At 44.1% G+C, this 72,089-nt stretch overlaps 1 protein-coding gene and 1 long non-coding RNA gene across 4 annotated transcripts; one reads left to right on the forward strand and one right to left on the reverse strand.

Annotated features, from left to right (window-relative positions):
* Positions 1–25,577: 25,577 nt before the first annotated feature.
* On the reverse strand, positions 25,578–54,886 carry LOC141268374 (uncharacterized). Of its 2 annotated transcripts, XR_012321397.1 has the most exons (4): positions 54,797–54,886; positions 33,778–33,904; positions 31,178–31,267; positions 25,578–26,513 (listed from the first exon to the last, which is right to left on the reverse strand). It is a non-coding gene; the product is annotated as an uncharacterized lncRNA (long non-coding RNA). The 2 variants fall into 2 exon arrangements; XR_012321399.1 differs by lacking the exon at positions 31,178–31,267.
* Positions 52,950–59,847, forward strand: FST (follistatin). 2 transcript variants are annotated; one of them, XM_073680322.1, is made up of 6 exons: positions 52,950–53,227; positions 54,437–54,628; positions 55,103–55,321; positions 55,498–55,722; positions 56,842–57,072; positions 57,458–59,847. In XM_073680322.1, coding segments are annotated over exons 1-6 (948 nt in total). In that variant the 5' UTR covers positions 52,950–53,148; the 3' UTR covers positions 57,460–59,847. The 2 variants fall into 2 exon arrangements, with proteins under 2 accessions (XP_073536423.1, XP_073536422.1); XM_073680321.1 differs by having other exon boundaries at positions 52,959–53,227; positions 57,756–59,847.
* The last annotated feature ends 12,242 nt before the right edge of the window (positions 59,848–72,089 follow it).

Below are 72,089 nucleotides of genomic sequence, written 5' to 3' on the forward strand. Positions count from 1 at the left end.
GAGCGTGTTCAGACAGGACAGACAAGAGAACAAGAAAGGACTCAGTTCAGACACGGGAGCTGATACCGCAAAGCAGGAGAAATACAGGACTCAGTTCAGACACGGGAACTGATACAAAAAGCAGGAGACAAGAGACGGGACCTGGCACCTTCAGAGTGCAAGCACACACTGAAGGAAACACTATGCTCAGGCAGGGATAGAAGGGAGCTGCTGAGCTATATACCAAGTGACAGACAGCAATAGGCTGAGGACGCACAAGGGGTGTGACCCACAGCAGGTACAAAAGGCAGGAAGTGATCGGGCGCCGCCCTTAAGCAGCAGAAACAGACACAAACAGACAGCATGGAGGGAAGCCAGAGAGACATTCTGGACAGGAGATCAAGTGCGCCCTCTTGCACAGTGGGAGATGGACCACCATGCAAGGACGCCGCCAGGTATGTTACACAGAGTCTGTAGTATAATGCCCCCCACCTCATAAGCAGAGTCTGTAGTATAATGTGCCCCCCCCCCATAGGCAGAGTCAGTAGTATAATGCTCCCCTCATAGGCAGAGTCTGTAGTATAATGTGCCCTCCCCTCATAGGCAGAGTTTGTAGTATAATGCTCCCCTTATAGGCAGAGTCTGTAGTACAATATGCCCCCCATAGGCAGAGTCTGTAGTATAATGTGCCCCCATAGGCAGAGGCTGTAGTACAATGTGCCCCCCCATAGGCAGAGTCTGTAGTATATTGTGCCCCCCTCCATCATAGGCAGAGTCTGTAGTATAATGTGCCCCCCATAGGCAGAGTCTGTAGTATAATGTGCCCCCATAGGCAGAGTCTGTAGTATAATGTGCCCCCCCCCATAGGCAGAGTCTGTAGTATAATGTGCCCCCCTCCCTCATAGGCAGAGTCTGTAGTATAATGTGCCCCCCTCCCTCATAGGCAGAGTCTGTAGTATAATGTGCCCCCCATAGGCAGAGTCTGTAGTGTAATGTGCCCCCCTCATAGGCAGAGTCTGTAGTATAATGTGCCCCCCCATCATAAGCAGAGTCTGTATTATAATGCTCCCCTCATAGGCAGAGTCTGTAGTATAATGCCCCCCCTTTATAGGCAGAGTCTGTAGTATAGTTCTCCCCCCTCATAAGCAGAGTTTGTAGTATAATGCCCCCCCTCATAGGAAGAGTCTGTAGTATAATGCCCCCCTCATAGGCAGAGTCTGTAGTATAATTCTCCCCCCATAGACAGAGTCTGTAGTACAATGTGCCCCCCCCTCATAGGCAGAGTCTGTAGTATAATGCTCCCCCCATAGACATAGTCTGTAGTATAATGTCCCCCCTTATAGGCAGAGTCTGTAGTATTATGTGCCCCCCCATAGGCAGAGTCTATAGTATAATCTGCCCCCATTTATAGGCAGAGTCTATATTATAATGCCCCCTCATAAGCAGAGTCTGTAGTATAATGTCCCCCAAGGCAGAGTTTTTAGTATAATGCTCCCCCCATAGGCAGAGTCTGTAGTATAATGTGCCCCCCATAGGCAGAGTCTGTAGTATAATGTGCCCCCCCATAGGCAGAGACTGTAAAATAATGTGCCCCCTCCCTCATAGGCAGAGTCTGTAGTATAATGTACCCCCCTCCCTCATAGGAAGAGTCTGTAGTATTATGTGCCCCCCTCCCTCATAGGCAGAGTCTGTAGTATAATGTGCCCCCCATAGGCAGAGTCTGTAGTATAATGTGCCCCACTCATAGACAGAGTCTGTTGTTTAATGTGCCCCCCTCATAGGCAGAGACTGTAGTATAATGTACCCCCCTCCCTCATAGGCAGAGTCAGTAGTATATTGTGCCCCCCTCCCTCATAGGCAGAGTCTATAGTATAATGTGCCCCCCATAGGCAGAGTCTGTAGTATAATGTGACCCCCCCTCATAGGCAGAGTCTGTAGTATAATGCTCCCCTCATAGGCAGAGTCTGTACTATAATGTGCCCCTCCCCTCATAGCAGAGTTTGTAGTATGATGCTCCCCTCATTGGCAGAGTCTGTAGTACAATATGCCCCCCATAGGCAGAGTCTGTAGTATAATGTGCCCCCCTCCCTCATAGGCAGAGTCTATAGTATAATGTGCCCCCCATAGGCAGAGTCTGTAGTATAATGTGCCCCCATAGGCAGAGGCTGTAATATAATGTGCCCCCCGCCATAGGCAGAGTCTGTAGTATAATGTGCCCCCCTCCCTCATAGGCAGAGTCTGGAGTATAATGTGCCCCCCTCCCTCATAGGCAGAGTCTGTAGTATAATGTGCCCCCCATAGGCAGAGTCTGTAGTGTAATGTGCCCCCCTTATAGGCAGAGTCTGTAGTATAATGTGCCCCCCCATAATAGGCAGAGTCTGTATTATAATGCTCCCCTCATAGGCAGAGTCTGTAGTATAATGCCCCCCCATAGGCAGAGTCTGTAGTATAATGACACCCTTTATAGGCAGATTCTGTAGTATAATACTCCCCCCTCATATGCAGAGTCTGTAGTATAATGCCCCCCCTCATAAGCAGAGTCTGTAGTATAATGCCCCCCTCATAGGCAGAGTCTGTAGTATAATGTGCCCCCCATAGGCAGAGTCTGTAGTATAATGTGCCCCCATAGGCAGAGGCTGTAGTATAATGTGCCCCCCCCATAGGCAGAGTCTGTAGTATAATGTGCCCCCCTCCCTCATAGGCAGAGTCTGGAGTATAATGTGACCCCCTCCCTCATAGGCAGAGTCTGGAGTATAATGTGCCCCCCATAGGCAGAGTCTGTAGTGTAATGTGCCCCCCTTATAGGCAGAGTCTGTAGTATAATGTGCCCCCCCATAATAGGCAGAGTCTGTATTATAATGCTCCCCTCATAGGCAGAGTCTGTAGTATAATGCCCCCCCATAGGCAGAGTCTGTAGTATAATGCCCCCCTTTATAGGCAGAGTCTGTAGTATAATACTCCCCCCCTCATATGCCGAGTCTGTAGTATAATGCCGCCCCTCATAGGAAGAGTCTGTAGTATAATGCCCCCCTCATAGGCAGAGTCTGTAGTATAATGCTTCCCCCATAGACATAGTCTGTAGTATAATGCCCCCCCTAATAGGCAGAGTCTGTAGTATTATGTGCCTCCCCATAGGCAGAGTCTGTAGTATAATGTGCCCACCTTTATAGGCAGAGTCTAGAGTATAATGCCCCCTCATAAGCAGAGTCTGTAGTATAAGGCCCCCCAAGGCAGAGTCTGTATTGTAGAGACTGTAATATAATGTGCCCCCCTCCCTCATAGGCAGAGTCTGTAGTATAATGTACCCCCCTCCCTCATAGGCAGAGTCTGTAGTATTATGTGCCCCCCTCCCTCATAGGCAGAGTCTGTAGTATAATGTGCCCCCCATAGGCAGAGTCTGTAGTATAATGTGCCCCCATCATAGACAGAGTCTGTAGTATAATGTGCCCCCCCCATAGGCTGAGTCTGTAGTATAATGTACCCCCCTCCCTCATAGGCAGAGTCAGTAGTATAATGTGCCCCCCTCCCTCATAGGCAGAGTCTGTAGTATAATGTGCCCCCCATAGGCAGAGTCTGTAGTATAATGTGCCCCACTCATAGACAGAGTCTGTTGTTTAATGTGCCCCCCTCATAGGCAGAGACTGTAGTATAATGTACCCCCCTCCCTCATAGGCAGAGTCAGTAGTATAATGTGCCCCCCTCCCTCATAGGCAGAGTCTGTAGTATAATGTGCCCCCTACAAGCAGAGTCTATAGTATAATGTGCCCCCCATAGGCAGAGTCTGTTGTATAATGTGACCCCCCCTCATAGGCAGAGTCTGTAGTATAATGCTCCCCTCATAGGCAGAGTCTGTACTATAATGTGCCCCCCCCCTCATAGCAGAGTTTGTAGTATGATGCTCCCCTCATTGGCAGAGTCTGTAGTACAATATGCCCCCCATAGGCAGAGTCTGTAGTATAATGTGCCCCCCTCCCTCATAGGCAGAGTCTATAGTATAATGTGCCCCCCATAGGCAGAGTCTGTAGTATAATGTGCCCCCATAGGCAGAGGCTGTAATATAATGTGCCCCCCGCCATAGGCAGAGTCTGTAGTATAATGTGCCCCCCTCCCTCATAGGCAGAGTCTGGAGTATAATGTGCCCCCCTCCCTCATAGGCAGAGTCTGTAGTATAATGTGCCCCCCATAGGCAGAGTCTGTAGTGTAATGTGCCCCCCTTATAGGCAGAGTCTGTAGTATAATGTGCCCCCCCATAATAGCTAGAGTCTGTATTATAATGCTCCCCTCATAGGCAGAGTCTGTAGTATAATGCCCCCCCATAGGCAGAGTCTGTAGTATAATGACACCCTTTATAGGCAGATTCTGTAGTATAATACTCCCCCCTCATATGCAGAGTCTGTAGTATAATGCCCCCCCCTCATAGGCAGAGTCTGTAGTATAATGCCTCCCTCATAGGCAGAGTCTGTAGTATAATGTGCCCCCCATAGGCAGAGTCTGTAGTATAATGTGCCCCCATAGGCAGAGGCTGTAGTATAATGTGCCCCCCCCCCATAGGCAGAGTCTGTAGTATAATGTGCCCCCCTCCCTCATAGGCAGAGTCTGGAGTATAATGTGCCCCCCTCCCTCATAGGCAGAGTCTGGAGTATAATGTGCCCCCCATAGGCAGAGTCTGTAGTGTAATGTGCCCCCCTTATAGGCAGAGTCTGTAGTATAATATGCCCCCCCATAATAGGCAGAGTCTGTATTATAATGCTCCCCTCATAGGCAGAGTCTGTAGTATAATGCCCCCCCATAGGCAGAGTCTGTAGTATAATGCCCCCCTTTATAGGCAGAGTCTGTAGTATAATACTCCCCCCCTCATATGCTGAGTCTGTAGTATAATGCTGCCCCTCATAGGAAGAGTCTGTAGTATAATGCCCCCCTCATAGGCAGAGTCTGTAGTATAATGCTTCCCCCATAGACATAGTCTGTAGTATAATGCCCCCCCTTATAGGCAGAGTCTGTAGTATTATGTGCCTCCACATAGGCAGAGTCTGTAGTATAATGTGCCCACCTTTATAGGCAGAGTCTAGAGTATAATGCCCCCTCATAAGCAGAGTCTGTAGTATAATGCCCCCCAAGGCAGAGTCTGTATTGTAGAGACTGTAATATAATGTGCCCCCCTCCCTCATAGGCAGAGTCTGTAGTATAATGTACCCCCCTCCCTCATAGGCAGAGTCTGTAGTATTATGTGCCCCCCTCCCTCATAGGCAGAGTCTGTAGTATAATGTGCCCCCCATAGGCAGAGTCTGTAGTATAATGTGCCCCCCTCATAGACAGAGTCTGTAGTATAATGTGCCCCTCCCATAGACTGAGTCTGTAGTATAATGTACCCCCCTCCCTCATAGGCAGAGTCAGTAGTATAATGTGCCCCCCTCCCTCATAGGCAGAGTCTGTAGTATAATGTGCCCCCCATAAGCAGATTCTGTAGTATAATGTGCCCCCCATAGGCAGAGTCTGTAGTTTAATGTGCCCCCCCTCATAGGCAGAGTCTGTAGTAAAATGCTCCCCTCATAGGCAGAGTCTGTAGTATAATGTGCCCCCCCCCCTCATAGGCAGAGTTTGTAGTATAATTCTCCACTCATAGGCAGAGTCTGTAGTACAATATGCCCCCTACAGGCAGAGTCTGTAGTATAATGTGCCCCCATAGGCAGAGTCTGTAGTATAATGTGCCCCCCTCCCTCATAGGCAGAGTCTGTAGTATAATGTGCCCCCCTCCCTCATAGGCAGAGTCTGTAGTATAATGTGCCCCCCATAGGCAGAGTCTGTAGTATAATGTGCCCCCCTCATAGGCAGAGTCTGTAGTATAATGTGCCCCCCCATCATAGGCAGAGTCTGTATTATAATGCTCCCCTCATAGGCAGAGTCTGTAGTATAATGCCCCCCCCCTCATAGGCAGAGTCTGTGTATAATGTGCCCCCCCGCCATTGCCAGAGTCTGTAGTATAATGTGCCCTCCCCATAGCCAGTGTCTGTAGTATAATGTCGGCCGCCCCCGGCAAAAAAATGAATAAGCACGATACTCACCTCTCCCCCTCGTTCCCTCGCTGCTTTGAGTGCCGCGCCCAGCCCACACATCTCAGCACAGCGGGCCGGGCGCCAAGTGATGACGTCACTGGCGTCAGGCTCAGAGGGGACTGATGGGAGAGGGAGCGTCGCGCTCCCTCTTTCATCAGTGAACTTGCGGCGGTGACGAGTGGGGAGGCCTGATGCTTGCACCGGGCCCCTCTTTTCCATAGCGGCCCCGAGCAGTGCAGGGACGGCATCTCCCTGCTCTGCCCGGAGTATAACTGTATCCAGTGTGCACAGCATGTCGGATACAGTTGCACAGCGTAGCTTGGGGTGGGCCCCCTCAGAGCGTGGGGCACGGGTCCACCGCCCCCTCTGCTCCCCTGGTAGCTACGCTACTGTACCCCTTACATGATAATAATGCCTCCTTTGTGCCCTCTAGATGGTAAAGTTGCCCCCTAAAAAATATTAATACCCTGTGCAAGTGCCCTAGAAAACAGTGCCCACATTTTGCACCTAGAAAGAGGGCAGCAACTAATAGAATTGTATTTAACAGGGAGAAATGCAAGATTCTACATTTGGGCAAGAAAACCGAAAATTACATCTACAGAATGGGAGGAATAGAACTAAGCAACAGCACGTGTGAAAAAGACTTGGATATACTAATAGATCACAGACTGCACATGAGTCAAAAGTGTGATGCAGCAGCAAAAAAGGTAAACGGTTCTGGGATGTATTAAGAGAAGCATAGAGTCTAGATCACATGAAGTAATTATCCCCCTCTACTCCTCCTTGGTCAGACCTCATCTGGAATACTGTATCCAGTTCTGGGCACCATATTTTAAAGAAGACATCGAAAAACTGGAGCAAGTTCAGAAAAGAGCTACCAGGATAGTGAGCGGATTGCAAACTATGTCCTACGATGAACGGTTAAAGGATCTGGAAATGTTTAGCTTGCAAAAAAGAAGGCTAAGAGGAGACTTAATAGCTGTCTACAAATATCTGAAGGGATGTCACAGTGTAGAGCAATCATCCTTATTCTCATTTGCACATGGAAGCACGAGAAGCAATGGAATGAAACTAAAAGGGAGAAGATACAGATTAGATATTAGAAAAAACTTTTTGACTGTCAGGGTGATCAATGTGTGGAACAGGCTGCCACAAGAGGTGGTGACTTCTCCTTCAATGGAAGGCTTCACACAGAGGCTGGACAGACATCAGTCTGAGATGGTTTAGTGAATCCTGCATTGAGCAGGGGTTTGGACACAATGAACCATTCCAACTCTAATATTCTATGATTCTATGAAAGTAATAATACCCCTTGTGCACCTTTGATGGTCGCTGTTCTCTAAGTGCACTTAGAACAATAATGCTTCTTAAGTGCCCACTTAACAGTTAATAATGTCCCCTGTGTCCCTCAATGTACAGCTCCTCTATACACAATATGGTGAGCCTACAGCTCCCCTATACACAGTATAATGGATCAATAGCTCCCCTATACACAGTATAATACACCTACAGCTCCCCTATATACAGTATGATGGTCCAACAGCTCCGCTATACAAAAAAAAAGTATGATACCCCCACAGCTCCCCTATACACAATATGATGGACCCACGGCTGCCCCAAAACATAGTATAATGACCCCAAAGTATCCTTCACACTGTATAATGGCCCCACAGTAGAACCCATACTGTATAATGGCCTCCACTGTAGCCCCCAAACTATATAATTGCCCCAACAATAGTTCCCACACTGGATAATGGCGCCCACACTTTATGAGAATTCTCCATAGATGTCCCTACAATGTATGAGGTTCCCATCCACAGTATGAGAGTCCACCACACTGTATGAGGGTCCCTGCATTATCTCCTACGTTGTATAATGACCTTCATACTTTTTGAAGACCCCCCTCAGATGTCCCTACAATGTATGAGGGTTCCACCCACAGTATGAAAGCCCCAACACAGTATGATGGTCCCTTACACTGTATGAGAGCCCACTACACTTTATGAGGGCCCCCCAGAGTAGTCCACAATCTCTATAATGGCTACCACATTAGCCCCTAAACTGTATAATGGCCCACACACTTTATGGGGGCCACCACAGTAGTCCCTACAATATATGAGGCCCCCCTACAATGTTTAAGGGTTCAATACAGTACCCCCTACACTGTATGAGGGGCTCCCATACTTTATGATGCCCCCACAGTCCCACCATGAGTTTTATTTAAAATAAAAAACATCATATACTCACATAATCCAGGATCTTGACGAGGCCCTTGCGGACCAACGAGCGGATGTTCTAGCACCGACACACGAACATTATGTCAGAGTTGCTGTGCGGCGCTATGACTTCACTCCGGCGACTTCACTCTAATGTGAAGAGATCCTCTCTTCCCTTGTCATCAATGACCTTGCCCTCTCCTGGAACTCTTCATACCTTTCTAACCACACATCTAGCGTCTCCCATTCCCATACGAAATCCTCATCATGACCTCTCTATGTTGGTGTCTCTCAAATCTCTGTCCTGGGACTCTTACTCTTCTCCATTTATACCTTTGGTCTGGAACAACTGATAAAGTCCCGTGGCTTCCATTACCACCTATATGCTGATGACACTCAGATCTACTTCTCTGGCCCAGATGTCACCTCTCTGCTGTCCAGAATCCCAGAGTGTCTATCAGCCATATCCTCCTTCTTCTCCTCTCATTTTCTAAAGCTTAAAGTGGACAAAACTGAACTCATCTTTAATCCATCCCACTTATCTTCCTCACCCGATCTATCTATCAAAATAAAAGACATCTTCTCCTTCACACCGCACATACAAACTCTTACCTCCTCCTGCCGCCTCCAGGTCAAAAATATTTCCAGAGTCCGTCCTTTCCTTAACACTGTCTGTCTGTCTATCTATTTAATGTAATAGTCTAATCTCTTTTCTAACATACTTTAATTAAAAAGTCTCAATTGTTCCTTCACTACGGTCTATAACTGCTTTATTTTTTTTACCTATTTCTGTTCTAATGATGCATCGTTTGAGATTCCCCAGTGCATGCTGGGATACTCAAACAGGATGTCATCAGGGGTCAGAGACTGCTGTCACTGCCACCTCTGTCCCCATCCTGAAACATAGCATCATCAGTGACCTCTGTTTCAGGGGCTGGGCTAGTCCCTGTGCTACTGAGCATGCATAGGTTGTCAATTCCAATGTATTCTCAATACAAGCTCCCTTGTCACTGTGCACAATATTACTTTCAATGAACAGTGACAATGCGCTCTGCTGGCTCTGATAAGAAGTGTCATGGGCTGACAAAAGAGTGCACTGTCAGTGCACATGTAAGAGTGTGTGAACGCCTGTGCACGCTCTGCACCACTCCCTGACAAAACAGGTACATGTGTAATGTGTGGTATATGTATCATGGTGGAACATTGAAAATGTGTGTTAATGTACTGTGATAAAGTAATATAGGGAAAGGATAAGATATAAGTGTAGGAATAAGATAAGATTAGCTAGGTACCAGGGACTCAGTAGAAGACAGGGGGCACTGTAGTGTGAGGAAAAGGTAGAAGATGTAGTTGTTGGGTCCAGGGGTCTTCCCAGTTGGGAGAGAGAGTGAAGTTATAAATAGAAAGAGTACTTCCTGGTTTAGTAAGAGAGGGGAATAGAGTTGAATTAGTTTGAACATTTAAGCATGCGCAGAAGGGATGACTGAGAGAAGAGGAGAAGTTCATGTTAGGCTGAAGGTCAGCAGACATGCAGTGAGAAGAGAGAACACAGGAGAAGTAGACTAGGCCTGGAGCCTGAGAAAGTAAAAGGAGCACGCTGAAGGGTAGTATATACAGTATGCGGACGTCCACCACTTTGTTCAGTGGGATACTGAACCAGCAGAATAGTGGGTCAGGAAGCATGAAAACTGTATTGGAAGAGGAAGGCATTACAGAGCTTGAGGTAACAGAGAATGCAGTAAGAGCTCAGGATGAGCAACAGAACATGTGCTGTACTGTATCTGCTATTGAATCTGTGTCTGCTGTATCATAGTGTGCTGTGGCTGTGACCAAAACTGAACTGGAAGATTAAGTAAAGTTCTTCTGTTGAAAAAGGAACAAGTGTCTGTGCTTGATTTTCTGCCTGCAGCTGAGGCTGTAACCCTGGAGCAGATGTACAGTGTCCATTTTAGGACATGATCAGATATCAAAATCAAAAATCAGAATGATGTCAGTTTGAGGCTAAATACACTGTCTGAGAAATGATTTTGATGAGTGATTCTGACAAGTGATTTTGACAAGTGATTCTCAAGTGATTCTGACAAGTTACTTTGACAAGTGACTTTTACAACTGTAATAATAAAAAAAAAACTGTTCGCTGATGTGACTTTAACCCAAAATTCTGTGTCCCAAAACCAGTGCACTAACCACTGAGCAATAAACTCAGTTGTGAAAATCTAGTTCTATTTGGTTATATGATTTTCAGTGCAAACTTATCTAAAACTCATTGGGACTTATGCACAGACTGTAAGCAAGCCAAATTGAAATGATGTTTGATTTTGATGTGTGAGTCTGATGTGTGACTTTCTTCAAACATCAGAATCAGAATCACAATGACTTTTAGTCACCCTGAGTATTTTCATGGTTGATCTCATAAGACAAGAAAAGCTGCCAGTTAGTATCACTTGACTGAATAGCTTAATGGCAAGGCATCAGCTTCTGAAGCTACAGTGTTAGAGTTCAAATCCTGATAGGAATAAGTTGTTTTTTTATGGCTCTTAAGCACGCAAACTACAGGGGTGTTTTACTTTTAATATCTGACACTCGATTGTCATCCCGATATGTTAAGAGTTTCAGACATGCTGTCTATTTGCATGGTAAATCACATAGCCAAAGAAAATTGGGAGTTTTCAGCCAGTACTTGGGTGCATGGAAATAAAAATTTACAATAAAGACATTTTATCATTAGACCCATTTAAGAAATTATGCAAATATAAAGTCACTTGGAAATAGATATGTAGTAAATTATTGCCTCCCAAATTACTTTGGCTATGTAATTTACCATGCAAATAGACAGCGTGTCTGAAACTCTTAACATATCAGGATGACAATCAGAGTGTCAGATATTAAAAGTAAAACACCCCTGTAGTTTGTGTGCTAAACAGTCATAATTAAAAAAAAAATTATTATTCCTATCAGGATTTGAATTCTTAGTCTTAACACTATAGCTTCAGAGGCTGATACTTTACTATTGCACTATCCACTTAAGTGATACTAACTGATAGCTTTTCTTGTCTTATGAGACCAACCATGAAAATACTCAGGGTGACTAAAAGTCATTGTGATTCTGATGTTTGAAGAAAGTCACACATCAGACTCACACATCAAAATCAAACATCATTTGAAAAATCATATAACCAAATAGAACTCGTAGATTTTTACAACTGAGTTTATAGCTCAGTGGTTAGTGCACTGGCTTTGGGACACAGAAATTTGGGTTCAAGTCCCATCAGTAAACAGTTAGTTTTTTTATCATTATTATTATTATTACAGTTGTAAAAGTCACTTGTCAGAATCACTCATCAAAATCACTTGTCAGAATCACTCATCAAAATCACTTGTCAGAATCACTCATCAGAATCACTTATCAAAATCAGTTCTCAGACAGTGTATTTAGCCTCAAACTGACATCATTCTAATGTTTGATTTTGATATCTGATCATGTCCTAAAATGGACACTGTACATATGGGACCCTCAAGGAAAACTGTGAGTGTTATTCAGTACCCACAAACTACAAGACAGACTGAACATTATTTATTCTTTGTGGGGAGTCAGGGGGTAGGAGCACAGCAGCAGCCCCTTGCCATAACTACCACCCTGTACATCTCACACACACTGTAAGGAGAGAATGCGATGAGCAGGAAAAGCAGAGACCATTTCCAGCTTTGAAAGTGATATAATCTCTCTTCTCACTTGTCCTCGGGGTTGTCAACCTACTATTGAATTTTTCCTGGATAGCTGGACCAAAATTCACGGATGGTCCAAATTTTGTATGGACATTTGCCACGCCCTTTAATAGAACCATGCCTCTTGAAGCCACACCCCTTAATAAAACCACACACACACCACACCCCTGAGATGTCCAAAAAATACAGTGTAAGAGCACACACTGAGAAGTCCACCCCGCATAAAGGATAAGAGATGTGCAGTGAGTGTGTATACAGTTGAAATCAGTAGTTTACATACACTATATAAAAAGACACATATGCATGGTTTTCACAATATCTAACATGAACTCAGAATAAACCTTTCCCATTTTTGGTCAATTGGGATTACCATAATTTTTAATATTTACCAAATGCTAGAATAATGAGAGAGAAAGAATAATGTTTTAAGGAATTTTTATTACTTACTCCAAAGTCAAAAGTTTACATAAATTAAGATTACTATGCCTTTAAACAATTGTGGACTGCCCATATGATGATGTCATGTGTTTGGAAGCTTCTGATAGGATTTTTGGCAACATCTGAGTTAATTAGAGGCACACCTGTGGATGTAGTTTTATGCACATCTGAAACACATTGCTTCTTGGTGTAGCATCATAGGAAAGTCTAAAGAAATCAGCCAAGATATCAGGAAGAGAATTGTGGCTCATCCTTGGGTACAATTTCAAGATACCTGAAGGTGCCTTGTTCATCTGGCACAACAATTATACGCAAGTACAAACAAGATGGGAATGTCCAGCCATCATACCGCTCAGGAAGGAAAAAGGTTCTGTGTCCCAGAGATAAACGTGCTTTGGTCCGACATGTGCATTTCAACCCAAGGACAAAAGCAAAAGACCTTGTGAAGATGATGGCGGAAGCTGGTAAGATTGTGTCCATATCCACAGTGAAATGAGTACTGTATCAACATGGGCTGAAAGGCCACTCTCCCAGGAAGAAGCCATTACTCCAAAAGAAACATAAAAAAGCCAGATTAATGTTTGCAAATGCACAGAGGGACAAAGACCTTAATTTTTGGAGATATGTCCTGTGGTCTGATGAAACTAAAATTGAACTTTTTGGGCATAATGACCATTGTTACATTTGGAGGAAAAAGGGAGAAGCTTGGAAGCCTAAGAACAATATCCCAACTGTGAAACACGGGGGTGGCAGCATCATGTTGTGGGGTTGTTTTGCTGCAGGAGGGACTGGTGCACTTCACAAAATAAATGGCATAATGAGAAAAGAAGATTATGTGGCAATACTGAAGCAACATCTCAAGACATCAGCCAGGAAGTTAAAGCTTGGGCAGAAATGGGTCTTCCAAATGGACAATGAGCCAAAATGGTAACAAAGTGGCTTAACGATAACAAAGTCAATGTTTTGGAGTGGCCATCACAAAGCCCTGATCTCAATCCTATTGAAAATCTATGGGCAAAGCTGAAAAGGCAGGAGCGAGCAAGGCGACCTACAAACCTGGATCAGTTACATCAGTTTTGTCAGGAGGAATCGGCCCAAATTCCGACCAACTATTGTGAGAAGCTTGTGGGAGGATATCCCAAACGTTTGATCCAAGTCATTCAGTTTAAGGGCAATGGTACCAAATACTAATGGAATGTATGTAACATAGTAACGTAGGTTGAATAAAGACCTAGGTTCATCAAGTTCAACCTTTCTCCCCTTTCTCTCACGCGGGTTGATGGCGCCCTTGTGACAGATGGCACTCTCCTAGTCACGGCCGATGTCGAGAGCTTATATACATGCATCAGCCATGATTTGGGCCTGTCTGCAGCCCGCCTCTTCCTGGGGGACTCTGACCTGGATGGCCCGTCCAGGGAATTTATCCATGAGCACCTCCAATTCGTCCTCTGCCATAACTATTTTCTTTTTAAAGACACTGTATATCTCCAAAGGCGTGGCACGGCGATGGGGGCGGCCTGTGCCCCCTCGTACGCCAACCTCTTCCTGGGTGCCTGGGAGAGGGAGATTTTTGGCGACGAGGGGATACGGGGCGCGGACCGGGTCGTGTCATGGATGAGATATATAGATGACATTCTATTCTTCTGGCAGGGGACGGTGGAGGAGCTTGATGATTTTATGCTACGATTGAACTCCAATACATATGCGATTAGGCTTACCTATGCCCATCACTCTAAACGGATCGACTTTTTGGATGTCACCCTGGAGGTGGATCCTGACTGTCGGATCCAGACTGATGTGTATAGGAAGCCTACTGCAGTAAATTCCCTGATACATGCTACTTCGGCCGATGACCCTTCTACCATCAGAGCTGTCCCAGTCGGACAGTTCCTCAGGATGAGGCGGATCTGCTCAACCAATTCTAACTTTGAGAAACAGGCCGCAGATCTGGCTGAACGCTTTAAACAATGTGGCTATAGTAATCGATGCATCGGCCGTGGCTACAGGAGAGCCCGAGACACCCCCAGGGATCACCTCATCCATCCCTCTATGGCGCTTAAACGTGGGATACCGGAGACGATCCGCTACATATCCACATTCAATCATGAGTGGGGAGCTATGCAGCAGATCCTCTCTCGACATTGGAGTATACTTAACACGGAGCCCTCCCTCCGGGAGCGTATAGGTGATTTTCCACTCATGACACCACGGCGTTCCAAAACGTTGGGGGACATTTTGGTTGCTAGCCACAATGTCCCCTCCCGGCCTAATTATTCGGATCCCGTGGTCCCACGGTGGGTTCATTCCCATGTGGCCATTGTGTTGCCTGTGTCAATGTCCTTTGTTGTACATCATTCCCCAACTCTGATGGCTCCCGCCAATTTGACATTTGTCATTATATTTCCTGCAGCACCACACATGTGGTTTATTTTGCCACATGTGGGTGCCAATTGATCTATGTTGGCTTAACAACTAGGGAGCTTCGAATCAGGGTTCGGGAACATGTTCAGGACATTGGCGCAGCCAGAACGGCCACGGATCCCCGGGAGCTGAAGACACTACCACGGCATTTCAAGGCCGTCCATAACTGTGATCTCCGTTCACTCAAAGTGCGTGGTATTGACAGGGTGTGTCTTGGCTCCCGGGGCGGGAGCAACAAACGCCTCCTGGCACAAAAGGAGGCGAGATGGATCATCACTCTTGACACCCTGGCACCACGGGGTCTGAATGAAAACCTGGGCTTCTCACCTTTCCTGTGACATATAACGGCGGTGTTTTGCGCCCCAATTGAATGACCATTGCTCTCATCATTCATCTTGTACTCCTGGGGGGTTACATCCACTCATGATTCATGGGTGGCTGCTCTTTCTGGGTTTGAGGCTTAACCTAATGTAGCGTCGGCGTCCCTGCCTCCTGCAAGGCAGGGACGCCGTTCCCCTCACCTCTCCGCTCCGTGCCCGGCGCCTTCCTCCCGCTCTGCTGGCAGCGCGCGCTCCTTCCCGGCCACTGTGCTTAGGGCGCGCACGCGCGCTCCCCCTCTCTTAAAGGGGCCGCGCGCATCGTCCTAAGGAGTCCCCGGCCAATGGCCGGTGGATCTCTCCATATATAAGGCACCTCCTCCAAAATGGAGGTGCCCAAGCAATGTTGTAGCATAGTTCATCACTCTGCTTCAGCCCTCAGGTCCCGTTTCCAGTTACCTGCCAGTTACCTGCCAGTTTCCTGTCTGATACCTGCCTGACTCGTGTCTATCTGCTGTTATTCCTGCGGTCCGACAGTCTGCCTACCAGCCCTGCCAGTCTGTCTATGGATCCGTCTGCCCGCTCACCTGGGAGCGCTCACCTGCTACCTGCCTGCTAGTCTTCCTGGAGGCTCTGCCGTCACGTGCTGTGACCACCTGCCTGTCCAGAGACTCTTGCCCGCTCACCTGGGAGCGCTCACCTGCTACCTGCCTGCTAGCCTACCTGGAGGCTCTGCCGTCACGTGCTGTGACCACCTGCCTGTCCAGAGACTCTTACCCGCTCACCTGGGTGCGCTTACCTGCTACCTGCCTGCTAGCCTACCTGGAGGCTCTGCCATCACATGCTGTGACCACCTGCCTGTCCAGAGACTCTTACCCGCTCACCTGGGAGCGCTTACCTGCTATCTGCCTGCTAGCCTACCTGGAGGCTCAGCCGTCACTAGCTGTGACCACCTGCCTGTCCAGTGACTCTCGCCCGTTCACCTGGGAGCGTCCACCTGCTACCTGCCTGCTAGCCTATCTGGAGGCTCAGCCGTCACTTGCTGTGACCACCCGCCTGTCAAGAGACTGTCCCCGTCACTTGCCGTGACCTCCTGCCCTCTTACCCAGAGACTGTCTCCGTCACTTACCGTGACCTCCTGCCCTCTTACCCAGAGACTGTCCCCGTCACTAGCCGTGACTGCCTGTCTGCCTTCCCTGGGAGCCACCCGCTTCCTTACAAGGACTGCCCCTTTGTATAGTTGCTCAGAGGTTCCACCTCCCAGACCCGTTACAGTTTGTTCGGGCCATGGAACCCGGTGGCACCCAAGCTCCCTCGCTCTCGGACCTATGTCATGAACTGTCCCGTCAGAGGTCCCAACAGGAGTCCATCCTGAGTCACCTGCGGAATGTCAACTCTCGCCTGGACACTCTGACTGCTCCGCCAGCAACCACCGCTAGTGTCATGACTCGCAACCCAGCAGCACCGCTGCCCACCAATACCATGGCATCCTGCCCCGGACCCCGGCTTTCTGCACCTCCTCGCTTCGGAGGCGACCCCGCTCAAGCTCGGGGCTTCATAAACCAGTGCACCCTGCACTTTGAACTCCTGTCCCACCAGTTTATCTCCGACCGGGCCAAAGTAGCCTTCATCATGTCCCATCTCACGGGGGAGGCACTGGCTTGGCTAAATCCTCTATGGGAGAGAGGAGACCCCCTGGTGTCCAACCTGCCAGCCTATCTCACGGCTTTCCGGAAAGTCTTCGACGAACCCGGACGGAAGACCTCATCCGCATCATCTCTGCTACGCCTCCATCAAGGAGATCTCACCGTGGGCCAATATGCCATACGGTTCCGTACCCTTGCTTCAGAGCTGGCCTGGGATAACGACGCCCTGGTGTCTGTCTTTTGGGAGGGTCTGTCCGGCCGTATTAAAGATGAACTCGCCGGTCGGGACATTCCTACCACTCTAGACGACTTAATAACTCTTGCCACCCGGATTGACATCTGGTTCCAGGAGCGCGCCAAAGAGGTCACCCGTGAGAGGAGGTTTCCACGTCTAGCCCCTACCTTTCAGAAACCCATCTCTTCTCCCGCTACTCCCCAGGAGCACTCACCCGCACCTATGCAGGTCGACCAGACCAAGATGGTCAAAACCCGTCAAGAGTTACGCCGAGCTGAGGGGAGCTGCTTCTACTGTGGCAGTAAGGAGCACCGGATCCGTTCCTGCCCGGAGAGTTCGGGAAACGCCTGTGTCTAGGATCGCTCAGAGAGGTCGTCTTAGACAAGAATAAACCCTCTCCATCTCTGTTGTTGTCGGTCTCTATCATCTGCGGGGAGAACCGTTATTTTGAACTAGCCCAACTTGACTCTGGAGCTGCCGGAAATCTCATTTCTCAGTCCCTGGTAGAAAAATACCGCATTACCACCAAACCTCTGACTGTACCCTTATCTGTCGCTGCCGTGGATGGGGGCCTCTTACCACGTCCCATCCAACTCATCACCGAATCGATTACTCTGCAGGTGGGAATGCTGCACTCTGAGAGCATCTTCTTCCATGTTCTGCCTGGACTCTCTCACGCCCTCTTGCTAGGCCTACCTTGGCTTCAGAAACATGCACCCGTGCATGATTGGCAGACCGGAGAAGTCCTTCGCTGGGGGCAGGACTGCCATAAGACTTGTTTAGTTCCCGTCCATCCTGTCCGTCCTTCTCCTACTCCAGCCAATCTACCTGGTCTTCCGGTTCCCTATTGGTCTTACGCGGACGTCTTTAATAAAAAGGAGGCAGAGACATTACCCCCTCATAGACCATACGACTGCCCAATCGACCTGATACCCGGCGCTACTCCTCCCCGTGGGCGTATTTACCCTTTGTCCGCTGCTGAGACCCGGTCCATGTCTGAATATATTGAGGAGAATCTGGCCCGGGGATTTATCCGGAAATCTACCTCCCCGGCGGGAGCAGGCTTCTTCTTCGTTAAAAAGAAGGACGGCTCACTCCGTCCCTGTATAGACTATAGAGGCCTTAACCAGATCACGGTGAAGAATAAATATCCCCTTCCGCTCATTCCGGAATTATTTGACCGTCTGAGGGAGGCTAGAATCTTCAGCAAGCTGGACCTCCGTGGGGCCTATAACCTGGTCCGTATCCATCAGGGGGATGAATGGAAGACGGCATTCAACACCCAGGACGGCCACTATGAATACCTGGTAATGCCCTTTGGACTCTGTAATGCTCCCGCCGTCTTTCAAGAGTTGGTCAATGACATCTTCCAGGACCTTCTCTACTCCTGCGTAGTGGTGTACCTGGACGACATCTTGGTCTTCTCTCCGGATCTTCCCACTCACCGGAGGGATGTTCGTCAGGTCCTGCTCAGGCTCAGGCAGAACCACCTCTACGCTAAATATGAGAAGTGCCTCTTTGAGCAGACCTCGCTTCCGTTTTTGGGCTACATTATCTCTCAGACCGGCCTATGAATGGATCCTGAGAAACTGTCTGCCATCCAGAAGTGGCCTCGACCAGAGGGGTTAAAGGCTATTCAGCGGTTCCTGGGCTTTGCCAACTACTACCGCCTCTTCATACCGCACTTCTCTTCCCGGACTGCCCCAATCTCTGCGCTAACCCGTAAGGGCACTAATCCCAGAGAATGGCCGCCCGAAGCAGAGGAAGCCTTTCTTTCCTTAAAACAGGCTTTCTCTTCCGCCCCGGTGCTGCATCGCCCGGACGGCAACAAACAATTCTTCCTGGAAGTTGACGCCTCCTCCTCTGGAGCCGGAGCGGTACTTACCCAAAAGTCGTCTTCCGGAAGAATGGTAACTTGCGGCTTCTTCTCCAAACTCTTCTCCTCTTCTGAGCGCAACTATTCTATAGGAGACTGAGAGTTATTGGCCATTAAGCTGGCACTGGAGGAGTGGCGTTACCTGCTCGAGGGGGCTCTTCACCCGGTAATAATTTACATGGACCACAAGAACTTGGCTTACCTCCAGAGTGCCCAGAGACTTAACCCGCGCCAAGCCCGGTGGTCCTTGTTTTTTGCTTGCTTTGATTTCGTTCTTCATTTTCGCCCGGCTGACAAAAACATCAAAGCTGACGCCTTGTCCCGATCCTTCCTGGTGTCTGATCTCGAGGAGGAACCTAAACACATCATCGATCCCGCCAGAGTAATGCAGGTGGCTCCCGTGAGTCTAAATCGTTTCCCTCCCGGTAAGACGTTCGTAACTGTACCTGATCGGGAGAAGATCCTACACTGGGGTCACTCGTCTAAGCTAGCTGGCCATGCCGGTCAGAAAAAGACCCTCCAGCTTATTACCCGGCACTACTGGTGGCCTACCCTACACAAGGACGTAATAGACTTTGTTTCTGCCTGTGGGTCCTGCGCCCGCAACAAGGTTCCAAGACACCTGCCAGCCGGCCGCCTCCTCCCTCTTCCAGTACCTGCTGCCCCCTGGCAGCATATAGCTATGGACTTTATAACAGACCTCCCTGTCTCTGCCGGTTGTACGGTCATTTGGGTGGTCGCTGACCGCTTTTCCAAGATTGCTCACTTCATTCCCCTGCCGGGCCTCCCGTCTGCACCCGAGCTGGCTAAAGACTTTATCCGCCACATCTTCCGTCTCCATGGCCTGCCCCTCCACATCGTGTCGGATCGTGGGGTTCAGTTCACCTCACGCTTCTGGAGAGCCACATGTAAGCTGCTAGACGTCACCCTGGACTTCTCCTCCGCTTACCACCCACAGTCCAATGGTCAAGTGGAGCGGATCAATCAGATCCTGACCAGTTACCTCCGGCACTTCATTAATGCCCACCATTCAGACTGGCTGGATCTCCTACCGAATTCTCTTACAATAACCACGAGAGCGAATCTTCCTCCAAATCCCCGTTTTTTGTAGTCTTCGGTCAGCATCCTCGTATCCCATTTCTCGTCTCCACCTCGGCGGACAATCCGGCTGCGGAATAATAATAATAATAATAATCTTTATTTATATAGCAGCGCTTAACAATTCACAGGTTCATGTACAACAGTCATAAGTAACATAGCTAAAGATAATACAATAATTACAGCAAAAATAATGACGACCCTGCTCCTCGTTAGCGAATTTTCCTCCATTTGGGAGAGTACCCGATCCGCACTCCTTCAGTCGTCCGAGCGGATGAAAAAACACGCTGACAAAAAACGCCTGGATCCTCCACAATTCCGTCCTGAAGATAAAGTCTGGCTCTCGTCCAAGTATGTCCGGCTCAAGGTTCCTTCCTACAAGTTAGGTCCTTGGTTCATCGGCCCACTGGAAGTTATCAAACAAATCAACCCGGTGGCCTATAAATTGAAACTCCCGGCCAACTTGCGGATCCCTAACTCCTTCCATGTATCTCTCCTCAAACCCGTGGTACTTAACTCTTTTTCCAAGTCTACAGGTACGCCTCCTGCTCCGGTTTCTGCTGAAGACGAGTTTGAGGTAGAGAACATTCTGGCCACCAAAAGGTTAAGAGGAAAGACCTTTTTTCTAGTAGATTGGAAGGGGTTTGGTCCTGAGGAGAGAACATGGGAGCCCCGAGAGAACATCCATGCCCCTCTCATCCTTGATAAATTTCTTTCTGGCCTAAAAAAGGGGGGGCCTAAAGGGGGGGGTACTGTAGCGTCGGCGTCCCTGCCTCCTGTAAGGCAGGGACGCCGTTCCCCTCACCTCTCCGCTCCGTGCCCGGCGCCTTCCTCCCGCTCTGCTGGCAGCGCGCACACCTTCCCGGCCATTGTGCTTAGGGCGCGCGCGCGCTCCCCCTCTCTTAAAGGGGCCGCGCGCATCGTCCTAAGGAGTCCCCCACCAATGGCCGGAGGATCTCTTCATATATAAGGCACCTCCTCCAAAATGGAGGTGCCCGAGCAATGTTGTAGCATAGTTCATCACTCTGCTTCAGCCCTCAGGTCCAGTTTCCAGATACCTGCCAGTTACCTGCCAGTTTCCTGTCTGATACCTGCCTGACTCGTGTCTATCTGCTGTTATTCCTGCGGTCCGACAGTCTGCCTACCAGCCCTGCCAGTCTGTCTATGGATCCGTCTGCCCGCTCACCTGGGAGCGCTCACCTGCTACCTGCCTGCTAGCCTACCTGGAGGCTCTGCCGTCACGTGCTGTGACCACCTGCCTGTCCAGAGACTCTTACCCGCTCACCTGGGAGCGCTTACCTGCTACCTGCCTGCTAGCCTACCTGGAGGCTCTGCCGTCACGTGCTGTGACCACCTGCCTGTCCAGAGACTCTTACCCGCTCACCTGGGAGCGCTTACCTGCTATCTGCCTGCTAGCCTACCTGGAGGCTCAGCCGTCACTAGCTGTGACCACCTGCCTGTCTAGTGACTCTCGCCCGCTCACCTGGGAGCGTCCACCTGCTACCTGCCTGCTAGCCTATCTGGAGGCTCAGCCGTCACTTGCTGTGACCACCCGCCTGTCAAGAGACTGTCCCCGTCACTTGCCGTGACCTCCTGCCCTCTTACCCAGAGACTGTCTCCGTCACTTACCGTGACCTCCTGCCCTCTTACCCAGAGACTGTCCCCGTCACTAGCCGTGACTGCCTGCCCGCCTTCCCTGGGAGCCACCCGCTTCCTTACAAGGACTGCCCCTTTGTATAGTTGCTCAGAGGTTCCACCTCCCAGACCCGTTACACCTAACATATTTGGTATTGAATCTATGCTCTCCTGCAGCCCCTGCTCTGTACATTCCAAGTGGCGGGGCGAGCTTCTGTGGTCTGCTTATTTTAATTTTTTCTTTTTATTTCTGATTTTAACTTCTACTTTCTTTACATTTTTGCACCTAGTGTCTTTCTCTCGTGGATCTCATACCTGCTTTGATACTCCTACTCTGGTGAAACTCGTTCAGCTCCCTATGAGAATAAAAAGAAATGGAACGACTGACTGATTCCCATGGACTCTGCCTACTGGGCTGCTTATTTTCTGCCTTGTAATTTAAATCTTTAGTCTTTGCACATCATCATACTTATATATATGCCTGTTATGTTTTTAGCTCTATATATACTCATTTTTATCTACCCTAGGAGATATGGATCCCTATGTGATGCGATTGTGCATCATATATGTGTTTAGGGCTATGGTGGTAATTGCGTGCAGCTGTCTGGGTAGGCGGTGCGCATGTGTGGGGCTACTCACCCTCCTGTGCTCCCGCGTGTCTGTCTCCATGGTGCCGGCGCTGCTTCGGACGTTGTCCCAATGGCACTTCCGGGGCCGCGTCGTTGTCATGAAGGACGCGTCGGGGGGCGGGAGGGTCTGACGATCCCTGCGCATGTGCCGTACACGTCTTCCGGTCGGCGGCCATTTTCTTCTGGTCACATGATCGGACATGTGATCAAATGGGGGGCATATTTAAAAAGATGCCGGTGCTCTCAACCATGACGCCTCTTGACAAAGCAAACCCTCGCGAAACGCGCATCGAGGCTTGCAGGTTCCACACTTGCCTGCTCCTGCCCTGTTCGCAAATCCCTTCCACTTCCCCCCTTTCCCCCCTCTTGAGCAACCTTTGGTGACTGCATTGGTGAGTTATTTTCATTTGATAGTTTATTTAGTCTGGCTATTTGTTAACATTATTATACCTGATTCATACTTGATCCCTTGAATTGCTTATATGTCTATATATAAAATCCCTGTGCTGTCATCAGTTTTTACATTCATCTTCTGATTGCTCTCGCTCTATGTCATTACCCTACTATGCATAAGGGCCATTTTTGCCCCCTTCTATATAAGGACCCACTTACTTGCAGCTCATACTAGGACATTGGTCCGGCTATTTATTATCTTTCACTGCATTGTGACCGTGGCCATCCTTCCGTTTATCTTTGTATACTGACTTGCTCCGCAATTTGCACATATTTGTAAATGTACTTTTCACTGTGAATTTTTTATTATAAATTAATAAAGTTTTTTCTATATGCCTTATACTCTGTTTTTTCTAGCGTTTGTACTTTCTCCCCAATTGTACTCCATACACTAACACTCTGGTGTTTGTGGTGTCTCTTCTGGTCCCTCAGATGTCATGTATGCATCATTTCATATGCTAGTCGAAGGGGAGTCAGAGATGTCACTGGTTTACAAGGTTCCAAGTGCTTTGGTTGGGGGGCCATTGACCACGGGTGTGGTCTCCAGATCAGGGTCCTGTGAATCTTTTAGATCAAATCTACCTGGAGAGCTAATTTCTTTTCCACCAAGAAATAATCTTTTAAAAACTTAAAGCAACTAAATCACCAGTACAAAAATGTTTTTCATGTTAAAGGCATACTTATTATAATATAAGCCAAAAAGGGAAGATCCACTTCAGAATATTTAATAGATCAAGGTCTAGAGGATAACTAATTGGTTTTGAACTACTTGTGATTACAATTGCTGAGCAATACCTCTTTATGACCTCTAGGTGTCATAGTGTTGGTGTCTTGTTTAAAAAAAAAAAAAGTTTTGAAGATAATTAGTATCCAAATGTGTAATCTTTATTGTACGTACATATGGGGCAAATACTCAGAGAATCTTATTTGTGTGCTGCAAAAAAATCTGCAGCTGAAATTAACCAGTCTCCCAGTTTCAAATCCCTAGTAATTCAGCAACAAATCCTGTATATATCTGACATTAATAATGCTGATTTTTATATTTGTAATATACAGCTAAAGTGTAAAACAACAATTTTTGATGTATTTATTTTTCAAATTGTGAGATTCAGCTTCTTAGCCTAATATGAATATAATTGTAACAGTGACACCTGCAGGCTACATGACAGTACTGCATTCAATCAAATAAAACGCTCAAGGCTTGTGCATAATCTTTAGCAAAATTAAAAATGTAATAAAAATTCTGTGCAATACTTGCTTGATACATACTGATAGTTGTAATTTGCAAAGTCCACAAAGATATAGCAGATAATGCTAAAATAAGAGGAAATTTTATACCTAATGTATAGTTATGGAACAGAAGGTGTGATACTTAAAGGAGTTGTCTCATCACAATACAGGATCTGCCATAAATGTCTGACTCTCACCTCTGGGATCTGCACCTATCTCCAGAACGAGGGTTCTGTGAACAACTATTCTGACCAGTGCTGTAGTGGCAGTAAGTGACGCGGTGGTCACGCATGTGCGGTTCTTTCCTTTTACTTGTATGGGAATTTAGAAAACTGCAGAGCACCTCTCCTGTGACAGCTGCTGTGCCATTAGTGAAGGCAGATCAGAAACCCAGTTCTAGATATAGGTATAAGTCCCAGAGGCGGGAACATTATATATTACACATTGATGTCATTTTGATGTTATATGCAGTGGATAAGACAGCCATTAAAGGAAATCTGTCAGCAGGATTTCCACCTCCTACCTAAAACTATATGCGCATGTAGCTCTTTCAAAAAAAGTTCAATATGTTTACATGGCCAGTCTGTTCCTCCGTTACTGAGAAATCAGCATTTGAATTGATGAAGGACTATGGTAGATCTGAAGCCTCTGTCACTCCAGCTCTATTCCCCACCCTACAACACCTACTCCGGCTTGACTGACAATCTCTATGCTTTGTGATGTGACTTCAGGCAAAGGAGCTGTCAGTCAAGAAGGAGGAGGTGGTACAGGGTGAGGAATAGAGCTGTAGTGACAGAGTCTTCAGATCTACAAATAGTACTGATTTCTCAGTAATGGAGGAACGTACTGGCTGTGCACTGCGGACTGAGCTCGGACCATATTTCACAGATGTCTGTAACAGCCCTTAGTATTCGGCAAGCTGCACTGAAATATTCAGCTATTTTAAAAGTTTCTCACGTGCCGTTAGTGTTTTCCATGAAAGAAAGTTTCCTGATCACATTAATCAATTAACAGTCTGCAGCAGGCAGTGTCACCCTTTTTTTGCTTGATTTGCATGTAAATGTGTATATTTTTTTTGTATAGGGGACAGCTTAGGAAGTGAATAAATGGAATAGGAAAGCAAAACTAGGTGAATCCGTCATTATGTGCTTCATAAAGATCTGACTGAATAAAACAAGGATTGTCCCGAGTTTAATGTTGTCATGCTCTAAGTCCCGCAGTTAAAGCATTGTCTCAAAGGGCGGCCGTGAAAATTGCTTTTCCCAGGAATCTATTCTCCGAAATGGGAACAACTTATTTGCATATTTTCCCTAGCCGGCATTCTGTTAACTCATTAAGTCAACACCTACAACATTTAACTTTCAGCCTGAAGCAATATCGAATCTAGAAATGGAAACCCATATGGATTCATGGAGTCCATTATCCTGACTGAGGATTATTAATAGGTTTTACAGGAATGTACTGTATGTGATAGGAAGTATCTAATCTTAGGATGCATCATAGCTGAGGTTGCTCAGTATATACCAGTCACACTAGTTATGATATACTTGGGATGGGTGAGTAAAATAAGTTTGAGGAACCCATAATCTGTGTTGTAGCTAAAAGACCTTGGACCCATCTTGGCTTTGTAATTGCCAAATGGCCAGTCCATCCCTGGCTGTTTTTAGTGAAAGTGTAACCGTACTTTCAAGTAAGAATTCTGGCCATTTTATTATTTATTTCTGTCATTTTTATCAATTTTCCCCTCCGCAGCCTCTATCTCTTAATTTGAAATTGACTATGAGCTAGTGGGAGAAAACTAGCTGCTATGATATCACCCATAGACAGCACACAGTGGTGGACTCCTGTTCTTCACTGCAGAGAGAAGACACATCAGCATAGAGGAAATTATACTTTTGTCCTGAGCTGTGCACATGTGACTCTAGCAGAATTGTTTTTAGAAAGTTCAGCACAATCTTTCTGTGTCTCCCTCTGCTTGTTTTCTCACTTTGCGCCTCACTGTTCCATCGGGACCACCATCAGCACAGAAATACATTACCAGAATCACCATGAGTACAGGAATACATCACCAGAACCACTATCAGTACAGGAATACATCACTAGAACCACCATCAGTACAGAAATACATCGCAAGAACTACCATCAGTACAGGAATATATCATCTGAACCACCATCAGTGAATGAATACATCAGCAAGCTTAATACAGTGATCAATTTTAACGAAAGGTCAGCCCCATATACAATTGTATCGCATGAATCTACAACTCCCAGTATGTCCTTAACAATGGTAAGGAGATGCTGGGAGTTATTGTTACCAGTCATTATCAGGAACCACAGTACTGATGAGACATAGTCAGTATCACAAATAAACATTTACATACAGATATCTTATAAATGACATTTTCTCTGATTGAAGTCATTCTCTTTCTTTTCTTCTCCATCTGGTCCAGACACTATGATGACTTTTAACATCCACAGCTCATCTCTGCAGAGTTCCCACTTCTCCAGCCTTCTGCAGAACATCATGATGGTGTCCATTTGCATTATCACTATTACCATCCCTGTGTTGGGAAAACAAATAAGGACCAGTGTATTCATATTATTTAAAGGGGCACACCACACCAACAATGTATACCCCTCAGACAATAAATGACCTATTTGTAACATAAGTTTGTATTAATTTAATATATAAATGATAATTGGGTAGACTTAAGAAACTTTCTTAAATAAATTGTCTTTGTTGTCCATAGCAAACTGTCATAGTGCAGCTTTCATCTTTCAAAAAATTAAACCTGTGCTGTGATTGGGTACTGTGGAAAACAAAGGGTTTCATATATTTTCCCCCTAGAAAGTTGTAGTTATAGAGATGCGAATGTAAAATTAGATAAAATGAGATAGAGATACAGATCTATAAGTAGATAGATGATAGATCAGTAGCGTAGCTACTGGGAGATGGGGGGGACAGAGGGGGCGGTCACCCCAGGTTCTGCAATCAGAGGGTTCTACCCGGAACTACACTACCCTTAACTGCTCAGTTTGCGCAGTGTGCCGATACAGTAAAGCCCTGTGGTAGAGCAATGACGCACGATCTCCCTGCTCTACCGCTCTCTCTGTTCTGCAGACCACAGGTAGTTAGAGACCCAGTGAGGTGATGTCATCGCGCCAGGACTGTGACTTTTGTGCGCGCGTCGGCGCTATGGCATTGCCTTGCCACTGGACTCATCAGGATCTTGGGTTAGGTGAGTATATGATTTTTTTTGTTTATTAAAACTTGTTTTGTGATGTGGGGGATTCAAACAATGGTGGACCCTTATACATAGTGTGCAGGACTGTGAGACAGTGTGGGGGACCCTCATAAAAGGATTAATGCAGCGACCATTATACAGCTTAGGGACTTTTGTGAGGGTCATTATACATTTTGGGGGTTAATGTGGGGGCCATTATACAGTTTGGGGACTAATGCAGGGGCCATTATACAGCTTGGGAGTTAATGCAGGGGCCATTATACAGCTAGTGTGAGAGCTATTATACAGTTTTGGGACTAATGCAGGGGCCATTATACATTTTGGAGGTTAATGCTTGGGCCACTGTACAGCTTGGGGTGTAATACAGGGGCCATTATACAGCTTGAGGACTAAAGTGGGGGCCATTATACACCTTGGGGACTAATGTGGGGGCCATCATACAGCTTGAGAACTAATGCACGGGCCATTATACAGCTTGGGGACTAATGTGGGGGCCATTATACGGCTTGGAAACTAATGTGGGGGCCACCATACAGCTTGAAGATGAATGCATGGGAAACTATAGAGCTTAGGGACTAATGTGGGAGCCATTATACAGCTTGGGTACTAATGTGGGGCCATTATATAGTTTGGGGACTAATGCGGGGGTCATTATAAAGCTTGGGGACTAATGCAGGGGCCATTATACAACTTGAGGCCTAATGCAGGGCCATTGTACAGTGTGGGAGCAAATGCGGGGTCTCTTAGACAGCTTGGTGACTAATTCAGGGGCCAATATACAGTGTAGGAGCTAGTGTGGGGGCCATTATAAAGTCTGAGGGCTAGTGTGCGGGTCTATTATACAGTTCGGGGGCTAATGTGGGGGCAATTATACAGTTTGGGGGCCAATGTGGGGGCCATTATACAGTCTGAGGACCAGTGTGCAGGTCATTACACTGTGTTTTGGAGGAGCAGTGGGGACATCATATTATGCAAAGGGAAGCTGGGAACCCATTGTAATGTGCATAGTGGAGCTGTTGGGCCATTATACTGTGCATAGGGGAGCTATGGGACCATTATACTGTGTAGATGGCAGTTGTGGGAACATCATATTGTGCATAGAGGAGTTGTGGGTGTATTATACTGTGTATATGGGAACTGTGGGCCCATCATAATGTATATAGAGAAGCTGTACATTGTGGGACTCAGGGGACATTATTAGATGTTAAGTGGGTACTTAAAAAGCATTATTGTACAGTGAGCGTCAAATGTGCACAGGGGGCATTCTTACTTTCTAGTGGCAAAATGTGGGCACTGTTTTCTAGGGAACTTGCACAGGGCATAAATATTTATATATTCTAGGGGGGAATTTTACCATCTAAAGGGCACCAAGGAGGTATTATTACTATGTAAGGGGCACAGTGGTGGGCATTATTATATGGTGCAGTAAGAGGAGCCATTATTGTACCACAACGTAGGTACAGTAATAGGGCGACATACATAAGCAGCAGTGGCTCAGTATTGGGGTATCAGCAGGATAAGGAGTTTGTGCAGGTTGGGGATCAGGGCCTTGAGACTGCGCCCAGCTCAGCCTCCACACCTCGAAACTTCCACATTCCCACCGCTAACTTTTGGAAAAACTCCACTTCTGTACCACGTCCTCACCAATCACACATTAACAGTTCCCATTGAACATCAGATCACATACATAGCCAGCAGCTTTTGTTTTAGCCAAAAAAATTTTTAAGCTGCCACCACGACAAGGAGACTCTTCTGGCCGGGCCTCTAACCCATTAAACATTTGTTAAAATATCTAATACTCTTTTTAGGTATATTTTTATTTATTTCTCTTTAAGGGAATGTGTCACGTGCATTTTTTAAGATGACCAATAATATCACATACAAGAGAGAAATACCATCACACCATGGCCGGACCCCATATTACCACCACATAATGAAAAAATAATACCATACACAAGGAATACCGCCACACCATAACCAGACCACATATTACCATCACAGAGTGACCAATAATACCACATACAAGGAACAAATACCACCACACCATGACCAGACCACATACAGTGGGTACGGAAAATATTCAGACCCCTTTAAATTTTTTTCTCTTTGTTTCACTGCAGCCATTTGGTAAATTCTAAAAAGTTCATTTTTTTTCTCATTAAAGTACACTCTGCACCCCATCTTGACTGATAAAAAATAGAAATGTAAACATTTTTGCAAATTTATTAAAAAAGAAAAATTGAAATATCACATGGTCATAAGTATTCAGACCCTTTGCGCAGAGACTCATATTTAGGTCACATGCTGTCCATTTCCTTTTGATCCTCCTTGAGATGGTTCTACTCCTTCATTGGAGTCTAGCTGTGGTTAATTAAACTGATAGGACTTGATTTGGAAAGGCACACACCTGTCTATATACGACCTCACAGCTCACAGTGCATGTCAGACCAAATGAGAATCATGAGCTCAAATGAACTGCCCAAGAAGCTCAGAGACAGAATTGTGGCTGGGCACAGATCTGGCCAAGGTTACCAAAGAATTTCTGCAGTACTCAAGGTTCCTAAGAGAACAGTGGCCTCCATAATCCTTAAATGAAAGAAGTTTAGGACCACCAGAAGTCTTCCTAGACCTGGCCATCCAGCCAAACTGAGCAATTGTGGGAGAAGAGCCTTGGTGAGAGAGGTGAAGAAGAACTCCAAGATCACTGTGGATGAGCTCCAGAGATGCAGTAAAGAGATAGGAGAAAGTTTCACAAAGTCAACTATCACTGCAGCCCTCCACCAGTCGGGCCTTTATGGCAGAGTGGCCCGACGGAAGCCTCTAATTCTAAGCGGTATGTGTGGAGAAAACCAGGCATTGCTCATCACCTGCCCAATACAATCCCAATCGTTAAACATGGTGGTGGCAGCATCATGCTATGGGGGTGTTTTTCATCTGCAGGGACAGGACGACTGGTTGCAACTGAAGGAAACATGAGTGCGGCCAAGTACAGAGATATCCTGGATGAAAACCTCTTCCAGAGTGCTATGGACCTCAGACTTGGCCGAAGGTTCACCTTCCAACAAGACAATGACCCTAAGCACACAGCTAAAATAACAAAGGAGTGGCTTCAGAACAACTCTGTGACCATTCTTGACTGGCCCAGTCAGAGCCCTGACCTAAACCCAATTGAGCATCTCTGGAGAGACCTGAAAATGGCTGACCACCAACGTTCACCATCCAACCTGACGGAACTAGAGAGGATCTGCAAGGAAGAATGGCAGAGGATCCCCAAATCCAGGTGTGAAAGACTTGTTGCATCATTCCCAAGAAGACTCATGGCTGTACTAGCTCAAAAGGGTGCTTCTACTCAATACTGAGCAAAGGGTCTGAATACTTATGACCATGTGATATTTCAGTTTTTCTTTTTTAATAAATTTGCAAAAATTTCAACATTTCTGTTTTTTCAGTCAAGATGGGGTGCAGAGTGTACTTTAATGAGAAAAAAATGAACTTTTTAGAATTTACCAAATGGCTGCAATGAAACAAAGAGTGAAAAATTTAAAGGGGTCTGAATACTTTCTGTACCCACTGTAAGACCACCACACAGTAACCAAATAATACCACATACAAGGGAGAAATACTGCCACAACATGACCAGATCACATATTACCATCACATAGTAACCGAATAATACCACATACAAGGAACAAATACCGCCACACCATGACCAGATCACATATTACCACAACATAGTGACCGAATATTCAATACTTTATTCATTAATAAAAAAACACAATAAGTGCCATTATACATGGGAGCTCTGTATATAGTGTCACTGTACAGGTAATACAGGGATCACCAGTGACATTATACACAGGAACTCTGTATATGGTGTATAGTGTACAGGCAATACAGTGAACACCAGTGATATTATACACAGGAGCTCTGTACATAGTATATAGTGTATAGTGTCAGTGTACAGGTAATACAGGGTTCACCAGTGACATCTCTAGTAGAAGTCCTTCATCTTCACTTTTCTTTTTCATCTAGTCCAGACCGCCATCACTTCTTGCAGCCAAGACTCGTCTCTGCATAAAATAACAGTTATCTAGAGCACATTCCCCACTTTTTCCCCTTCTACTCAGCTGAATACAGACATGCACCCACCATTAATATATAATTAGTTATTATGCAACCCACCATTCCAAATATAAATTGTAATCCAACACTGCGTCCCCACTAACTATAAATAATCCACCTAATATATAAATTAGTTAGCACCCATACTCTTTCCGCCAATTCAATCACACTCTGCAACCTCAACACCCTCACTCTGTACTTCATCATTTGCAGCCCCACCCTCACTTCATTATTTGCAGTACCCCCCTCATGTCATTATTTGCAGTCCCCCTCACTTCATCATTAGCTGTCTCCCTATCACTTCATCATTTGCAGTCCCCCATCCCCCTCATTCCATCATTTGCAGTCACCCTCCCCCTTTCACTTCATCATTTGTAGTCAACCTTCCCCTCTCACTCCATCATTTGCAGCCCCCCTCACTCCATCATTTGCAGTCCCTCGTTCCCCCTTCACTCGATCAATTGTAGTCCCTCGTTCCCCCCTCTCTCCATCATTTGCAGCCCCCCTCCCATAATTTGAAGCTCCCCCCTCACTCCATCATTTTCAGCTCCTCCTCCCCCATCATGTGCAGCTCCCCCCTCACTCACTCCATCATTTGCACTCCCCGTTCCTTCCCTCGCTCCCACATTTGCAGTTCCTTGTCCCCCCATCCCTACATCAATTGCAGTCCCTCGTCCCTCCCTCACTCCATCATTTGCATCCCCCTTCCCCATCACTTGCAGCCCCCCGTCGCTCCATCATTTGCAGCCCCCCTCGCTCCATCATTTGCAGCCCCCCTTACTCCATCTGTCTCGCCCCAGGGGGATATAGGGGACTCGGTACCCGGGCCTTTTACATTGTTTAGGATGTCACGGCAGTCGGCTCCCGGGCCCGTACTTTGGGGTCTCTCTTGAAAAGGGGTTTTAGTGTACAGTTTGTCTCGTGACGCCACCTGTGGTTTCCGGTAACGGTTACCGGCGCTGCTGCAGACCTCCGGGGGTGATGGGATGGCAGCTGGGATGTTTCTGCTCCCCACAGGCGGAGCGAGCCCCCGGGGCAGTGTAGGTGCAGACGGTGATGCTGGGCGTTGCAGTGCAGAAGAGAGAGATGGCGCAGCGGAAATAACTGACGGAGGCAGGGGAGTGCAGTCATCCGACTTTACTCACAGTTCTGTTCAAGTTCCTCAGGTACACGGTACGGGTGTCAGCCTCCCACATTGCACTGCGTCTACCAGATGAGGGGTTCAGCACTTTCTCAAGTATATCAGGAGCGCTTGATGGAACCCCGCTTTATTTATGTTCCTTACTAGACCGACTTCTCACGCCGGGCCTTCTCCCTCCTGCCCTGCGCTTCCCCACACAAAGTCCCGATCGGGTACTCTGAAGTCCCTCTGGGTAACGTGGAGTTCCCGGACCTATTTGGTGCCCTTCACGGTGGCTAGGGTGAGGTTGTGGCAACTGCACCATGGAAGTGCAGAAGCCTCCGGTTTTTCCAGCCGAGACCTGGAGTAACACGGCTGGCCCAGGGACCGATTCCCTTCTTGCGGCCTGATCCCTCTGACACTTGGCAGACTCGGGCGTACGGGTGGCTTCCTGCTCCTTCCGTACCTGTGGGATCTCTTACGTTACCGGAGCCTTTCTCCTCTGCTCCCCTCCTGGGCCTCTCTTGCTAGGCCCCAGTCATGGAGCAGAGCTCCTGAAGAGACTCTGCTGCCCTCCTCTCCTTACTACTCACTGACTGAACTTAACTCTACTCCCCTCTAATTAAGATGGCTTCCCTATATATACCTCCCATAATGGTGCTCCCCTATTCTACATCCTCCACCCACACCCACTACTGGTTCCCCCTCTCTTTGGTTCCCCCCACTCCAGCCAGGGACAGGGCAGCAGAAGAAGTGCATAATGCCCTTCCAGCCGGCCTGGAGTAGTGTAGTGTTGAATGCAGGTGTTGGGGTTCCGGGCAGCACTCCCTCCTTACCTGAGAGAAGGAGACACCACACCTCTGGGTGAGGTGCAGTACCTCTATGGCGACTGAACCCCCAGGGGCACCACACATCATTTGCAGCCCCTCCTCACTTCATCATTTGCAGTCCTCCCACTCCATCATTTGCAGTCCCTAGTTCCCCCGCTCCATCATTTGCACCGCCCTTCCCCCATCATTTGCAGCCCCCCCTCACTCCATCATTTGCAGCCCCCCCTCACTTCATCATTTGCAGTCCCCCCTCACTCCATAATTTACAGCCCCCCCTCACTCCATCACTTTCAGTCCCCCTCACTCCATCACTTACAGCCCCCCTCACTCCATAATTTACAGCCAGCCCTCACTCCATCATTTACAGCCCCCCCTCACTAAATCACTTACAGCCCCCCTCACTCCAACACTTGCAGTCCCCCTCACTCCAACACTTGCAGTCCCCCTCCCTCACCTACTTAATTCATTTTAGAATGAAAAAGGAAAAAAAAAGTTAGATCATACTTACCATCATCTGCAGGTGCAGCTCGGCTTGTGGTGTCCTCGCAACGGCGCTGTGTGCTTTACTGGAGCTCCGCAGCTGTGCAGCTACTGCTCCCTCATACTTCTCCTGACTTCTGGCCGCTGGACAGGTCCTTGAGGGGAGATATGTATCACTGAGGTTGGCAGCTTTGGTGATGTAAAACCGGGAAAGCATGCTCCAGCACGTATAGTGCTGAGAGGGTTAATAGGGCATATCAGGGCCGTTTTTTACGAGCAGTCATAAGAGATGGGTGGGAATGGCTGCTCACATATCCCTACCCCAAGGTGTGTTTTTTTGTAAATAAAATGGAGACCATGTGTCTCATTCAGTGGCTGTGGCTGGAGATGTGGAGACCTCCAGCGTGTCTATGCTACAGGACACTGACTGTGAGCGGGCGAACCCGCAGCACTGTATGGACTGTTTATTTTTCTGTTTCGTTACTTTGTGCCGGACAAGGCTGTGTTTTATTTACTTGGAAAGTGCGGTTTATGAAGCCTGAATAAACCTGCCTTGGACATTTTAAAGAAACTGACTCCTGTGTCTACCTCAAAGCAGCCGAGTGAGTACCAAACCCTACAACGGTCAGACACAGCCATTACACAGTACATAGCAGGAGCACATTTATAAGATTATCTCAGCACAGGAAAATTTTATTTAAACACATCCAGTTGTGGAAATTATTATTATTCCAAGATCTATTGATTAAAATGAACTTTTGTTCATGGGAAAAACCCCTTTAACCTGTGCCGCTGTAGCCGTAATCAGGACCACTGGTTAGGGGCCCACTCAGATATTTCACCCCCTACCTCCCTGAGCTGAACATCCTGGTTACACTTCTGAGACAGATAGATAGATAGATAGATAGATAGATAGATAGATAGATATGATAGATAAATAGATGATAGATAGTTAATAGATAGATATGATAGATAAATAGATGATAGATAGTTAATAGATAGATCGATAAATATACAGATAGATAGATGATACATAATAGGTAGATATGATAGATCGATGATAGACAGATAATAGATAGATAAATAGATAAATATACAGATAGATAATAGATAGATATGAGATAGATATTAGGTAGATATGATAGATATATAGATACAGTTATATGAAAAAGTTTGGGCACCCCTATTAATCTTAAGCTTATTGGTGTTTTTGCAACAGCTATTTCAGTTTGATATATGTAATAACTGTTGGACACAGTAATGTTTCTGCCTTGAAATGAGGTTTATTGTACTAACAGAAAATGTGCAATCTGCATTCAAACAAAATTTGAAAGGTGCATAAGTATGGGCACCTCACCAGAAAAGTGACATTAATATTTAGTAGAGCCTCCTTTTGGATCCTGGATGAAGGTATTTTTGACCATTCCTCTTTACAAAACAATTCCAGTTCAGTTAAGTTTGATGGTCGCCGAGCATGGACAGCCCTCTTCAAATGATCCCACAGATGTTCAATGATATTCATGTCTGGGGACTGGGATGGCCATTCCAGAACATTGTAATTGTTCCTCTGCATGAATGCCTGAGTAGATTTGGAACGGTGTTTTGGATCATTGTCTTGCTGAAAGATCCATCCCCTGCGTAACTTCAACTTTATCACTGATTCTTGAACATTATTGTCAAGAATCTGCTGATACTGAGTGGAATCCATGCGTCCCTCAACTTTAACAAGATTCCCGGTGCCGGCATTGGCCACACAGCCCCAAAGCATGATGGAACCTCCACCAAATTTTACTGTGGGTAGCAAGTGTTTTTCTTGGAATGCTGTGTTTTTTTGCCGCCATGCATAACGCCTTTTTGTATGACCAAACAACTCAATCTTGGTTTCATCAGTCTACAGGACCTTCTTCCAAAAAGAAATTAGCTTCTCCAAATGTGCTTTTGCATACCTCAGCCGACTCTGTTTGTAGCGTGCTTGCAGAAACGGCTTCTTTCGCATCACTCTCCCATACAGCTTCTCCTTGTGCAAAGTGCGTTGTATAGTTGACCGATGCACAGTGACACCATCTGCAGCAAGTTGATGCTGCAGCTCTCTGGAGGTGGTCTGAGGATTGTCTTTGACTGATCTCACCATTCTTCTTCTCTGCCTTTCTGATGTTTTTCTTGGCCTGCCACTTCTGGCCTTAACAAGAACTGTCCCTGTGTTCTTTCATTTCCTTACTATGTTCCTCACAGTGGAAACTGACAGGTTAAATCTCTGAGACAGCTTTTTGTATCCTTCCCCTGAACAACTATGTTGAATAATCTTTGTTTTCAGATCATTTGACAGTTGTTTTGAGGAGCCCATGATGCCACTCTTCAGAGGAGATTCAAACAGGAGAACAACTTGCAAGTGGCCACTTTAAGTAGCTTTTCTCATGATTGCATACACCTGGCTATGAAGTTCAAAGCTCAATGAGGTTACAAAACCAAAAAAAAGTGCTTTAGTAAGTCAGTAAAAAGTAGGTAGGAGTATTTAAAACAAGAAAATGATAAGGGTGCCCATACTTATGCACCTGTCAAATTTTGTTTGAATGCAGATGGCACATTTTCTGTTAGTACAATAAACCTCATTTCAAGGCAGAAACATTACTGTGTCCAACAGTTATTACAAATATCAAACTGAAATAGCTGTTGCAAAAACACCAATTTTAAGAAAACATTAAGCTTAAGATTAATAGGGGTGCCCAAACTTTTTCATATAACTGTAGATAGATAGATAGATAGATAGATAGATAGATAGATAGATAATAGATAGATATGATAGATAGATGATAGCAAGATGGTCGCATGTCTCATATGACCCAGACAAGATCACATTGGGGAAAAGACAGGGAATACTGAGGACTTGGCTGCCAGACAATGTCATTGATGAACTGGAGGTAAATGGGAGCTATATTTAGTATAGGAGCCTTAGATTTGTCTGCAGATGTCTTTCCATGTATCTAGGACATCTATTTTTAGAGCTTTCAAGGTTATATCATAAATGTAAATCTGGATATTTCTATACTCCCTCATGTGAGCGGTCACAGGTCACGTTCTTAATAAAATCCAGTATATCGCCCGAAGCTTCCTATATGTATTCCACCCAGAGCAATGACACAGAAAACGAAGAAATGTCTGGCAATCCAATAATACTGGGAATACGACCCATGAAATAAACAGGAATTTAGTGATTGGCTATTTAACCACTGACAAGTGCCATGATATCGCTCTGCAATGTACATGTATCCTCTTCTCGATAGTAACTGCATTGCGTCGTAGTTTTATTGTGGTTTTCTGTGATTCTCAGAAACTTGCTGCAAAACCAACACATTTTTTCCATGTTTTTTTCATAAATCATGGGAGAACCGCATTAGATCTAACACAATGGATTCTCCCTTTAACCCTTTTAAGCAGGAGGACCTAAAGTGTTATATTTTATGATATATAAGAAAAATATAATTTTTTTTTTATTTGTCCAAGTGATCATGAAATTTTTTTAGGAAAAATATTTATTTTGTTGGATCTTGTATGTTTAGCAGCAATTTTTCCAAAATTTTCATTACATTTCAAAAAACATTTTTTTTAGGGACCAATTCAGTTCTGAAGTGACTTTTAGGGACCTGTACATTCATTAGAAACCTCACAAAGCTGCATCCTTCAAAATAGCCAAAATGGCATATCTGAAGTCTGTGTACCATTTTGCTGTCTCACAGAAACTAAACGCTATGCTCGCCTCTGCACAGATTTTTTTTATAGTTCATTTGCTTCCTAAAAGCCAAGTTAAGCCAGTTTCTAAATAGTCTTCATCGAAAATTTTCTACCATTTTGCTGCTGCAATTTCTCTAAGTTATTTATCTAGCTGAGTCATCTGCAAAAAATAAATGTTACAAATTTGTCAAAACTCGTGCTCCTGGTTCTGACTGCTCTCTCTCATCTCCTCTTCCCCTTAGGCCCCCCTCGCACGTCCGTTTTTCATGTCTGTATGTGGTCTGTTTTTAAAGGACCGCAAATACAGACACATGCGCACCCATTGTATCCAATGGTGGTGCGCACATGTCAGGTGGTGCACACACATGGTCCGTGTGAAAAACCCGCAGACGTTTTCCTTTTTTTAACGTACCACAGTCAAAATGCGTGCTGCACACATGCACACTAATGGCACATGGATCACATCCGTTTGTCATCAGTGTGACACGTACCGACACCTGGGAAAAAGCAGTACAGTTTGCGCTGTTCCCAGGCGCTGGGTGCTGAATGCAACTCTTATCCTGTGATCAGTGAGACCAGAAGCATCTGATGATTGTTATAGTCAGCCGTCTGTGTCTAGCGCGTATTAAATAATTTAAAAAAAAAACTACGTGAGTCCTCCATAATTCTCCTAACCAGCTGAGGGAAAGCCGACGGCTGGGGGCTGATGTTAATATTCTGAGAAGGGGCCAATAGCTATAAAGGTTCCCAGGCTATTAATATCAGTATCAGCTCACAGTTGTTTGCTTAGCCTTTACTGGTTAGTATAGAGGAGACCGCCCCCAAAAAATGACGTGAGGTCTCCCCTATATTTACTAACCAGCAAAGGCTAAACAGACAGCTGTGGACTGATATTTATTAGCCTAGGAAGGGGTCATCACTATCTATCTCTATCTTTGAACATCTTTAATACATACAATTCTTTAATTTCTATTCTGCATTTCATTTCATATGTGTCACACTGACAGCACACTGACAGCACAATGACAGCACAAGGACACACGTACACGACCAGCACACGGACACATGGATTTCACATACGTACACACGAATGGCACACGGACCACAGACATCACCAGTACTGGTTTTCCTGTACAAGAATCACCAGGAAATGTGAAGGAGGCCTAAGACCACGTTCACACTATCAGTATCTAGTCAGTATTTTACATCAGTATTTGTAAGCCAAAACCAGGAGTGGAACAATCCGAGGAAAAGTATAATAGAAACAAGTCACCACTTCTGTATTTATCACCCACTCCTGGTTTTGGCTTACAAATACTGATGTGAAACACTGACCAAATACTGAATGTGTGAACTGGGCCATAAAGACAGCAGCAGGAAATGGGGTTGGACACAGACCTCAACAGTGTGGGAGAGAGACCCCAGTTACGCTGCATGTATCTCCAGTGTGGAGTCTCCTCATCTGACTCAAGATGTTCGGGGAAGTATCATTAACATTCTTATTATATAATCCATAGTAATTATGTAATGGTGTGGAAGAGAATTAAAATACTTGCCAAACGCTGTCTTCTCCGGTTTCCGCACCATTACATTAATAATTAGGACATATTATGGGATAAATGTTTTGACGAGACTTCTCTCTCTAATTAATCATTTGCTGTTGTTGAAGTGTGATCTTTTACAAGGTTGAAACTTACAACTCGTAGCATAGCAGGTAGAAGCTTTAGGAGGGAGCCATACATTGCACTGCTCAGTGTAAGAGGATTTTCTCTGCCTAATGATCTCTGTATGTACCAAATGGAGAAATGTGGAATGCGGGTGTGCTGCGCTGCTGGTAACGAGCTCACAGGATATCATGTGAATGGCTTACCAGCAATGCAGCACACCCGCATTTCTTCCTTTGGTACATATCAATGTTGGTTTTTCCAAGCAGCGGAGCAGCAGTAGTTGGCGTATTGCTATATAAGGCTATTCATTTGCTGCGGTTTCACAGCATTACAAGGTGAGTGCAAAAAAAACCCATAATAAAACCACATGCTACTTGGTTAACGCCCTATGGGCGCATTTCATCAATCTCTAGTCTATTAATGATCTAAATAGTATGCTTCTTCATTACAGGAATATTGTACTGTTACATAGAGACATATACGGTATCTATATACCAGTAGATCAATATATATTTTTATTCTAAAATTTCTTAAAAATAATTCAAAACAATTACAATAATCAAATTTTGTATACTTTATTTATTTTACTAATTTATATAGCACCATTAATTCGACAGCGCTTTACATACATTATAATCACTGTCCCCATTGGAGCTCACAATCTAGATTCCCTATCAGTATGTCTATGGAGTGTGGGAGGAAACCGGAGAACCCGGAGGAAACCCACGGGGAGAACATACAAACTCCTTGCAGATGTTGTCCTTGGTGGGATTTGAACCCAGGACCCCAGCGCTGCAAGGCTGCAGTGCTAACCACTGAGCTACCGTGCTGTCCACTCAGCCACCGTGCTGTCCACTCAGCCACCATGCTGTCCACATACACTATTCTTTTTCTTAAACAAACATCACAAATCAGTGAATAATTTGAATGTATGTTTGATATCCCTGTTCTTGCAACAACCTGCACAATAAAGTCAACATGCTATTTATTGTGATTGGTAAATGGCATAAAAATGTCAAGATTCTGCATAGGAGCCATTCACTGCCAGTGTCCACCCATGGATGGATGAATGGATGGATGGATAGGTGGGTGGGTGTATGGAGGATTGGATGGATGGATGAATGAATGGATGGGTGGGAAGGTGGATGGAGGAATGGATGAGGGGGTGAATGACTGGGTGCATGGATAAATGGATGGATCTTGGATGGATGGGTGGATGGAGGAATGATGGATAGATAAATTCATTAATGGGTGGATGGATGGGTGGGCGGATGGATGGGTGGGTGGATAAATGGTTGGGTGAATTGATGGGTTGGTGGAATAATGAATGGGTGGGAGGTTGGATTGAAGGATGTATTGATGGGTGGATGGATTGATGGAGGAATGGATGGGTGGTGAATGGATGGGTGGAAGGATAGATGGATGAATCGGTGGATAGATGGATTGATGGGTGGATGGATGGGTGAATGGATTGATGGGTGGTGAATGGATGGATGGATGGTGGGTGGGTGGATGGAGGGATGTATAGATTTCTGGTTGGATGCACTGTGGATTGATGGACTCTTATTAAATAGATGTGTGGTATGAAAGGATGATGGGCTCATAATATTAATAATAATCTTTATTTATATAGTTTCACCATACCCCACAGCTCTTTGACAATTCAGAAGGTACCTGGATAAACAAAATCAGATATTATATGGCAAATGGCTAGTTGAATTGACTCACGGTGCGCAGATAGGTTACCTTAAGTGGAGTAATGGACAGATGTAAGCACATACCGGGGTCTGACACTTTAGGTATTAAGAGAATGTTAAATATTTCGTGTCAAAACCATTCCAAACTAAATTAAAATAATCACCAATAAACCTAAAAATTCTTAAAAACTTTGTTATGACAACAAGTTTATTCAAGATTATATTTATCTCAACTAATATCCCATTACAGCTTCCATGGGGTTGAGGATTGCTGGCAGCAATATGGCAGAGTTGACTCAGCGATATAACAGAGCTGATTCTGTCACAGAGTCCAAAGCAGAACTGCCCAACAGAACAGCAGAGTTGTCCAGTGATATAGCAGATATTTGGTTGTCACCAGTCTAGTGGGTGAGTTTGCCAGAAGTCCAGTCAGAACTGACTAGCGGTATAGTAGAGCACACAGTGATGCAGCAGAGTTTGCTGGGTTAGTCAGGAGGTTCATGCAGAGCTAGCACGGGGAAGCTGCTCACGGTAGTGGCGGGGGAGGACAACTAAGCGGAATGTTTTCAACTGAATGTTACAAAAATATTTGAGAAAAAAAGAGAAAAAGTAAAAAACAAAAACAAAAAACTTTTATCCATTAAGAACGCTTTCTAAGCAGAAAGAAAATAAGAAAGGAAATTCAGTTACTTCTATAAATAAACATAAAACCTATCTATCAACCAAAAATTACCACCAAATTAAAGTGTGTCGTGAAACAAGACAAAACAGAAACACTTGGAGTAAAAATGCTCAAAAGTACTATTAACCTATAAAGTGACAAGTAAGAAAAATTAAGGTCATAATTGCTTGAGATTTTCAAAACATTTCCCAAAAGTAGGAATTTTTATAAAATAATAATAATAATAATAATAAATACATTTGTTACCCGTTTAACACTTACAGAGGACTTTTTTGTTTTTTTTCCTCTCCTTCTTACAAGAGTGATAAGTATTTTATTTTTCCGTCGACTTGTTTATAGCAGAAGTTTTGAATTAAACCATCCCCTTTACCAAAAAATGGATTAAAACCGACAAAAAAATGCCAAATAAGGTGGAAAAAAAGGCAGTTCTGCCATTGTTTTTTTGGGGTTTCGTTTTTAACATTTTTCCTTGTCTGGGAAAAATGACCTGGCAACATACGGTAATTCTCCAGGCCAGCTATGCCAAACTTGTATTTTTTTTGTTTATTATTATTATTGTTGCATTTAAAAAAAAATCTGAACTTTGTAAAAAAAAATGTGATTTGTGTCATTATTTATCTGAGATCTGTACATTTTTTTAATTTTTCCGTTGATAAAGCTGTGCGAGGCTTGTTTTTTGCGTGGTGCGCTGAAGCTTTCATTCATGGGTTATGGACCGTATTTTGATAGCTGTTTATTGCATTTTTCAGGGAGAGATGATGAACAAAAATTGTAATTTCTTTTTATGGTTTATTGGTATGGGTTAATTCATTTCAGATTTAACCAGTAAGGACTTTTATAGATAACAAATGTGTTTATTTTTGAGGGGGGGGGTATTTATTTTTACTAATTGGAAACTTTCCTTTTATAGTTTCTTAATATTTTTCTAAACAGTTTTAAAAACATTTATTAGTACTCAATTCATTTTTTAGACCCTCTAAGGGCCTTGACCCTGCAATTACTTGATCGAATGTACAATGCAATACTCCAGTAATGCAGTATGTAGTAAAATTGACAATCTCCCACGAAGCCCACCCAAAGGCTGAGCTCCATTGGAGGATGAAGATGGTAGAGATGGGGATCTTCATGAACACATCACCAACCCACAATCACAACATGGATCACCGGCAACCAAACCATTGAAATACCGCTGTCAGTGGTCAACATCGGCATCTAAATGGTTAAACAGCAGTGTTCTGAGCCAGCTCCGGTTGCTTCTGTTAGAAGCAGATGCCGGCTGTATGACGCAGCAAGCACCTGGCATATATGGCTGAGGCTCAGCTCCTGCTCAAACCTCTGCAGAAACGTACAGGTCTGTTCATTTGCACCTCTTCCGAATCAGTGATCTGGTGATCCCTGGCCATCGGCCAGCAATGACATCACATTCATAAGTCATGTTACTGCTGCAGCCAATCACTGCCCTCAGCAGTGTCACTGCTGAGTTTATTGACAGACGAATGAACCATGGGGATCACTTAATCAGATAAGTAATGGTTCTTTTTATTATTACTGGTAGTATTGTTATTACTATTTTAACTATTAGCCAACTTTTTAAAAGTTTTTCAAAACCCCTTTAAAGGTTAACAAACCCCATATAGAAATCCCTCTCTATCAAGCCATAAAACGCATAGAGGGTATTAAAATATTGTCCCTAATCTGCCTAAGATTATTGATTTTGTAGTTGTCACTTGTATACATTCATTTGATGAAACCCTGGGATGTCACCATCTACTGTATATAGCAGAATAGGACAAATAGTGATTATAGCACATGTCGTCCCGACATGTTTCACTGCATGTGAGGCTTCATCAGGGGGTGGGACAATGGCATGAATGTTTCGCCTACTTTGTAAATACTTAATATGTTCCTCCCAGGCCATTTTTGTCCCCCTTTTGATTTGGTACCCCTTTAAAGGGTAACGTAATACTGTCATAAACTTCTTGAATGAGAATTGAAAGTCCAAACTTTAGTGATTTGTTAATGGCTTTGTACTGGGGTTTAGGGACAATAATGAAAATCCTGTGGTCGTCTGAATATGTCTGGACCCAACTGTATAAAGATATAGGAGAATTTGTAGGAGAGCGAGGGGAGGTAGTAAGGGGACGACGCGCGGGGGGGCTTTGCATGTGCTGTGTCTGGTTTGTAAAGTGACTCTCCCTTTCTGTCTGCCTAACACAATTATTGGGGGGGGGGGGTATATAATGTTGTGATCCTGAGTGTGCGGAGATGTATGGAGCCACAAAACAGGTTTAACACTTGGATTAATGGGTCATTGACAGCCGGGGTTTTGCCATGTCATAAAGCAGGTGGCCACTGATGACCTTGCAGTGATATCGGCGGTGCGTAGACGCCATCACGTGATTCCTCACTTCCAGGAACTTTTACAACATGACTGAATTAAATTTTATGAATGCAAAAAAAAAATGCAATGATTGACATAGAAAACAAGGTAACACATTCATTAAAGGGGCCAGGGATTTATTGGGGAAGGATGTTCTGGGGCAGAGGAGAAACAATTCTTCTTATCCACAATGCCCTGCCAATGACCTCCACCTGACCTGCAGGGGCCACCGTCTCATGAGGGACGAGGGGCGATGCAGACTGGGCTCCCTCACCAATGGTGCAAACCCTTTAATTATGTGTGTGCGAGTTTTATGATGTGACGGTGGGCTACTGTCCGCTGGGACCCTGCTAAGGCCACAAATTTCATTTCATATGGGACAGGCTGGAGGAACTTGGGTGAAAGGGCAGAGCTTTATTGCAATAAGTCAACCAGATTACACCCGGAGTGTTCTGTATGAATGAAATGAGTACAGGAACCGAGTGTGTGAGACGTTCCAGACCTCTGACCCTTTCACATTACAGGACCGCTCACTCACTTCCGAAATACTCAGGGGTGTAATGGCACCAGCCTAAACGTAGCTGCAAAATACTGCGAGATTGGTGCCAAAGTCAGAAAGTGTCAGGAAAGAGCCAGAAGAGAGAGAGAAGGAGCGAAAGAGGGAAGAGAGATAGAGGGAGAGATAGAAAGGAAGAGAGAGATAGAAGGAAGGAAGGAGATAGAAAGGAAGAGATATAGAGGGAGAGAGATAGAAGGAAGGAGAGAGATAGAAAGGAAGAGATATAGAGGGAGAGAGATAGAAAGGAAGAGAGATAGAGGGAGAGATAGAAAGGAAGAGAGAGATAGAAGGAAGGAAGGAAAGAGATAGAAAGGAAGAGATATAGAGGGAGAGAGATAGAAAGGAAGAGAGATAGAGGGAGAGATAGAAAGGAAGAGAGATAGAGGGAGAGATAGAAAGGAAGAGATATAGAGGGTGAGAGATAGAAAGGAAGAGAGATAGAGGGAGAGATAGAAAAGAAGAGAGAGATAGAAGGAAGGAAGGAAGGAGAGAGGTAGAAAGGAAGAGATATAGAGGGAGAGAGATAGAAAGGAAGAGAGAGATAGAAGGAAGGAGAGAGATAGAAAGGAAGAGATATAGAGGGAGAGAGATAGAAAGGAAGAGAGATAGAGGGAGAGATAGAAAGGAAGAGAGAGATAGAAGGAAGGAAGGAGAGAGATAGAAAGGAAGAGATATAGAGGGAGAGAGATAGAAAGGAAGAGAGATAGAGGGAGAGATAGAAAGGAAGAGAGAGATAGAAGGAAGGAAGGAGAGAGATAGAAAGGAAGAGATATAGAGGGAGAGAGATAGAAAGGAAGAGAGAGATAGAAGGAAGGAGAGAGATAGAAAGGAAGAGATATAGAGGGAGAGAGATAGAAAGGAAGAGAGATAGAGGGAGAGATAGAAAGGAAGAGAGAGATAGAAGGAAGGAAGGAAGGAGAGAGATAGAAAGGAAGAGATATAGAGGGAGAGAGATAGAAAGGAAGAGAGATAGAGGGAGAGATAGAAAGGAAGAGAGAGATAGAAGGAAGGAAGGAAGGAGAGAGATAGAAAGGAAGAGATATAGAGGGAGAGAGATAGAAAGGAAGAGAGATAGAGGGAGAGATAGAAAGGAAGAGAGAGATAGAAGGAATGAAGGAAGGAAGGAGAGAGATAGAAAGGAAGAGATATAGAGGGAGAGAGATAGAAAGGAAGAGAGAGATAGAAGGAAGGAAGGAGAGAGAAAGGAAGAGAGATAGAGGGAGAGAGATAGAAAGGAAGAGAGAGATAGAAGGAAGGAAAGAAGGAGAGAGATAGAGGGAGAGAGATAGAAAGGAAGAGAGAGACAGAAGGAAGGAAGGAGAGAGATAGAAAGGAAGAGGGAGAGAGATAGAAAGGAAGAGAGAGATAGAAGGAAGGAGAGAGATAGAAAGGAAGAGAGAGATAGAAGGAAGAGAGAGATAGAAAGGGAGAGATATAGAGGGAGAGAGATAGGAAGGAAGAGAGAGATAGAAGGAAGAGATAGAAAGGAAGAGAGAGAAAGAAAGTGAGATAGAAAGCAAGAGAAAGATAGAAGGAAGGAGAGATCAGTAGGAGAGGGAAGTAAGGCAACAGAAGGAGAAAAAATGATGTAGTGAGGGTTGAAGGGAGAGAGATAAGGACAGACAGAAAGAAAAAGGGGGAGAGTGAGAGAGAAGAACACCGGCAACAAAGAGAGAGAAAAGATGGGAGAGAAACAGAAAGAAGGAAGAAGAGAGAGAAAAAAAGAAAGACGGAAAGGAATGAGAGAAAGTAAGAAAGAAAGAAAAAATAAAAGAAAGGAGAGAGAAGAGAGAGCATTGGAATGAGATAAAAATAGAAAAGAGACATAGGGAGAGAAAGAGGAAGAGAGACGAAGTTAGAGTGAAAGGGAAGAAAGGAGGGAAGGAAAAAGTAAAAGGAAGGGGAAAGAGAGAAGAACAGACAAAGAATGGGTAAGAGAAATGGTGGCAGACTGAAAGATATAGGAGATAAAGTTAATGAAAGCAATGAAGAGAGAGAGCGATACAAAAGGAAAGAAAGAAGATAGCAGGTAGAGATGGAGAGGAAGGGAAGAGAAAGTAAGGAAGGAGATAGAAAGGCAGAGGGAATTATAGAGACTGGGGAAGAAAGAGCGAGAGACAGGATGAGAAAAACTGGTGAGCAGCAAATAGACACTGAGACCAAAATAACAAGTGAGATAAATGAAGGAGAGAAATGGGAAATAGAGCAATAGAGGTAGATACTGCAATAAAGAGAAAGCAAGAGGGGATAACAAGATACAGACATGGGGAAATAGAGAGACAGGAATGGGGAGAACAGAGAACGAGAGATTCAGAGAGAAGAGATAAAAGGAGAAACGGAAAGATGATGAGGAAAAGAGGGAGCAGCAGAGTGAGGCTGAGCCCAGGAAAGAGGAGAAAACAAGGCTGAAACATTGGTGAAACAGAGCGAGACTGGATAAGAAAGGAGAGAGCGAGGGGGAAAGAAGGACACAGGGACAAGGGGCCGCAAGGATGAGGCCCACATCCTGCTGCAATGTCCTAAAATGCAAAGCAGTGAGGGGAGCCCACATCCCGGACAGGCTGCCCATCAGATCCCCAGACAGGCTGCCCATCAGATCCCCAGACAGGCTGCCCGTCACATCCCCGGACAGGCTGCCCGTCACATCCCCGGACAGGCTGCCCGTCACATCCCCGGACAGGCTGCCCGTCACATCACCGGACAGGCTGCCCGTCACATCCCTGGACAGGCTGCCCATCACATCCCCGGACAGGCTGCCCATCACATCCCCAGACAGGCTCCACCACATCCCCGGACAGGCTGCCCATCACATCCCCAGATAGGCTGCCCATCACATCCTCGGACAGGCTGCCCATCACATCCCCGGACAGGCTGCCCATCACATCCCCGAACAGGCTGCCCATCACATCCCAGGACAGGCTGCCCATCACATCCCCGGATAGGCAGCCCATTACATACCCAGACAGACTGCCCATCACATCACCGGACAGGCTGCCCGTCACATCCCTGGACAGGCTGCCCATCACATCCCCGAACAGGCTGCCCATCACATCCCTGGATAGGCTGCCCATCACATCCCCGGATAGGCAGCCCATTACATACCCAGACAGACTGCCCATCACATCACCGGACAGGCTGCCCGTCACATCCCTGGACAGGCTGCCCATCACATCCCCGGACAGGCTGCCCATCACATCCCCAGACAGGCTCCACCACATCCCCGGACAGGCTGCCCATCACATCCCCAGATAGGCTGCCCATCACATCCTCGGACAGGCTGCCCATCACATCCCCGGACAGGCTGCCCATCACATCCCCGGATAGGCTGCCCATCACATCCCCGGATAGGCTGCCCATCACATCCCCAGATAGGCTGCCCATCACATCCCTGGATAGGCTGCCCATCACATCCCCGGATAGGCAGCCCATTACATACCCAGACAGACTGCCCATCACATCCCGGACAGGCTGCCCATCACATCCCCGGAAAGGCTGCCCATTACATACCCGGACAAGTTGCCCATCACATTCCAACTCCTATGGAGGAGAGGGAGCTCTACAATGAGGGAACGCTCCATCCTGGGTTATTGTGCTGCTCACAGCTGCTGGCGTCCATGTCCCCTAACAGTTCTTGGCAAGCAGTGGGATTATAGGAGTAGTAGTTTGCGCTGTTGATGTACTTCAATAATCCAGAAGACATTGTGCAGGACTGACCATGCAGTTTATTCTCAATGCATTTTGAAGTTGGACCAACTTCTTCATCAAGAGAACCACAATATAATTATTCATATAATATTATTACATCAGCAGTGATAAGCCTACTACTCCTATCCTCCCACTGCTTGCCATATACAGCGGGATCTCCCGACCTGAGGCTCCTGCAGCAGCTGTCAATTCCTTGGTTATGGGTTTAACAGCCCCAAAAGGTAATCAGCTCACCCCACTCCCATGCAGATTTGTCCATCAGATAAGACCCTGCAGCACTTGGTGGTCCCTAGTTTTCCACCAACAGTGCTTGCTGCAGAGATCATACAGAATGAACGGAGCGGTGATCGGGTGTTCAACCTGCCGATCGGGGCAGATCCCAGCGGTCAGGCACCCACCGATCAGCACGTGATCAGAGATCCTGTGGATGGGCATTGTTTTCACCAGACAACCAGACAACCCCATAGATAGACAGATAGATAGATAGATAGATAGATAGATAGATAGATAGATAGATAGATAGATAGATAGATACAGTTATATGAAAAAGTTTGGGCACCCCTATTAATCTTAAGCTTAATGTTTTCTTAAAATTGGTGTTTTTGCAACAGCTATTTCAGTTCAGAAAATGTGCAATCTGCATTCAAACAAAATTTGACAGGTGCATAAGTATGGGCACCCTTATCATTTTCTTGTTTTAAATACGAGATAGGGAAAGGGGAAAGTTGGAAAAGTGTGGATATAAGAAAATTAAAATACATAAACTTTATTGATTAGTTAAAATCCTATAAATGTGAAATTACTCATGCATCTATAGATGCATATAAGGTAACCACTTACTAGTTGAAAAAGTGGTACCCACTAATAAATCTGGCTGGATGTAGTGTAGGGCAAATTATGGGACACCTCAGTGTCTCCAATTGTTTTAAATATTAACAGTGGGAGATGTCAGAAATCAGCACTGAGTGCTGATTTCTGACATCTCCCACTATTAATATTTAAAACAATTGGATTTAAGCGAGCCTATACATATATACATATATATGTCTGTCAGGTGGTGAATAGTAATGCCCTATGGCAGATTAATACATGTACATTTTGCTATCATAGCAACTATGTGTGTCTTTAGTTGTTCCACCTGACATTCATATTCAGGCTATTCCAATATATGGGGTTAACATATATATATAACCTCGGTCCTACATTAGAGGGACTTGACTGAGGTGTCCCATAATTTGCCCTACACTACATCCAGCCAGATTTATTAGTGGGTACCACTTTTTCAACTAGTAAGTGGTTACCTTATATGCATCTATAGATGCATGAGTAATTTCACATTTATAGGATTTTAACTAATCAATAAAGTTTATGTATTTTAATTTTCTTATATCCACACTTTTCCAACTTTCCCCTTTCCCTATCTCATATGACTACTTTGGTGGTGTACACCTGTGGATATAGATCTGATGAGAATAGACTATTCTTTTGATTCTTGTTTTAAATACTCCTACCTACTTTTTACTGACTTACTTTTAACCTCATTGAGCTTTGAACTTCATAGCCAGGTGTATGCAATCATGAGAAAAGCTACTTAAAGTGGCCACTTGCAAGTTGTTCTCCTGTTTGAATCTCCTCTGAAGAGTGGCATCATGGGCTCCTCAAAACAACTGTCAAATTATCTGAAAACAAAGATTATTCAACATAGTTGTTCAGGGGAAGGATACTAAAAGCTGTCTCAGAGATTTAACCTGTCAGTTTCCACTGTGAGGAACATAGTAAGGAAATGGAAGAACACAGGGACAGTTCTTGTTAAGGCCAGAAGTGGCAGGCCAAGAAAAACATCAGAAAGGCAGAGAAGAAGAATGTTGAGATCAGTCAAGGACAATCCTCAGACCACCTCCAGAGAGCTGCAGCATCAACTTGCTGCAGATGGTGTCACTCTGCATCGGTCAACTATACAACGCACTTTGCACAAGGAGAAGCTGTATGGGAGAGTGATGCGAAAGAAGCCTTTTCTGCAAGCACGCCACAAACAGAGTCGGCTGAGGTATGCAAAAGCACATTTGGAGAAGCCAATTTCTTTTTGGAAGAAGGTCCTGTGGACTGATGAAACCAAGATTGAGTTGTCTGGTTATACAAAAAGGCGTTATGCATGGCGTCAAAAAAACACAGCATTCCAAGAAAAACAATTGCTACCAACAGTAAAATTTGGTGGAGATTCCATCATGCTTTGGGGCTGTGTGGCCAATGCCGGCACCGGGAATCTTGTTAAAGTTGAGGGACGAATGGATTCCACTCAGTATCAGCAGATTCTTGACAATAATGTTCAAGAATCAGTGATAAAGTTGAAGTTACGCAGGGGATGGATCTTTCAGCAAGACAATGATCCAAAACACCGCTCCAAATCTACTCAGGCATTCATGCAGAGGAACAATTACAATGTTCTGGAATGGCCATTCCAGTCCCCAGACCTGAATATCATTGAGCATCTGTGGGATCATTTGAAGAGGGCTGTCCATGCTCGGCGACCATCAAACTTAACTGAACTGGAATTGTTTTGTAAAGAGGAATGGTCAAAAATACCTTCATCCAGGATCCAGGAACTCATTAAAAGCTACAGGAAGCGACTAGAGGCTGTTATTTTTTCAAAAGGAGGATCTACTAAATATTAATGTCACTTTTCTGGTGAGGTGCCCATACTTATGCACCTGTCAAATTTTGTTTGAATGCAGATTGCACATTTTCTGTTAGTACAATAAACCTCATTTCAAGGCAGAAACATTACTGTGTCCAACAGTTATTACATATATCAAACTGAAATAGCTGTTGCAAAAACACCAATTTTAAGAAAACATTAATCTTAAGATTAATAGGGGTGCCCAAAATTTTTCATATAACTGTAGATACACAGATAATCATAGATAGATAGATATATAGATAATAGGTAGATAGATAATAATAGATAGATAATAGATATATAATGAGATAGATAATAGATAGATGATAGATAATAGATAGATAAACAGATCGATGATAGATGATAGATAGATGATAGATGATAGATAGATGATGATAGATAGATAGATGATGATAGATAGATGATGATAGATGATGATAGATAGATGATAGATAGATGAATGATAGATAGATGATAGATAATAGATAAATAGATCGATGATAGATAATAGATAAACAGATCGATGATAGATGATAGATAGATGATAGATAGATGATGATAGATAGATGATAGATGATAGATAGATGATAGATAGATGATAGATAAATGATAGATAATAGATAGATAATAGATAGATAAATAGATCGATGATAGATAATAAACAGATCGATGATAGATGATAGATAGATGATAGATAGATGATAGATAGATGATAGATAGATGATGATAGATATTTGATAGATAGATGATGATAGATGATAGATGGATGATAGATAGATGGATGATAGATAGATATTTGATAGATGATAGATGATGATAGATGGATGATAGATAGATGATAGGGTCCTCGCTCCTCCTGTACCAGTCGCTGACTTGTATTGTTCATGATTACTGTAAGTGTTTTCGCTATGTATCCCCCTTTCATATGTAAAGCGCCATGGAATAAATGACTATAATAATAATAATAATAATAGATAGAAATAGATATTTCTTTATTTTCTATGTGATCAAGGTGGAGAATAGATGGGGAGTTTTATACTTAAGGAGTGAGCAATAAAGTGCCGGGTATACAGTGTACAGGAAGAATAGAGATATATACAGGGGTGGGAGGGGATGATGGGGATGGCCACATGGAGGGAGTGAGAGAGATTTGGAGGAGAGGAGAGTGGAGATCTGAGCTGTGCGGGAGGAGAGGAGCTGCTCGGCGCCAGTGTAAGCAGGCTGTGAGTGAGGCCGCGCTTCGCCATCAGAGGGCGCTGCACCACCTTGTATGTGCGCTGCTGCCGGTGTCCGGGCGGAGAGCAGGACGGGCCGCGGTCAGAGCCCAGCAGTGAGCGGAGATGCCCCAGGAGCGATACCAGGGGCAGCGGGTGCCAGCCTGCAGGTGCTGCTCTCCTGCCCCGGTGCAGTCTCCGCCATTGCTCTTATTCTCACTATCTGCAGCAGTTGGTGGAAGACAAACTCTTCTCAGGGAGCTGTGCCGGTGCCCGGGGATGCGGCCGCTCACTGCTCTGCCTCTTGTCCTCTGCCATTTACAGGGAGAGAAGGAGATATCGCCCACCCGGCTTCATCCAGCGCTGCCATGAATGTTATAACTGAGCGTCCGCCAACTCCGGGACAAAGTGCCAGGCTGCCCCATAACCTGTGCCATCTCCTGCCCCCTAACCTGTGCCACCCCTTGTCCCATAACCTGTGACATCCCCTGCCCCCTAACCAGTGCCATGCCCTGCCCCCTAACCTGTGCCACCCCTTGTCCCATAACCTGTGCCATCCCCTGCCCCATAACCTGTGCCATCCCCTGCCACATAACCTGTGACACCCCTTGTCCGATAACTTGTGCCATCCACAAGCCCCCTAACCTGTGCCATCTCCTGCCCGCCAACCTGTGCCACCCCCTGCCATATAACCTGTGCCATTCCCTGCCCTATACCAGCTCCTGTGACCCTGCAGACAGGGCTGACACCGTGCCCATAGGTAGTCACACTGTGCCAGGACAATGCCCGTTGCCAGCTCTGAGCCCTGCCACTACCAGCACACGGATCTCTAGTTGTTTGCAAAAATTAAAAAAAAATGTCACCTGATTCTCTGTGAATTTGTTAAAAAAAAAATCCCCACCCCCAAAACAGACACACACACACACACACATACACACACACACACACACACACTCATACACACAGCGGAGACCGCCCACCGCAGACAGCTAAGACCCCCTTATAGATTTAAAGAGAGACTGCACTGCCTGACGTCCATTCAATAGAGAGATCAGACTGCACCATCAGCTCCAGACTGCTGCACTGAGGATGTTAGATCGCCCGGGCTTGCTGGGACTTCTTGTGACTATGTCTCTGAGCCATTTCATGGGAGATTACACTGTCCAGGGTAAGAGCATCAACTCCTCTTCTCATTTCTTTTTTTTTTTATGTATTATCATTTTTTTGGGAGTTTTTCATCGTTTCATGAGCTCTGCATTGGTGAGAGAAGTGACTTACAGGACAGGACACAGTTTACAAAAAGTTTTTAGAAAGTGGATCTCAATTGTTTTTCTCTTTTCCTGGACTGGAAGAAAAAAAAAAAGTTTGTTTCCAGGAGTTTGGAGAAATTAGTGATCTGATGAATTAAAGGGATAAAGTTGTATCTTTGATCCTGGATATTGTGTGGATTTATATCGGATAATATTAATTCTAGGAACCATAATAAAGATACCTGAGGGTTGCAGTGGATGTAGGTGACTGCCACATTGTTTCCTGGCGTTGGATAGAAATATTATTAATATATTATTTTATATAAATATTCTGGCATCGGATAGATTATTGTAAAGTGCTGCAGAATGAAGAAATTAAATAATAATAAATATTATATATAAAAATATATAAGAATAATAAATATTATAATATATATATATATAATATACATATATTTATTATTATTTTATATTTTGTCACTTTTTATTGTATGGTTATTTTTAGTCTATTGTTCCCTGTTATCAGCCATTTCAAAGACTCTTGGTTATTTATTTATTTTTCCATATTGTCAGATATTTGTAAACAAATAACTGACACAAAAGAGAAAACAGAATCTATAGTACAGGACAGATCTAGAAAATGACAACTTTGATATTGGTCACTGTGGTGTTGAGCGGTTTGTACTTTTCTATATTAAAAAAAAAAAAAAAAACTTTTTCAGCCGTGTTATTTTTGTAAGGGATCCAGCTCAATCGGATATTTCGAAAGAATGTGCAAATGTTCTGAAGCCCACTCAGATTGCAACATAGCGGCACACACGCACACAAATCACTTATAGGATGAACGCACTTGATGCCGTAATAAATGCAGGAAGAATTGTGTTTATATGTTATTTAAAGCCATAGGGGAGGTGGGGGGGGGCGGTGTGTGTGGGATCTGCTGCCTCTGAAGGGGTTAATCCGTGCACCGTGCGCTGTGTCTGGGGATAGGCTGGTGTTACTACTGCGGGTTATGGAACAGGACTAAATAAAAGTAGACAGTGGAGTGGAAGGAGCGCAGAGCACACTTGTTTTGTCTGAGTCACCGCTAAGTGACACTGATATGGCTGCGGCGCTATGTCTTGCAGCTGGGAACTGTTGGCTACAGCAATCCAAGAATGGCCGATGCCAGACCCTGTACAGGACTGAACTGAGCAAAGAGGAATGCTGCAAAACTGGCAGACTGGGCACCTCCTGGACGGAGGAAGATGTACCCAACAGCACGCTTTTCAAATGGATGATATTCAACGGAGGAGCTCCGCACTGCATACCCTGCAAAGGTAGGGCGCTCTGCACCAGAGTAATGGTTACAGCATGTTATTATAGATTGGTACATTATAGGGTGGGAAGGCAGGGGGGTCCGTTTCCCATAGATCACACTACAGCCATTAGGGATAAGTTCTACAAGCTGTTCTGTATCTGACGCGCAGACCCTCCGCCATACGTACCTGGGCTCCTTCAGTCTGGGGTTGCAGACTGTGGCCACCTAGACTTGATTATTAAGTGTTAGTTTTCACGGGGGGATTTATTAAAGCAGTGAAGGGGACATCTGCACTCAATTTTGAAGCAGATTTCTGGAAGAACTTGTAGATCACGTGAGCCGATGGGAGTTTTTGGAGAGAGGCTCCATTTCTGAGTTTCTTATCGTGTTTTTTCTTTAGTTTAGTATTGTGTGATGCATCTGAGATACATTGTTTCGTTAATGTGCCGTTTGATGATAGGCATTGACTTGAGTTCATTGTTTGCAAAAACAGAAACGTGTGACAACGTGGACTGCGGAGCCGGGAAAAAATGTAAAATGAATAAGAAAAATAAGCCGAGGTGCGTCTGTGCTCCGGACTGCTCCAATATCACCTGGAAAGGCCCCGTGTGTGGGCTGGATGGCAAAACCTACAAGGACGAATGCGCTCTGCTCAAGGCCAAATGCAAAGGAATTCCAGAGCTGGACGTGCAGTATCAAGGCAAATGCAAAAGTATGTCCGAGATGTTATTGTACCAATGCACTAGATATAAGCATGCCCGGGGACTGTATATGTTACCATCCCTCTCATGGGTCCTCTGCCCATTTGATGTTTTGGCATGGCAGTGTCACTAGTGCTGGCTTTCGGTTGGGCGCATTTTCATGGCTCTCTCCTGTGTCTTATTTCAGAGACGTGCCGAGATGTCCTATGTCCGGGCACCTCCACGTGTGTGGTGGACCAAACCAATAATGCCTACTGTGTGACGTGTCATCGGCACTGCCCGGACCCAACCTACCCGGAGCAATACCTGTGCGGAAACGACGGGATTACGTATGCCAGTGCGTGTCACCTGCGGAAAGCCACCTGTCTGCTGGGCAGGTCTATTGGTTTGGCGTACGAAGGAAAATGCATAAGTAAGTCCATAATAGACTACTGGTATTATACATCGGTGGCACAACAAGACCACAACTTAGTAGCCGAGATCTGCTTTATTATAATGGCACCGTTATTGCTGAATACATTCCGATATGAAGATGGCGTATTGTGCAAAAGTAAAAGCGGTACTAATATTGATAAAAATAATAACTAAAAATAGTAATAATGGCAAATACAAAGAATTCAGCTGAATATGAACATGGCTTATTGTGCAAAAGTAAAACTAATGATAAAAATACTAACTAATAATGGAAATATAAAGAATTCAGCTGAATATGAAGATGTCACCGAGAACAAGCTTTACACATGGGCCAAGTCCATATTAAAAATATTTTTTCATTGATAAATAGATGAAAAGAGAAATAACATTTAAAAAAGAGACAAGCCACAAATAAGGGACAAGGTGGGTACACCCTTATAATGAGTGAAGTAGTCTTTGTTAGATAGGGGGTCTATCACCTAACTATCATGGTCAAAGGGTAGACATATACGCTAATACCTTATAAAGAGACACATTTGGGAAATAATTAACATCTAGGTCAAGCAATGCATCCAGATATAATTAATCAATCGCCTTGTGGTAAGTAATATTTCATAATGCATATACAAACATTTTAATTATTTATAGAATGACCAAATAATAGCGAATCTAACAACAGATCATGTGTCCATGTCCATGTCAGCCATCTTACAATCATCCGTGTTTAGGATATAGAGTAGCTGCAAACATAAGGGATGTAAGTCCCATTATACCTCCATAGCTACTCCAGGGACCCACCACACCAGACGCGCATTTCGCACTGAAATGCTTCATCCAGGGGTCAAAAATGAATATGAAGATGGCTTATTGTGCAAAAGTAAAATCGGTACTAATAATGATAAAAATAATAACTAAAAATACAAAATTTTTTATTAGTGTCTAGTTTCAACTGTCCAGTTATTATTATCAATGGAAGAAAAAAATGTATTACATAAAGTATTGGACTAGCATGAAATCACTATGGTGCAAGGGTGGTCTGCAGCCCCTCTGATGGCCGTAGAAATGCATTTGTTGTTTGTTACTGGAGAGATTACTGACATATGATTCTTATTTGCAGAGGCGAAGTCGTGTGAAGATATCAAGTGCAGCTTCGGTAAGAAGTGCCTGTGGGACAGCAGAGTGGGCAGGGGGCGCTGCGCAGTGTGCGAAGATTACTGCCCGGACAGCAAGTCTGATGAAGCGGTTTGCGCCAGTGATAACACCACCTACCCCAGCGAGTGCGCCATGAAGCAGGCAGCCTGCTCGTTGGGCGTACTTTTGGAAGTCAAACACTCCGGATCTTGCAACTGTAAGTGACTTTACCGCAAAACAAACAAAATCCAATCTAAGATATCGAAAGGCAACCCCTCCGTAATGAAGACTAGAGAGAATTGGATACCAGCACAATGGCTAGCTATTTATCGTGCTCCATTACTGACTATTATTGCCTCTTGGGCAGGAAAAGCTATCCTTTCTATTTACCAGGGGTTGCCTGAGAATATCTTTCCCCTCTATTTTTCTAATTCCGCTTCTATGTGCTTCGCTGAATGCTTCATTAATGCTTTTCGAGTGATCTAACTCCCATGAGACTCGCCGGTTGATCCGGTCTCTGTCTTTGCGCAGCGGCCGCTACTACTAACTCTGAGGACACGAGCAGTACACCTAGAACACGAGCGCTTTTTGTCTGATTACAGGAACCTGCAATAAAAGCCTCATCCATTGGGTTCTTCAGAAACTTTCTGCAGTTAAGACTTCATAGGTTAATTTAAAAAAAAAAAAAAACAGAAAGGAAAAAAAAAAAAAAGTATTAATTACAAAAAAAAAAAAAAAGTTGATGCCGAAACGCATCGCTGCAAGTCACATACAATGCAACGCTGTTTTATGGCTGTTCAGAGAGCAAAACAAACAACACAACAAAACAATCATGCACTGAGCTTCTGCGCTGTTGTTGTCCTTATTTAAACAACAGCTCCCCTATATTCCCCTATATAGCCATTAATGAAGATCCTGAGGACGAAGAGGAAGAGGAAGACCCCGACTACAGCTTCCCATTATCTTCAGTCCACTGGTAAAACTGTTGGAACAGCCTTTGGCAAGGAGTGATGTCCATACTGTATATAGGTGTATGCTTATTTATTTTGAGGAAGAAAAAAAAAAGTATACATATAGTTGAGTCTGGTAGACATTTATTTATACTGTGTCATGTTTTATAATTTATACATAAAATGTCTGTGTTTTTTTTTTGACTGTACACCTTGTTTTGAAGAAATATATTCGTCAAAGGGAGAGCAGTGTTATTTATTGTGAGAAACCTTTGCTTGTAAAGGTCAGCTTTTTTTTTTTTTCGTGTAAGTCCATTCCTTATTACTGACCATTACTGTCCACTCCATACACTGATGTCATAGAGTAAGCGTCGGCAGGGCCGGATTATAGGGAGGTCATATTGATGGCGCCATTTACCAAGTTGGGAATCTCTTCTATCCTTCCTACCTTGGTCTGTTAAAGTCACTGAGCTTTAAAAGGTTTGTTGGTGGGTCCAGAATTTTTTAGTTGAAACTTTTTTTTTGATTGAGGTTATTACTGCTCACCTTTATGGATATCCCAAGATTATATTGAGCTGTCTAGAGGTGGTCAAGCTTGCATATGGCTCTATACAAGTTATTGTTTCCATTAATTCTCCAAACTTCAGCACATACATACGGGCCCCCGCCACTATTATATATGGCTGTGATACGGGTTAAGGTCGGGTCCAGGGACCAGCCCCTAAAAAATTATTGTCCCAATGTCGTTCCCCAATCATAATCCATATAGGTGGCTGCAATACGGATTCAGGTCGCGTCCAGGGATCTGCACCTACAAAATTATTTGGCCAGTGGCCTTCCCCAACCATAATCCTTATATGTGGCTGCTATAGGGATTCAGGTCGGGTCCAGGGATCTGCCCCTACAAAATTATTTGGCCAATGGCCTTCCCCAACCATAATCCTTATATGTGGCTGCTATAGGGTTTAGGTCGGGTCCAAGGACCTGCCACTACAAAATTATTTACTCAGTGTCCTTCTCCAATCATAATCCTTATTTGTGGCTGTGATAGGGGTTAAGGTCAGGTCCAGGGATCTGCCACTACAAAATTATTTACTCAGTGTCCTTCTCCGATCATAATCCTTATTTGTAGATGTGATAGGGGTTCAGGTCCAAGGTTCTGCCCCTACAAAATTATTTGGCCAATGGCCTTCCCCAACAATAATCCTTATATGTGGCTGCTATAGGGGTTCAGGTCGGGTTTAGGGATCTGCCTCTAAAAAATTATTTACCCAATGTCCTTCTCCAACCATAATCCTTATTTGTGAATGCAATAGTGGTTCAGGTTGGGGCCAGGGACCTTCCCCTACAAAATTATTTGCCCAAGCATAATCCGGCCCTGAGTGTCGGCAGAGTTCTGTAGATCATGGCTTGGTGAATTCTCGGTAGACCGCCATGGTGGTTCACAAAGCCTTGTTGCGCAGAACCGAGCCTTTTCCTGTTTTTTAGAGCTATTTTTCTTTCATTTCCTCACATTTGCATGTCAGTTCCAGTATGTTTATTTATTGGATTTTATCTTTAGTCCTGTACATACATCGTTTGGGTTTTGTTTACAAGGAATCTTGACTGATCACAAAGAAGCTGCGAATCTATATATCAACCAACCCGAGATTCATGGAAATCTGTCATTAACGGCCATTATTATTATGTGGCCACAAATAGAACCACAAAACGTAAGGACTCTATGGGAACATATCCCGTTAATGAGTGAATCCAATCCATGAACTTGTGGCCAAAACATTAGCGTTGTTCTGTTTTGGTTGTAACCATATCGGAGCTTTATCAGTCCAAGTTTCTTGCTTTATTTTTTTTTTCCACAATTACACTTCTTGGTTTTCTGATTCAATTTTATATTTTTCAAAACATGGCAAGTTAAATATAAATTCATTTAAATATATAGTTTTGTACTTTTTTACCATGTAAATGTGCAATGTATATAAAAGTTATAAAGTGTATTTGTAAATAAATTATGGTTGAACAATAAAATGGAAATTTCCTATGTAGCTCTGTAATCTGTGTGGATTTGGTTTTAGAGTGTAGTTTTGATAAGGGGGTGAGGGGCTAAGTCATTAAACCTATAGCTCATCCAATAGAACAAGCGCATATATATATATATATATATATATATATATATATACATATATATATATATACATACACATATATATTGGGAGTAAACAGGACATTCTTTGCATGGAGTGCGAGGTTAATCAGTACCGTATCCCTGAGCCTCTTCTACAGTGAAACTCTGCCCTATTTGCTCATGTCTTTAAGTCTTACAGATCAATTTTGTTGGTCTTGTCTCTCTCCCCATCCCTCCTCCTCCTCCTGAAGGCTTCATCTGTCTGGTACTCTGCAACTTCCAATCTTATCAAGTTATCTCAACCGCCCTCAAAAGTGAGAAATACAAACAGCTAGACCTTCCTAATTGCCGGTCCAAAATTAAAAGCGAAACCCAATTAAATGATGGAGCCAAAAAAAAAAAAAGTGGGAGAGAGAAAAACACTTGTTATTTGTAGAAAGTGCGGTTTATTAATAGTTGCATTCGCTTCATTGCTTATTTTAAAGAGGATTTGTCACAGGGTCACAACTTCTTTTAACAATAATTTACGATCCCCCCCCCCCCCCCTTTGCCCTGTGATTCTACAGCGTCTTCTCCGGCTCTGGAGATTTGGACTTTTTCCTGAGCTATTTTTAAGTTTTCGAAAACTTGTTATTTAATGGAGAAGTTTTGTTTAACAATATTTTTACTAAGGGAAACGTTACAATAACTAGGGAAGGGGGGAAAACAAGTAGAATAAAGGCATGATGATACATAAACAATTGACCATTTTGAAACTGAAGATACCTTTTTTTTATATACAAAATAGAAAGTCATATATATGTTTTCAAACTAACAAAACAAAAAGGAAATAGGAAAAGGAAAAAAGGGAGTTTAATGGAGAAGTTTTCATCAGTGGGGGTGGGGGAGAGATTGGACACCACCACCCACTAAAATGAAGGGGCACTGAAGATCTTATAATTCACCTTGTTTATGAGATTGAACAGAAAGGGAAAATCAGCTCCTGTTAAAGATAAGGGTAGCAATTGCACAGAGAAAGGGAAGGTCAGCCCCGGATAAGGGTAGCAACTGCACAGAGAAAGGGAAGGTCAGCTCCGGATAAGGGTAGCAACTGCACAGAGAAAGGGAAGGTCAGCTCCGGATAAGGGTAGCAACTGCACAGAGAAAGGGAAGGTCAGCTCCGGTTAAAGATAAGGGTAGCAATTGCACGGAGAAAGGGAAGATCAGCTCCGGATAAGGATAAGGATAGCAACTGCACAGAGAAAGGGAAGGTCAGCTCCGGATAAGGGTAGCAACTGAACGGAGAAAGGGAAGGTCAGCTCTGGATAAGGATAAGGGTAGCAACTGAACGGAGAAAGGGAAGGTCAGCTCTGGATAAGGATAAGGGTAGCAACTGCACGGAGAAAGGGAAGGTCAGCTCCAGATAAGGGTAGCAATTGCATGGAGAAAGGGAAGGTCAGCTCCAGATAAGGGTAGCAATTGCATGGAGAAAGGGAAGGTCAGCTCCGGATAAGGGTAGCAATTGCATGGAGAAAGGGAGGGTCAGCTCTGGATAAGGAGAATTGCACCGAGACTTGTAGTACTGCAGAAGAAAGCGAGATTCCAGCAGGAAGATCCTTTAAAAGCACTTTTATTGCGACATATTAAAATCCATGTAGAAAAAATCCTTCTACCACCATAGAAAAAAATCAGACGCGTTTCTTTCCTTAGTCATTGTCTCACCTTTTTTATGCCTCTTCAGCTTTTTAGATTGGAAGGGATTGAAGTTTTACAGAATTTGGGGATACTTTGAATTGCGCACGGGCGGTGTTACACATCCACAATGTATGAGCACATGGGGCTATTGAGTTGCACCAAGTACCTTTAACTTCTTTCTTTTTGATTGTATATGATCTGAGTTAAAAAATACATGTTTTTGCTTCTCCTTTCAATGCAATTTTGCATAGGCATTAATTCTCAAGGTCATTGCTTCTAGTGGAGAATATGATGTATTACAGGTGCACCATTTGATGGCACACAGAGAAAATCAGGAACATAATACATGAGGGGTTAAAAGGGTTTTTCTGGACACATGATATTGATATTAGTCAACCTACTTATGAATGCGGGAGCTCCATATTGAGCGAGGCTACGCAGTGCAGCTCCGTTCAATGTCTAATAACGGCTGATCGGAGGGGGTGCCATGTGTCGGACCCCCACCAATCTGTAATCTAGAGTATAGGTCCCTGTTATTATATAACAGAAAGACCCCTTCAAGGTAACGGTCTTATACAAAAGCCGATGACTGTCACTTTGCAGAGGAAGATGCAATAACACAATGGAAAATATCCAAGACTGATGTCTCCTTATCCAAACCAGCGAGCCTCATATATGAAAGAGGTGGGTTACTTCATTAATTGTGCCTTGGTGACAGGTTCTATATATTTTCTATATGCATGTGATATCACAGCCACAATGGTCATATTCGGACCTAATGTTTAGCAGATGACGCCGGTCCCCGCTGACAGGATGTGGGAACGGTCAGACGCTCACAGTTCTGCGGTAAGAGTCCAATTCCTTCCCCTAGGGATAAGGATGAGATGAGCGGAAGGGGGAGACGATGACCCAAGCTGAGCAGTAATATCCCCAGATATGGAGTTTCTACATAGTCTGATTACCAAGAGTGACAGCAGAGAGGGAGAGTGAGACCTGCGGGGGACAACCGGATAAAGCGCTTAGATTAGTAGTTTCACCAACTCTTTCTTACCAGACCATGCACAAGTAGTGTGTAATCCATTGTAAAGTGCAATCTCCCCCCTCGCGCCTGTTTACACCCACTGATAGCCTACAACAATCCATTGGTAAAGCCATTAGCTTTCCTGTGTGTACATTACTGACAACTACTGCTCTGTTGTTTGCCTATTCTAGTGGTGTCAAGCAATCATCATAAAACTCCACTTTCCAATTGCCTTTTGTGTTTGAGGGTGGACCGGGGGTGTAAAACACATCTCGTTTTTGTAATGGGGTTGTTTGCACTCAATTACTCTTCATTATCGCCATTGTTTCCTACAGCCATGTCAGCAAACACAAAAACAGCCTTGGATGGAGCAGAGCTGAACTTGTGTTTGGCACAATCCTCAATGTGTCATTTTTAAAAAAAAATAAAATAAAATAACTTCATTATCACAGTTAATTGAGCCGATAACATGGAGGCAGAGCAGCCTCGCCAGTCAATAATGTATATTTAGGAACAATGTTTCCAGCTCTCCCTCGGCAGCTTCGTGTCCAATGCTCAGACACAACTGCTCACTTTGGCAACAAAAGCAGCATTAAAATAGAAAGTCTATATCTGTCGCCCTTGTTGTGTCTGATGATAAATACGTGGGAATCGTAAGAGACAATTAGGTTTGAGTGGGTAACAATTATTCGTAACCAGCGGATTCCAGAGCAGACTTCATTCCGGGCGGTCACAGGAGGTGACTTTTGATCTGACTGATTTGGAAACCAGAGACATCATTCCAGAAAGGGAAGCAGACGATGGGACTGATTAATCCGAGGGCAGGTAGAGGCTGCGAGGCTGCCCCGCGTCACATCCACGTCCCTGCACTCATGTATACACCGAAACATACAGGTAACAAAAACATCCACAAAGCAACAATTCATTGTGTCCTACACTGTCATCTCTGTGCTCCAGTCCGCCACCTAGGAGCTCCGCCATTCCTAGAGTTCATTCACACGTTCGAGAAAAAGGGACCGATTATTCTGATTAGACTTTCATAAAAGTTTGATGAGAGTGTGGTCCGAGTGTCATCCGTTTTTTTTTCGTACGTGGAGAAATTTAAAAAAAAAAAGTTTCTCTACCTACTCCATTCTGACAGTCCAGATGCCATCCGAGTGCGGTCTGATTTTTCTCACGGACCCTTTAACTTGCTTTGCCGATTTTGATCCAACCCTCAGATCAAAAGTGGTCTTGTGTCTGTGATTTTCTATGGATTTCTCAGTCCACAAAAATCACGGATGTGTGAGTGGCCCCATAGACTATCACAGGTACGCATGCTATCCGTGAAAAACACAGATAATGTTCATATGTGAAAATTGGATGTGTGAATGAGCCCTAAATTTAAACTCAAAAGGTGTAAAACAACCCTTCAGGGATGAAAATTTGCATTAACAAATTACCCAGGAGGGGTAAATATACCCAATCTAAGGGATGTAATTAAAACTTGAATTTTATTTAAAGAGGTATTCCCATCTGCAAGATCCTATCCCAATATGTTGTAGGTGTAATAATAATAATATTAGCAAATACCTCCAATTAGAAATGTAGTATAGTTTTTCTAATTCGCTGTTTCATTTTCCCCATGTGCAGGCATTGCAGGACCTTAGGTATCCATGGTTACAACCACTGATATAGTCACAGTTAGCTAGTTGCTAGTGGACGTAACCATGGATACCTAAGGTCCTGTATTGTCTGCACATGAGGAAAGAGACATAGCAAATCAGAAAAACTATACTACATTTCTAATTGGAGGGGAGATATTTACTAATATTATTATTAGTACACCTAATACATATTGGGATAGGATCTTGGAGATGAGAATGCCCCTTTAACTGTAACAAAACATGATCTCTATTGTCAACAAATACTAAAGTGGTCCTGTATTATTCATATATTACAAGGGGTTCCTATAATTAATCAACCCTAACCTACCAACAAATAGCCTCTACACATTGCTGAGGCTATACTATTTTGCCTAAACGATGGCTTCAGTCCATGGATTACATATGACACTATCAGGGTATGTAGAATTAATCATATATATACACAAGAGCATTGAAGTTGAATTAAAAGTGACTCATTGCCCCTGAGGAAGCCTGTCAAGGCGAAACTTGTTGGGGAGGCTAATGCTATAATCTGCTATAATCTTTATATTAGTGGTTATTAGTTGGTAGGGTAGAGTCACCTAATTATAGGAACCCCTTGTAATACAAGAATAATACAGGGCCACTTTAGTATTTTTAGACAATAGAGACCACGTTTTATTAGAGTTAAATAAAAGTCAAGTTTTAATTACATCCCTTAAATTGGGTTTATTTACCCTTCCTGGATAATTTGTTAATGCTGAATTTTACTTGTAACATTTTTATCGATTTTTCATAGGCCAAGTTCACACGATCGTAGTTTCGGTCCGAGTGCTGTCCGTGAAAGAACGGACAGCATTCGGACCAATGTTATTCAGTGGGGCATTGAAGATGAGCGGTTTTTTTTTCACAAACAGAATCTGCGCGTGAATAAAATTGCAGCATGCCCTAGTTTCTTCCCCATGTCGGATGAGACTCGCCCCTCCAAGTCTATGGGTGCACCAAAAAAAATCAGATCCCATATGGAGCCACCATATAGCATCAAATTTTTTACAGATACATTGCAATTCATTAACATAGAAAACTGTCTAAGGTCTTGTAAATTTTTAATAACTTCTACTGCATAAAAATGGATTATATACGGACGACAAATGATAAAAAAATCGTTCCACGTTTTCGAACAATTCTTTTTATATGCTTGTGAGAACGTAGCCATGGGTTGAGTGATTCCAAGATTACTTTTGTAACCACATGATTTCTTTTTTGTCAAAAACATAAAAAAAATCACTAAAAAATGGAGGCTTATTGAAAAAAACACCAAAAAGTGATACAAAAAAAACTTCATAGCATGCTACCGTATAATTGAAAAAGAGCCACAAATGCAAAAAAATGCTGTCGAAAGTTGAAATGGATAAAAAAAAAAAACTTCCAAAAACAGCTGTGTATGAATTGTGTTTAATGTGTCCCCATTGACTCCAAGAATAAAGATTTGTCTACAGTGTTTATTTTTGTCACAATAATGCTATAAAAACACCACTAAATGCCATTATACTGGATTCAATCATACATTTCACAGCATTTTAGTTTTTTGTTTTTTTTAAACTCTGTTGACCAGATGCGTTTTTAAAGACTACAGAAAATTTTTGGTTTTGGCATTTTTTTTAGTTTGTGGCAATTTGTTTATGGAAATTGCCTCTTCAGAGAGAAGGACTAGAACTCTATAGCGCCACCTGTTGGAAGCAGCGATCCTATAAGTCACAATCGACCCTTTAACGAGTCGTGCAATAGGACTTAGGATAAAAGCCAAATCAGAATCTCAATTTGCAGACACAGTGTTTCGGGGTTCTGCCCCTCGTCAGTGCAAAGTATGAGATCTGATTTGGCTGGGTGAGAGGCTCGGCCCGGGCCAGTGTGTCACTCTCCACAAGGAGAAACATTACCCCTTAGACCTCTGGCAATTTGTTTGTATGACACATGCTCTAGTAATGGCACTTTTCTTGCTCATAAGCTTTTCTATAGGATTTGAAAACACCAGAAAAACGCATGGTTTGAATATGATCAAATATAAAAATCCATGTGCCACATATCGATGGGCAAGGGTCTGCCAGAGGGAAAGACAATTTTTGCTAGTGGCTCTCCGCTCTATCCAATAAAGGGAGAAAAAGGCTGACGAATAGGCCTTGATTTCACTGGGGTAAGTTCCGCTAATCCATTTGGAGGTATGCATTTGCTGCATCTTTTCAGCAAAAAACATATATATTCCGATCATTGACTGGAATCAATTCTGTAATAATTTACTCCAGTTTTGGGAAGTAAATTATACAGAATACATTTTAATGATTTTTTCGGCCACATCCCATCCTACTTTTCAAATAGCTGCCGGAGCTGGCGTAAAAACGACAAATGATAAAATATGTTTGCGCAACTACGAGTTGAACAAAGCTTTTGATATTTGGTTGTAAAAAAGTTTGTGATATTATAAACTATTTTGCAATTCTGGGGAAAACAATGATGAATGGGCCCCATCGAGAGTGGTCAGTCAGTATCAGGGCAAGTTCACACGACCGTTTTTAAAAAATCGTTCAGAGTTTAATCCGGAAAAATGGGACCATTTTTTCTCACTTGTCATCCTTATACAATCTGTTTTTTTTTTTTTACAGCAGCTATTAATCAATTACAGGATCAATTACAGTTTTCTATGTTACATAACTGCAATTTATCCATAAAAATCGGATGTAAGGCTGTGTGCCCATGATGCGTTTTTTAAGCGTTTCCACAGCGGCAAAAACGCTGCAGAAACGCTTAAAAAACGCTTGGTAGAAGGCCTGCCATGTTCCCCAATGATAATCCACATGTGCTGTGCACATGCTGCGGAAATTTCTGCTGCGGGTTATCATTGCGGAAAAAAACGCAGCACTACCAATTATTTTGCAGAAGTGCTGCGTTTTCACCGCCATTGACTTGCATTGGAACGCTTGGATTCCGCATCACTGGAACTGTACATGCGGAATCCATGCGTTTCAATGTGCGGATGGTACCCGGGTGTGGAGGACAGGAGACTCTCCTCCGGACCCGGGTACCATAGAACCTGTAAAAAAAAGAATAAAATAAAAAAGAAATATTAAATTTACCTTCTGATGGTCCCCGCTGCGCTTGTCCTCCCTTGCCGGCAGATCGCGGTGGACTGAAGGACCTGCGCTGACGTCATAGTCATGTGACGGCAGGTCCTTCAGTGTAGTGTACCGCGAGCTGCCGGCAAGGGAGGACGGAGCGAAGCAAGACTCCGGGGGCCATCGGAAGGTAAGTATAGATTTATTTTTTTACCATTCTTTTGGTCACGCTATATGAATACATGCCGTTTGCATGGATTTATATAGTGTGACCAAGTTGTCAAGCACTTTCCAAGTGATGCTAAAATCGCCTGGAAAGCGCTTGTCAACCCGCATGCGGAAATGCATGTGAAGAACGCTTCACATCCGCATCTCCCTGGCAGGAAAAACACATGTACAATCCACATGTACAATCCGCATGCGTTTTTTCTGCCAGGGAGATGCAGAAACGCTCAGGAAAAAATCCAGAGCATTTCTGCATCGTGGGCACATAGCCTTAGACTGTGGCTTTTTTGCACACCCATAGACTTGAATGGGTGAGTCTCATCCGATGTACCAATGTTGCTATTTTCTTCACACGCAGATTCCATCAGTGAAAAAAATCGCTCATCTGCACTGCCCCATTGGATAACATTGGTCTGCTTTTTTCATGTCAAGGCACTGGTCCTAAGTTTCAGCTTGTGCATTAGTCCAGAGCTGCAATTATAGTTTTGTTAGTTGTCAATGTAATCACTTAACAAAGCATTGTCAGATAGAGCCATAAAGAGGTTGTCCAGGACTGAACAATTGATTACTTATCCCTGGGATAGACAATCAATATGAGATCGGTGGGGGTCCGACAACTCAGCAGTGGCCACTAAGCAAAGTACCAGTTCCACCCGTACACCGCTTATACCCCACAGCTACCAGCGCACAATACCACTGATCGGCAGGGGTGCTAAGTGTCCATCAGCTTTTCAGGCCCGGACAACCCTTTTAACTCATTCTTTAGTAACAACAGATTACAGTGTATTGGATGCACCTAGAGGAATTTTGTTCAGCAGAGCATAAAACCAGCAAAGAATGCTGGAAGATTTCAGCTCTGAAACCTGTAAACTTGTGAATGCAGATCTAGAGCATTACACAAACTGTAAAAACATACTTTGGAGTAATTTCTTTCTTTTGTTTTTTTATTCTTTTATTTTTTTTACAATGTATGGATAATTGGATGTAAGTACAGTGGTGGCCAAAAGTATTGGCACCCCTGCAATTCTGTCAGATAATACTCAGTTTCTTCCTGAAAATGATTGCAATCACAAATTCTTTGGTATTATTCTCTTCATTTAATTTGCTTGCAAGGAAAAAACACAAAAGAGAATGAAGCAAAGATCAAATCATTGATCATTTCACACAAAACTCCAAAAATGGGCCAGACAAAAGTATTGGCACCCTCAGCCTAATACTTGGTTGCACAACCTTTAGCCAAAATAACTGCGAACAACCGCTTCCGGTAACCATCAATGAGTTTCTTACAATGCTCTGCTGGAATTGTAGACCATTCTTCTTTGGCAAACTGCTCCAGGTCCCTGATATTTGAAGGGTGCCCTCTCCAAACTGCCATTTTGAGATCTCTCCACATGTGTTCTATGGGATTCAGGTCTGCACTCATTGTTGGCCACCTTAGAAGTCTCCAGTGCTTTCTCTCAAACCATTTTATAGTGCTTTTGGAAGTGTGTTTTGGGTCATTGTCCTGCTGGAAGACCCATGACCTCTGAGGGAGACCCAGCTTTCTCACACTGGGCCCTACATTATGCTGCAAAACTTGTTGGTAGTCTTCAGACTTCATAATGCCATGCACACAGTCAAGCAGTCCAGTGCCAGAGGCAGCAAAGCAACCCCAAAACATCAGGGAACCTCCACCATGTTTGACTGTAGGGACCGTGTTCTTTTCTTTGAATGCCTCTTTTTTTTTCCTGTACACTCTATGTTGATGCTTTTTCCCAAAAAGCTCTACTTTTGTCTCATTTGACCAGAGAACATTCTTCCAAAACGTTTTAGGCTTTCTCAGATAAGTTTTGGCAAACTCCAGCCTGGCTTTTTTATGTCTCGGGGTAAGAAGTGGGGTCTTCCTGGGTATCCTACCATACAATCCCTTTTCATTCAGAAGCCGACGGATAGTACGGCTTGACACTGTTGTACCCTCGGACTGCAGGGCAGCTTGAACTTGTTTGGATGTTAGTCGAGGTTCTTTATCCACCATCCGCACAATCTTGCGTTGAAATCTCTCAATTTTTCTTTTCCGTCCACATCTAGGTAGGTTAGCCACAGTGCCATGGGCTTTAAACTTCTTGATGACACTGCGCATGGAAGACACAGGAACATTCAGGTCTTTGGAGATGGACTTGTAGCCTTGAGATTGCTCATGCTTCCTCACAATTTGGTTTCTCAAGTCCTCAGACAGTTCTTTGGTCTTCTTTATTTTCTCCATGCTCAATGTGGTACACACAAGGACACAGGACAGAGGTTGAGTCAACTTTAATCCATGTTAACTGGCTGCAAGTGTGATTTAGTTATTGCCAACACCTGTTAGGTGCCACAGGTAAGTTACAGGTGCTGTTAATTACACAAATTAGAGAAGCATCCCATGATTTTTCAAAGGATGCCAATACTTTTGTCCACCCCCTTTTTTAAGTTTGGTGTGGAATTATATCCAATTTGGCTTTAGGACAATTCTTTTTGTGTTTTTTCATTGAAGACAAATTAAATGAAGATAATAATACCAAAGAATTTGTGATTGCAATCATTTTCAGGAAGAAACTGAGTATTATCTGACAGAATTGCAGGAGTGCCAATACTTTTGGCCACCACTGTATGTTAAAGAAATGGTCTTTATCACCTTCATTGTTATGTAACATATTAACTCACTGAATATCTAATAATTTTGAAACTACAGTTCCCCCATAATTCTGTCTTTCAACATACTCATATAAAGTCTTCAGAGTTACTTTGAGTTACTTACTTTAAAGAAGTTTTCCACTACTTGGACAACTCTTTGCTATCCCCCACTCTTGGCACTGATGAAATAAAAAAGTTTAATCTCACACTTTGCACTGACGAGGGGCAATACCCTGAAACACAGTAAATTTGGATTCTGGTTTGTCTATTATCCTAAGTGATATTGCAAGGCTCGTTAAAGGGTCGATATTGACTTGTAGGATTGCTGCTTCCAATAGGTGGCACTATACAGTTCAAGTCCTCTTCCTCTCTGAAGAGACAATTTGCATAATTACTTTATGAGATTGTATCTTCAATCAAGCTCAAGGACCATATTTTTTTTCACATCAGATTGGAAACTCTCTTCATTCCTTGATTTGTGCATTGTGAATTACTGAGAGATTGCAGCAGAGAAAATCAAAACAGGAATGATTGGGAAGTAGTACTATCTGTGCCTACATTTATAGGGAGAGAAAGACCAGGGGTTAATACTACCTGTGCCTATAGTATGTACAGGAAGAGAGAGGTATGTAGTACTCTCTATGCCTTTATCAGTTTAATCAGTTACCAGGGGACACAGGGTGTGCCTCCAAAATTCACAGGGAAACCATACTATACATGTCTTCCACATCAAGAAGAGACAGCGTGTGTGATCACACCATTTACACAGAGAGATAAGGAGGCAGTACTATCTGTGATTACATCTCTTACATGAAGTGACAGGGTCTGTGCCCACACTATTAACAGAGACAAGAAAGTAGTACTATCTGTTCTTACATCACTTTCATGGAGAGATGGGACCTTTGTTTGCGTTAACAATAGAGAGAAACAAGGAGGCAGCATTATCTGTGCTTACATTACTCACATTAAGAGAACAGAATATTAATAACCTGTGCTCACAAAAGGGTAGCACGGTGGCTCAGTGGTTAGCACTGTCGCATTGCAGGTCCTGGATTTAAATCCCCCCAAGGACAAGATATATAAGGAGTTTGTATGTTCTCCCCGTGTTCTCATGGGTTTCCTCCCACACTCCAAAGACATACTGATAGAGAATGTAGATTGTGAGCCCCAATGGGGACAGTTATGATGATGTCTGTAAAGAGCTGTGGAATTAATGCCGCTATATAAGAGAGTAAAATAAATATCAGCTAGATGTGGCTCCACCACCGGTTCTGTTCTAAGCCAGGTGTGAAGAGCGTATGGGGCTGAACAGCATAGCTGTGTAATGGCAGTTCTCCAGTACTGCAGCTTCTATTCCCTTCAATATTAGATGAACTGCAGTACCAGGGAATGGCCACTGCACAGTGAGTGGCGCTATGCTGTTCGCTTTTGTCACTGTTTGCATCCGGACACTAGCTGATAACCAATGGTCGGTGGGTGTGCCAAGTATTGGACCCCCTCTGATCTAATGTTAATGACCTATAAAATGACTCATTAACATCCAAAGCCTGGACAACCACTTTAAATTATTTACTCCGACAGGGTCTGTGTCTACACTATGGCTAGAGAAAGGCAATGAGAAAGTACTTGACTTACATGGAGAGACGGCCTGCGCCTGCACCATCTGCACTTTTTATGTCTCTATTATTTAACGCATTAAGGACGCAGCAAATTAAAATTTTTCCTCCACTTCTTTTAAGAGCCATAACTTTTTTCTTTTTCCGTCACCATAGATATATGAAGCTGGAAATGTATGTTCGAATCAAGCCATTCATCTTACCAAATAATATACTGAAAAGTTGAACCATATAAGTGAGGT

This window comes from Phyllobates terribilis, unplaced genomic scaffold (genome assembly GCF_046119375.1).
Source record: "Phyllobates terribilis strain yellow unplaced genomic scaffold, ASM4611937v1 Scaffold_1__5_contigs__length_1240528914, whole genome shotgun sequence".
NCBI classification, from domain to species: domain Eukaryota; kingdom Metazoa; phylum Chordata; class Amphibia; order Anura; family Dendrobatidae; genus Phyllobates; species Phyllobates terribilis.

Excerpts from the sequence above, each read along its gene's own strand:
- FST (XM_073680321.1), top strand. The coding sequence starts at position 53,149 with ATGTTAGATCGCCCGGGCTTGCTGGGACTTCTTGTGACTATGTCTCTG. Across the intron at positions 53,228-54,436 it reads GGGAGATTACACTGTCCAGG|CTGGGAACTGTTGGCTACAG; the intron begins GTAAGAGCATCA and ends TATGTCTTGCAG. Across the intron at positions 57,073-57,755 it reads ACACTCCGGATCTTGCAACT|CCATTAATGAAGATCCTGAG; the intron begins GTAAGTGACTTT and ends TCCCCTATATAG.